This window comes from Tachypleus tridentatus, chromosome 13 (genome assembly GCF_004210375.1).
Source record: "Tachypleus tridentatus isolate NWPU-2018 chromosome 13, ASM421037v1, whole genome shotgun sequence".
In the NCBI taxonomy this organism is placed as follows: Eukaryota; Metazoa; Arthropoda; class Merostomata; order Xiphosura; family Limulidae; genus Tachypleus; species Tachypleus tridentatus.
Genome location: NC_134837.1, coordinates 151582562 through 151645444, shown reverse-complemented (window position 1 = coordinate 151645444; position 62883 = coordinate 151582562). Strand labels below are relative to the sequence as shown.

Genomic DNA, 62883 nt, shown 5'->3' with positions numbered 1-62883 from the left:
GATTCCAAATTCTGGAAGCCAAGAAGGGGATATTGAGAATGACTGTAATAATAAAAGAATCAGACAGATGAATAAAACAAGGCATGAAGTTACAGGAATGTAATTGGTCAAGAAATAAACCAGCATGAATACTAATATTAGAAAAGATAGACAAATGAAAAAGTTGCTAGGAATATGGATTACCAAAAAGATTCATACGACATAGGAGAAAGAGCAAGAAAGTTACATACCTGTAATATCAAGCCCTTATAATGCAAAAAAGTCTGAGGATTTTTTTCAGCAGGAATAAAAGTTTCTAATGCAAAACCAGAAGGATGAAAACATAAGATCAACTTTGTTTTTCCCAGGTGTGCTTGAAGAAAAGACAAGTGCTGTAGTTCCTGACTGCATAAGGGAATTCACTGCCTAATGCACAATGGCCATCATATCATCTTCAGTCAATATGCCTCCAGAAGCCATGGTTGATAATCAGTCTGTGTGAAGATATTCTTTACTCATACAAGTAGTAGTAGATGCCACACTAACATGTGAGTAGATAATAAAGAAAGAAATGGAAAAATTAAATTTCTTAAAAATATGCAAATCTTGGTAAGTTGAAGAATCAGAAACATGTCTGAAGTGTTCAGTGCCAAGGAAGAAAGATGATGCTCTCCAGTGCAAACGCATAGTAAAAGTTGTTGGACATGAAAGTGTGTGTTGCCCTCCTACTAGTGGAGAACTTTTGCTGTACAATAACATCATTATGCAGTAATGCAATCCACAAGAAATCTCATGAGATAAGATAAAAGTTCACTAAAGTTAGTGACATGCAAATTTCTAAGGCAGAAGTGTGGTGAATATAACTGTGTACAGAAATATGGTATTAAGATTTGTTATTGTATCTTATTTATTATGAATGTCAAATCCAGTTTATCTCTTTGTATGTATATATCCATTAACAAGTGAAATGCGTTTTAACTTGATTTTTTCTCATTAGTTATCTCTTTTTGGATGTTACTTTTGTATTTCAAAATTTAAATTGTGTTGTGTTCATTGCTGAAGGACTAAATTTTTATGTTTTCAAGTTATTGCATGCTGTGAATGATGTGAAAGAATTTTTGTGCTCTGATGTGTTTTCCTGTATTCTGTTCAACTAGCTAAGTTAAACTGTTTATTTATCCTTATCATTAAGGAACTAGTTTTATATTTTAATTAGTCCATTTTTATGTAAAGGAGCGAACAACATTTCGACCTTCTTCGGTCATCGTCAGGTTCACTCCTCTACATACAAATTTCTCAACCCAAACCAGCCGTTTTTACATATATATTTTTTTCTACAAGTTGATTTTCTCGTCATCACTGATCGCATTTTCTCTGTGTTAGTGATAGGGAGTCTGTTTAAATCTGCTGTATTAAGGGTCTATATCATATAGAAAGCAGCTAGTCATCACCATCCACCGCCAACTCTTGAGCTACTCTTTTACCAACGAATAGTGGGATTGACTGTAACATTATAACGCCCCCACGGCTGAAAGGGCGAGCATGTTTGGCGCGACGGGGATGCGAACCCGCGACCCTCTGATTACGAGTCTCACGCCTTAACACGCTTGGCCATGCCAGGCCCGCTATTAAACTGATTTCTACTAGCATGTCAGCTTCTTCCTATATAGTTAAGATACTGCATGTGGTACCACGACAGTTATTTCAGACCCTAGATTTGTTCAGCTTCTTCATTCAAGCAAAACCATTATAACATGTCCTTGGTACAAGTATATGGGAATTCTACAGAATGATACGTATTCTCACCCTCGCTTATTCAGTTGTCAGCGGGGATCGGTGGAGCATTACCATAGTGTTAAAATTTATATTCTTAACTTGGAAAGTGGGATAAAAATACTCTTGTCCTAATACTTTTGCCCTATACTGTATATGCACGGTTGTAGGGTATATCACAGTACAGCTTCAAATTCGAAAACCAATAATACGAACGCTTTCAGAAAGTTGACTTTCTATCACAGGAGTAAATGATAACTGTTGTATAATATATACTTCCGAAAATCAAAACGTGAACATGTATATGTGAATAGTTCTCTACGATATTCAATTGTTCATCATTATTTTCTTTCAGTGAGTTCTCTTGAACTTTTCTTTGTATATATAAAAAAAATTATACAGACAATATGAAGTTGTTTTCGAGATCTTAAATACTTTAACAAATAAATATGTGAAAAGACAGTATGTCTTGCTTGTCTACACCAGAGCGCGTTAAGTACGTTTGTTACTAGATATGAACATGTCTCTTTCGCGTAAATTTTTTTCAAATGTATTGCCATCAGTGCGTTCTTATTATTCTATAAAAGGTATATAAACATTTTAGTATCACTATGAACTATCTAACGCATTTCTTAAAATATAGAAAATATGTTAAGAATGGAGTATAAATTAACTGGTAGTATTATTGTTTTAAAATAAATAATGTTTCCTCCAATCTCAGGTACTACTTACAGTAATAGCTAAGATTAAACTGTTAAAGAATGAGCGAGTTAGCCCGCTGATTATAATGGTGTTGTCACTATCAAAACAATGACTTCACTCCCAACATTATAACATACTGATATATACATTATATATCAATAATACATTGATTCTCTCTCTCCTTTTTTTTTTTTTTTTTTTGCTTAGTTTATACATTCCATACTTTAAGGAACACTATACTAATTGATTAATGAGCTTTAAGTTGGTTAATTATCAGATACTACGATCCCATTATAGCAATCCTTTGTGAAGGATAACGAGGCATGAGATTAGTTGTAGGCTATACACTTCATAATCTTTCCACCAATTCTTCAGTGTATTTGGATAACCTTAATTAAGACCAAATGTACAAATTTAGTTAGAGCTGCATTGGGAAACTGGACTGGTATGTGCATGGCTGAATGTAAATGTTTTTATTCCAAGAACTTTGTCCATTTTTCCTTGGAAAAAAGTGTTCAATTTGAATACTGGATGAAGCTATTGAACTTTTGGGTTTTTTATTTTCATCAACCTCTAATAATTATATATTATTTTGTTAACACTACCAGAAGATATGGCTCACTCCATTGAAGTAAACTTGAGAGGTTGGAGGCTCTTTTTTATAATTAAAACCTTAATTTATAGAATGCACATTACTCTGTTTAGGTGGAGTTTTAGATTCATTGTTAGCAGTCTCATTACACAAATATCCATCTTTGTAAAGTGGTGTGACAGATATCCTTCAACCAGCCATAAATGTATTTTCAGAGCACTTAACTGTTGAATTGTGTTTAAAATGGGGTCCAAAACTTACAGCTGTGGTGCTGTGACACTTTTAATATTTTAAATCATTCTTATAAAGTGTCATTAACCCTCTGCAGCTTTAAGTTGTGGAAGTCCAGTTGAAATACTTATGGTTTGACAAAATTAAATTTTTCTTAATAGTTTAAAGTTGCATTGTTTGTGTAGTTATATTGAATTGTTTTAAACTTTTGTTAAATAGACACATGGATGTGAAGTAGAACTGCATTTAATTTTGCTCTTTATCTTCTGTTTTCAGAAACTAAACATTCTGACCCAAAAAATTGAATAAAATGTCATAGAAACAGAAAAGTATAACTGTCTAGTACTGAGTAAATGTGTGCTAATACATAGAAGTTTAATTTCACACTTTAATTTTCCAGTGCGTCATTCAAATTTAACCAGTAGCTACCAGTGTCTTAATTCTCTGATTCTTAAGGCAAAGTGTCAAACTGTGTTTCCTCATAAGAAAAACACCAGAGATTTCTGTCTAAGAGATAAAATTGAAGAAGATAAAGATGCTGAAGAAAGAATTGCAAAGGGTAATTTTAATTTTTATAATTTTTAAACTATTTCAACTGTATGTGATTCTTAGTTTTCTATTTTCTTTAAATAATTATAGCCACTTATGAATACATCTTTATTTTCTTTTTGCTGTTTTAACAGTCAATTTGTTATTTGGTTTAACTTTGTTTACATGCTGTATCTGAAAGTGTTAAGATATGAATTATTTCAATTTGTTGTTTTTTATGTGGTTGTGTAATCCATTCATTGGTTTATTTATTTATTTTTTACAAAGTTTATTAGCTTTAATACAAATAGTGGCTTTGATGAGGCAAAAGGAATTCCATTCTACAGTTGTTATTTTGTACTACTATAAGTATCAGCAATGGGTATTAAGTTTTCTTCAGTGTCTTTAAAAACTGTATTATATGCAGTTCTTTTCATGTTAACATTACTTGTTGGTACAAAAATGCAAGATGTTTATATTCTAAAGTTTGAAACCTGCCATCAGTCTTTAGAGATTTGTAGTATAATGTTGTATAATGTCTTTGATTTGTATATAATCTATTTTAATGAAACCAATTACTTTCATGAATATTCACTGCTGTAAGCCATCATTTGTATAATGTCTTTGATTTGTATATAATCTATTTTAATGAAACCAATTACTTTCATGAATATTAGTTTTATTCATCATTGTAGAAAACTGTGTATATATGATGGCATATGGCAAGTATCATATATATATATATATTCTTTACAAAAGCAACAACTTTACAGGTACTTGGGTTTTTAGAAGTCTTTTACCAGATGAAAAAAAAAATCACATTGGTATCCATTGAAGCTTAAATTATTTTTAATTACTTTTTCTTGGTCTAGTGTGAGTAGTCTACATTTAATTTTACAAATGTATATATTTTTTTTATTTCACTAGTTTGTCAAGCAATATCAAGAGTGTCTTCAGACTACACCATCTAACACAGAGTTAGTTCCTGGACAGTATGTTATTTCTTAATTGCTTATGTTGTAAAAGTACAGAAAATGGCCATTATTCTCTTCAAACTTTGCTTTTGTGACCTGGATAATGAAATTTAGAAATTAATCTATTTTCTACATAAAAATGGGCAAATTTTCACATTTTCCTTTGCATAAGGTCTGAATAAAACAACACATGAATCAAGATTTACATGTATTTATACTAAAGTTATGTAAAAATGTTTAGAAGTGAGTATTTTTTCGAGATTTGCAACTGTAATGTAAATAACTTTCACGTATCAGCCTCCAAATGTAGTCTCCCATCATGTTTATGTTATATGTTCCTTGGTAGCAGTGTTTAAAGTCCAGTATATCTTGGTGGTAGCACTTGCTACTTGAGTATGCTCCCATGTTCTCCTTGAATTTATCAAGATAAGCATCAAGGATATGGCCTTTCAGGGACATCCTGCAGCCCATTTACCATAGTTCTTCACCAGAGTTTCAACTGGTTTCACATAATTTTTGGCCTTGTGATTGCCCAAGAAGCCCTGAACCACTGTGACAAAGCTGTCCCAAGCTTTATTCCCCTTTCTACTGAGCTTCTTGGGGAATTCTGTGCACTCCAGGATCTTCTTTATTTGTGGTCCAACGAAGACACCTGCTTTGAATTTTGCCTCAGATAGCTTAGGGAAGAAGTCTTGAAGGTACTTAAAGGCTGTAGACTACTTATCAGGTGCTGTGACAAATTGTTTCATAAGACCCAATTTTATGTGCAATGGTGAGAACAACACCTTCTGGATGTCCACAGAGAACTCGGTCTGTTGTGGTCAGTGCTTCCTGTTGTAGTGCGCTGCAGTGTCCCAGCTGTCCCAAAAGCAAAGATAACAGGGAAACTTGGTAAACCTTCTTTGAGACCCATCAGGAAAGCCACCATTTTGAAGTTGCCGATAACCTCTCAGCCATACTCATCATACTTCAAGGCTTTTAGCCAGGTCTTGACACTGTTGTATTCTTCTTTGAGGTGCATAAAAAGATATTTACATTTTAAAAGTTCTAAAATTTGTATAATATAAAATCTTACTATTCAAGCAAGCAAAAATTGTCCATCTTATCTTCTCGAGTTTTTCTGCAGTGTTCTCAGGTAAAATGAGGTGCCCAGGATTTGTCTTGATCCCCAACAGGTATGCCGAAATATGCCTGTCACAGAGTATGTTTTTGCTCTTGTTTTGATAAATTGGCCACATACATGGCAGAATGCATCTGGAGAATACTTGTAACTTTTTGATGGCATCTCTGATAAAATCAGATAGATCTATGTATTCATGTAGGCAGCTAGAACTGAACTGAAGTGGTGAGTGGTGAACCCCTGTATCTATATATATATATATATATATATATATATATATTACTATGGAAAGTTCTAGAAAATTCTTGTAAGTTCTAGAACATTCTAGAAGGTTCTTGAAAATTCTAGTAAGTTTGAGAAAATTCTCTATCAGCTTCTCAGCACTGAATCTACCTGGAATGTTCTGGAAAATAGGTAGATTTGAAAATTTCATTACCCAGATCACAAAAGCAAAGTTTGAAGAGAGAAATAGGTCTTTTCCATTTACTTCAGGCATAAGCAATTTGGAAATAACACTTTCTGCCCAGGAACAAGAAAAAATGAAAATTGTGTTACATAGTGTTATTTTATGTAGGTCTCTTTCAGTGTACAAAAGTAGTAAGGTTTTTTGTGTGTGTGTATATATATATTCTGTAATGCTTGTTTACACTGTGAAAGTCTTTCTTCAGAGTTTACTTAGAGTAACTTATGAGATAAGTTTTAAAACCAAATCTGAGCTGTGTTTGATTTCCTTATGGTCACATTGTGGTAAGTTGGTCATCATAAGTTTATACACTAATGTAGTTCTAAACATAGAAACACTTAGGACTGCTACAGCTTTTAAAATATTACAGCAAAACATTTTTCAACCAAGGAATATTGTCACCAATTTTAAATGAAATGTGGTGTGGTGTGAATAATCAGTTGAAATTAACTACCTGCATATTAATTTCATAAAATTTTAACGGGTCAAAAAGGAGCTTATTAGATCATAAAGGTTGTCCCTTCTAGCTCCCAGCTATAACTGCCTCTTACTACTCGTATCCAATATTTTCTAGAACTCAGTTAAATTTTCTGCCTCCAACACACTTGAAGGCAGCTCATTCTAAAAGCCAACCAACCTATTCTAATTCTTTAAGGCAATATTTGCAAAATTCTAAATTTCCTTTAGCATAACACATTTTCTTTAGGCTTATTCTATTTTGTATTTTATCCTTCCCCATAAAACTACAAAATTAAATGTAGATTATCCACTGTAAAATTTTCATTGCCCAGACAAACCATAAATTTTATTGCTTTTAATTTTGCCCCTTGGTATGGATTCCTGTACGTGGTGAGGGGATTTCTCATAGAAGTTTCTGTACTTTCAGTTTACCTCCTCTGGGATTCAAACATTCATCCATGTTTTTGCTGTGAGTGATGACCATGAATGGAAGGAGAGGATCCTGGTGGATCACTTTGGCCTTGAATTCCAGTAACTGGGTAGCCTTGGGGTGGCTTCCTTAGGGTTATTTTGCTGGTCCACTTGAGCTAGGGTCAGTCAAGTACCAGTGTTGGATGATCTCAATGGGTGTTTTGGACATTGTATCTGATGCTGGTGTCTGGATATAGTGCTCATGAAACCCTGGTGTTGCTTATAAAAAACCCTTTGTTTTTTATTCAGAAGGGACAAGAGGGACTTGCTGGCTCTCTAAAGGCAGTCAAAAAGCTTTGTTCTGATGACATATTGGTAGAAATGTCCACATCTAAACATTCAAAGGTGATTGGGGATATACCCATTGAGGTTACTCTCCATGCTACTTTGAACTCATCATGAGGAGTTATTGTTGAGAGGGATTTGAAGAACACTTAGGCATGGATGTCATGGTTCCTTGATGTGTGCTTGCTGCATGCCTGGAAGAGTGTGAAACAGACCCTTGTTGCATTAATTGTAAAAACTCTCACCCATCCTACTTTCATTCTTGCCCTAAGTGGTTGGAAGAAAAAGAGGTGCAGCATTTAAGAATTATTCAAAATAATACTTACCCTGAGGCTCAAAAGTTACTGTCCACCACTTCACCTCAGATGTATGCTGCTGCACTTTATTCCACTACTATAGTGGAAGTGCAGACACATTTCTCTGCGCCTCCAAAAGAATCATTCTCAAACCATATGAAAAGTCTTTTGACCTCTGTGGTTCTTGGTACATCTTCTTCTCCCACCCCAAGATGCAAAATGATCATTTGTTCATGTTCTCAGTTGCTGGAATCCTCTTCCAATGACAGAGACCTGCCCAATCAATGCAGGGCAGGATCCATGGAGGTCGACAGACCTCCCTCGAATAAAGAAAAAGAAAAAAAGACATGTTCATAAACAGAAGGGCTCTTCACCCAATTTGCCTACACATCAATAAAAATGGCCACTTTGATACAATGGAACTATTGAGGTTTACTGTCTAATATGGATGATTCCTTCCTACCATCCTGTATGTCTTTCATTACAGGAAACATTTCTGAAACCTTCCAAAACAGTCACCTTATGGCAGTTTTCTTTGTACAGAAATAACAGGTTATATGTGATGGACAAGTGCATGGAAGGGTGGCACTGTTAGCTAATTAGCATATGTCCACCCTGTCTTTGCAACTCGACACTTCCTGGGTTTCCCTGGGTCATACCATCACTGTTTGTTCTCTCTACCTGTTATCTGGAGAGACTTGTGATCAATCAGACCTTGATGCTCTCATTGAACAGTTGCTGTCTCCCTTTTAATCCTGGGGGCCTTTGATGGACATAATCCCCTCTGGGGAAGTGCTGATATTGATTGTAGGGGATGCTCCCTGATCACAACCTTTCTCTTTTCAATAGTGGTTCTTATACTTTATGCACCTAGTCAGTCCTTTACTGCTATTGATCTCTCAGTTTGCTCCCTTTCACTATTCTCCCAGTTTTCATGGAGGGTTTACAATAACTCATGAAGCAGTAATCATTTTCCTATAATTTTGAGAGAGACTAGCTGTGGTTGATGCCACTTGATCCACATGCCCTGGTGGAAATTAAATCAAGCCATCTGGCTTTCTTTCACTGCTCTCACAGAACTTGATTCTGTAAGCCATCAATAAACAATTGCATGGCAGCAGTAACTGACTGTGTTATACAGGCAGCTGCTCAGTGTATTCCTAAAACCTCGACATGTTTTCCATGATATCCTGATTTGTGGTGGAATCCTGCCTGTCACATGGCATGGACGGCTGAAAAACAGGCCTGGGATTCTTTTCATAGGTATCCCACACTCTTGAACCACATCACTTCCCAGCAGGCCCACACACATGCTTGGTAGGTAAGGCATCAAAGCCAGAAGGAATCTTGGATTAAGTTCACAACCAGCATATCTTCTATCACCAGTTACAAAGTCATTTGGGACAAGATTTGAAGGTCAATGGGCAATATAATTCTGTCCCCTTCTCGATCTTGCTCTCTGATGGCCAGGATGTAGCTGATACCCAGAGCATCACTGGTACTTTAGGTGAAAGCTTTTTCCAGGTATCTAGCACTTCTACTTCTTTCTCCACCTTCTTAGCCATCAAGACTTGGGCAGGATGATCACCTCTTTCTTTTGAGCTGATTGTCTCTCTGACTATAATCACCCCTTTACATTGGTAAAATTCAAACTGGCCCTTCATTGATCTGGCAGTATATGGGTTGGACCTGATGATGAACACTACGAGATGCTGTGCCATATATATTCTGCTTCTCTTGCAATTCTTCTGATTGGTTTTAACTGAATCTGGCAGGAGAATGTTTTTCCTGATGTCTGGAACTAGGCTATCATCCTACATTTCTCTAAGCCAGGAAAGGAACCCAAAATTCTTTCAAACTACCATCCAATTGCTTTGATGAGCTGTCTGTAAAACCTTAGAGAGGATGGTTGATGCTCAAGTTGTTTGGTTCCTCAAATCAAACAACCTCCTCTCACCCACCCAGTGTGGGTTCCAACGACAGCTCTTCACCATGGGCCAACTGATTCAATTTGAAACATCAATCAGAGAAGTCTTTCTCAAACAACATCTTGTATCAATATTATTTGACATTGAGGAGGCTTATGATACTACATGGAGGAATGGAATTTTATAAGACCTCCATTTATATAGGTTATGTAGCCACTTGCCTATCTTTATTAACAATTTTTTAATGAATAGGCAATTCCAAGTTTGTGTGGGTTTGACACTTTCCCATTCTTTTCTACAGGAAGTTGGAATCCCTCAGGGCTGTTTTGAGTGTCACACCTTTCAGTATAAAGATTAATGCGATCACTGAGTAACTCCCTCTTAATATTGCAAATGAACTCTATGTTGATGACTTTTACATCTTACAACAAATGGTTTTACCTTATCTCTTTCTAAAACCGTTTGCATGCACTTTTGCTGCCAACAGGCTATTCACCCTGATCTTGAAATCTGTATTGGTGAAGTTGTGCTTCCTGTGGTCCCTGAGACAAAGTTCTTGGGGGTTTATCTTTGACCATAAGCTAACCTTTATATCACACATCAAGCAGCTATGAGCCAAATGTACAAGAGCACTGAACATCCTCCATGTCCCCTCTTCCACCACTTGGAGAGCAGATCAATTTACTGTGCTAAAGATATATCGTGCTCTTATTCAATTGAAACTAGACTGTGGGTCACTGGTCTATGGCTTTGCTGGGACCTTGGCCTTGAAGATGCTGAACCCCATTCATCATCAGGGACCCTGGCTGCACTGGGGGCTTTCTGCACATCCTCAGTTCACAGCTTATACTTAGTCTTGTAAACCTCTTCTACACCTTTGCCGTTGCAACTGTCTTTACTGTGTGCTTCGAAACTTTGATCCTTACCACAGCATCCCACCTGGGGTTGTGTTTTCCTTCATTGGTGGGCCATGCTTTTTCAGAATGGATGATCTGCCATTGCTTCTTTTGGCTTTCATATCCAGGCACTGTTGGATGAATTGGGTCTGTCCTTGGATAACATTGCTTTATCCACTGGTCAGCCCATTCCATTATGGCTTATTATAATCCCAATGTGACCTTTCTTTGAGTCATATGAGGAAAGCAGATACTCCTGATTGGAAGTTCTGTCTGTTATTTGCTGAACATCTTTCAAACCATCTTTCCATTCCTATTTATATGGATGGTTCAAAATCAAGTGACTCTGTGGGCTCTGCCATGGTTTGTTGTGGTTTGGTGGTTGCATGCAGACTCCCCTCTGCAGTTTCTGTGTTCCCTGCTGAACTGTATGCTTTTTCACTTGCTCTGGATCACATTGTAGTTAAGCAATACTTAAATTGCACTATTTAAACCTACTTGCTTTGTTCTCTACTGGCCCTGGAATAACTTCACATTATTTCTCATCCTGTTCTTGCCGATATTCAAAACCGACTGGTCCATTTCTCTTTAACATCTACTTTTAGATGTTGGCCATATTGGTATTTACGGGAACGAGCTCATTGAAACTGCAGCTGAGTCTGTCTGCTCTAGTGCTGTCACTGGTGTGCCTGTTTCATACATGGAGTATGGGCTTGTATTCAAGGCTTCATGCCATTTGGCAGTCAACTTGGTGTGAGCAATTTAAAAACAAGCTTTTCCAATTAAAACCCCCTGTTGGACTTTGGCTGTCTTGTTTCCATAAGGATCGGAAAGAGGAAATTGTCTTAACTAAACTATGCATTGGTCACAGTTTTTAACTCATTACTTTCTTTTATCTGGTACTGATGCACCAATATTTTGTCTGTGTGACACTCAGGTCACAATAAACCACATTTTACTCTCAACGATGGTACCATTTTAAACGTGTTTTGTCCCAAGATTTAATCATAACGTTTGACAGTGTCATTGGTGATGGTGACACTGTTCACCTTACAAATGTTTTTAATTTTTAAAAGACTTTTGAACTTTTTAACATTATTTAAGTTTCTGATTCATAAATTATACCCATTTTTTTAATATGATTCCTTTTTAAGAATTAAAGTACAACTAGTTCTGTATGAAATTATAAAATAGCCATAATGTCAAATAACTCAAAACCAGGACTGGAAAGGCCAATTTCAGGTGACTAACAGTGGTGTTTTAATTTACTTGTTGCTCATCCTGGCAAGTTATGATAATTAAAATTAAGCTACAGATAGTCCTTTAGAATTTGTATTACTGTACTTTCTCTCTTACTGCTGTAGACTAGATGTAAAAATTGGATTTAACACTATTTAAGAGTTTAAATCAAAAAATAAACTTTTACCTTAATTCCTTTTTACGTATTTTAATAATTTTACTTTCCTTTTTACTTTTTGCTGGATGTTTGGCACAGATAGCTTAGTTGCTTTGCACCATAAAACGTCAAACCAAGCAACCAACCTTTCAATTTTGTTTGGTTAGAGAACTATCAAATAGAAAATCAGACATTTCCTGTCACACCCACCTGTCACATCCCCTTTTTTCAGGATTCGTTAATAATTCTCTTTTACCTTTAACTATATGTTACTTATATCTAAAAGAAAGTCAAAGTTTTCATCTATCAAATGATGTATTGTATAGCATTGTGTTTTGTTAAGGACTTACACATGAATTGCTCTTGTAGCATAGTTAGAAAATCAGACAAAATTTGAGAGTTAGGACAAATTGTCTACTTTTTGCATTTTATTAGTATATGTTCTTTGGTGCATTATTTAATTAAATAATTATTTTTAATGCTCTACTACCATTAGTATAAAAAAATATATTAACTGCTATTGACAATCTAAAGCAAGAAAAAATAAGATTGGATAAGTAATTTATTATTTGTTTTTCATGTTTACTCTTTATTATTATAAAAATAATTAAGATTTAAAAATATGGATCTTTTTATGTCAGTTAAGATTAAGTTAGGTAAAATAAGTAATAATATAATAAGGCTCTGAGGCACACTGCTTGTAACTGTGACCTGCTCAGATCCAACTCCATTTATTAGGCTCACTGGTTCAAAACATTCTAAATTTTTAGCTAAGAGGTTAAACTCTCTAGTTGAAACTAACCCATATTCCCTCAAAAACTATCTAGACCTTGGAAATATAATCAAAAACATAAAACAAGAAAATAATTTAGTACCTTTTGATATAAAATTTTTATTTACCTCAATATCTGTAGAACAAGCCTTACACTGTCTAAAAGAAAATCTCAAAACAACCCTGTTATAGGCCACCTCATCAACCTTGCAGAATACTGCTTAAATAACACTTATTTTACATATAAAGACGAGATTTTCAAGTAAAATAATGAATTACTGATGGTATCTCCCCTTACTCTCAACTAAATGACATCTACATGTTTGTTCTCTAACTGTTTGGAAACTAATTCACACACATCAAGAAACCTGAAATCTAGTTAAGATACATCAAGGATATTTTTATTAAATGATAACATGGGAAATGTACTTTACTTTATTTCATTGAATTGTTAAACACTCTGAGGTCCAGTGTCACAGTTGTTACATATATAAGGTGGAATCTAACAGTTCTATCATTTTTCTGGATGTTAAAGTAAAAAGAGAAAATAATGAAGTGACCACCAGTGTATACTTGAAATCCCATGTCATCACACATAAGATTGAATCACTGCATTTTACATAAAGTATCCTTGTACTTCACCTACATAGACAGTGCTATACAACTTTGTGCCTATAATGAAGACTTACTAATTCAATTGAATTGTTTAAAGATTATAGCACTATCTGGAGATTGCAACCCAAATGTCATAGACAGGGCTTTTATTAAACATCAGAACTGTAAAAAAATGTTAACTCTTTTAAGTTTTTATTTATCAACAACATAAACCATTTCATTCCCTTTTATGTCAGAAATTGCCAATGAAATAACCAGTTTATAAGTTGAGGATTTAGGTAATAAATGTATTCAAACTTTCATATAAAATTAATATTTTACTACCTATCCTGAAAGACTTTCTACTAAAGGAACAAAAACAATGCACATTTAGTGTTCCATGCAAATGTGGAAATAAATATATAGGATAAACATCAAGTTCCTTAGAAATATGACATGCAGAACACCAAAGTCTCATGTAGAAATGAATTTCATATACCTGCTCTAATGTGTCATCAATTTAAAACAGGTAAAAAAACACATGGATATGAAAGTTTTCTCCTATATCATCCCAAAACTAAAAAAGAAAAATTTTGTTTAGAAATTGTAGATATTATCAAAGCAAATAATCTCTTATTAAACCATGATAATGATCCTAGCAATAGCAGCTGGAGTTGGCAAGAATTCATTGCTCATAAACTTGATCAGACTAATTCTGTTACTGTTTGATATCATTTCCATCACATTTAATCATTGTGTCTTTTTAACTATATATAAATGCTGGATTGCTTGGTATAGAATATACATGAAGAAGACAGACCAATGTTCTGTCAAAATATGCAGTATATTCTACAATCAATAAAACTCTTTCTTATAGCCATATATTGTTGTTTTCTTGCTTGCCAACCTACTATTATATTAGCATAATGTGCTTCCTTACTCAAGTATCTACTATTTGTTGATAAAGAGTAGTCCAAGAGTTTGTGATGAGTGATGTTGACAAGCTACATTTATTTGGCCTATCACTTCAAAGCATAAGGATTGCTAGTCCAGATAGTCCTTGGGTAGTTTTGCACAAAATTCCAAGCAAACAAACAATACCGTATTTAAAAGGAACATTGAAGATTATTGGATCATTTTGCAATTTTAAGCACGTAAACCTGGTTTTTAATTGTACTTGAAGTCAGGATATGGTCCTGTTGAAATGTACATGTAATAAAAAACATTTTATTGTGAAGATTTCATGAGGTTTTTTATCTTATAATAATCAGTGCACAGTATACTTCCTACAGAAACATCTGATTATTGTCTGTAATAACACTGATTTCTTATGGAATAATTTCTGTGTCCTGATTGAAGCTCAGCCCTTTTGCTAGTGATCCTGATGCTACACTTACCTCTCATTTATTTTATTCTGAACTCTCTTTAAGACTTCTCTTTAAGTTTCTTTAGCTGAGGAAATTAGAGAAGTTTAGTATAATTTGAATACATCTTACACTTTGTAATATTTGCTTCCTAATGGAACACAATGGTGTGAAGATTTTAATTTCAAAATATGGAGCTCGACACCATTCTGTTGACTTGGATTTTAGTTAAATGCTAAGCATGTGTAGTCACATCTTCATGTTTTAGAACATATCTTTCCAGATTTAGACTTGTGTATGTGTGACAGGAAATGGAAAAAAAGAAGTTTGTTTTGTATTATTTCAACAAAATATCAGTTGTATACATTTAGAAAATTTCCATCATTTTATAACATAATAGAACATTTCTAATATTTCTAGAAACTTTCTGAATGGTAGGTGTAAGTGGCAGTATGTTAGGGTCATTTATGAAGTATATTTAGACCTAATATGTCAGTAATGTGATATTTATATTTTGAATTATATCCTCTGTATCATATCTTTTGTGATTGATTCATAAATTCAAAAATTTTACATATCTCATTCTAGAAATATTTACAAAAGTTAACACACAGCTACACAGTGAAGAATACGGTAGACTTTTTGCTGTGATTCACCTTTGTGGAAAACAGTTTAAAGTAACAGCAGAAGATGTTATTGTTGTGCAAAATGACCTTTCGCTTGAAACAGGAGAAAGAATTAGATTAGAAAAGGTAAGAAGTATAGTGCTCAATATTAGAAATGGGTGATTAATGGGATTCGATAATTGATTAATCATTTAGCTCAGTAATGAGTTACAACTAATTGATTATTTTCATGAATCATGGCACTAATCAGTAAGCAAAACAACCTTGATTTGACAAAAATAATAATCAGAAATCCAATGGAAATATTTTGATTGAGAACAGAATGATAACACAACTTTAGCTATAAATGAATTGCACCATTGTATTAACTTAATCTTGATTTAAATCTATTACTTAATGTGTTTCTTTATTTTTAATTCCTATTCATTATTGGTCCTGGTCAGATTTTAAAATTTTCTCAACTTATTTGCTCATTATAAATGTATAGTGCATGTTTCTTAATATTTGAATATGATATAGATATCCACTTTGCTTGCTTTGTATGTGCTTTTAATACACTCATAGTAGAAGCTATATGACCCAAATTATTTATGAATAATGTTAGAAAAAACGTTATTTAAATATTCTTGAACATTCAACTTTATAATATTTGTTGGAAATGTATACAGTAAACTCTCATTGTTTCGAAGTCGCTAGAACCGAATATATCACTTATATCGAAGTTGTTGACTGGTCCGGCCAACTGTCCATATAAATACATAGTAACAAAAGCCCCTTGAACCGAACTGCATGTATCGAAGTGTCGGCTTGTAACGATGTATAATTATAGTCTCTAGGGTGTGAAAAGCATCAATATTACATCCTTTGTATCGAACCAGGTACAAAGATATTTATTTTTCTCTTCTTCCCTAAATTAATTGTCACCACTGCCGGCTGCCGACCACCCGCTAGCAAGTGCAATTAGTCAGTCTCCGTGCAACAATGTGTGGTGCTACCATCAAAATCTTACACTTGAGAAATAGCGGACTACAGATGGGGTAGTAGATTAGCCTAGCAATGTTTTTACAACAATTATGGTCAATAACACTTTAAACCCCTGCCCGCCCCAACTCACCTGCCCTCCCAGCAAAAATTAGCTTAGATATAAAATTTTCAGATTATGGCTTGATTAGATTATGCCTGGGCAGCCTGCATGCTGTGGCCTATAAAAGGCTAATCACAGTCAAATTAAACAGATCATTAATCATTGATCATGGCGAAGCGCAAGCTTGTATTGATAGAAACTAAAATTGCAGCAATAGAAGAAGTTGAAAAAAAAGTTAAAACAAAAACAGAAATAGCAAAAGCATTTGATGTGCCTCTGAGCACTTTGTCAACATGGTTGAAAAATAAAGAGGCCATATTGTCTTCTCGAGACAACTTTTGTCCCAATAGAAAACGCATGCGAACTGCAAAACATTCTGACTTAGAAGCGGCATTGCTTCTGTGGTTCAAAAATGCTAGATCAGAGAATGTTCCTATCTCTGGACCTGTTATGCAAGCAAAGGCAAAAATACTTGCTGATCAAATGGGAATCACTGACTTTTGCATGAGTGATGGGTGGTTAACCCGAGACTGCTGATAAGGATCTGATCACTAGCGCGCCCCTGACAGACAGTGATATTGTGGCCATGGTGCAAAATAAACAGACACCAGAAAATGACAGTGAAAGTGAAGATGATGACAATGAGGAACCCCCCATCCCAACACATTCTGCAGCTCGTGAGATGTGCCTGCAACTTCAGAGATATCTTGAACACCAGGCTAACGCAGGACAGTTTATCTCTCATTTAAACATGATGGAGTGTTTTGTGACCAAGTGCCAGAGGGACAGCAGTTCGCAAAAAAGCATTGTGCAATATTTCAAGTGACTCCAGTTAGACGTTCTTGCTGGTGTTTGTATCCTGTACATTATAATTACATATGTCTATATTATGAATGTTATTTTTTTTTACATGTTTTTTTTTACAAGTGCTGTTAATTGTCCTTTTGAATTTCATTAAATGTGTTTTAAGTGTTTACACACGTGTGACTTCTGAGTCTTTAATCCAATTACCGGTACTGCAACAGCCGTCAATTATAGGGCCTACCATTACCAGACTTGGCTAGTGAATGAAAAAAAAAATCCTTTTTAACGAACTTCTTTTGTAACGAACAATTCTCTTTGGTCCCTACGACTTCGTTACAACGAGAGTTTACTGTACTTAGTTTTCTATATCTCTATGAAAATATTTGTATTTACTAACTAACTCATATGCTCAGTAAACCAGTATCTTTATCAAGTCTTTCTTGAAAGGTAACAGTACAAAACTTTAAAAGTATAGTTCTATAATTTTTTTTTATGGAAAATATCATGTTCAAATTTTCTACCATTGTTATCAAAAACAATAAATTGATATTGGGATGTTTACTGTTGAGATAATTTAAAAATCTCTCAACATCTTCAGCTTTTCTAAATATGAGGAAAGTATCATCTTCATATGTGTCTTCACAATGGTCATGTGGTTGAGAGCATTATAATGTAATGGACAATCCCACTATTCATTGATAAAAGAGTAACCCCAAAGTTGGTGACTAGTAATTACTAGCTAGTCTTTCAATGATAAATTATGGGTGGCTAGTGCAGGTAGAACTTGCATAACCTTGTGCAAAATGTAAAACAAACCAAACTATAATATACTGGCTTGAACATATAGAACAGTCCTCAAGCCTTTTATTTTTATGATGACAAATACACACTTTTGCAATTGATGGGGATAATTTTGACATCATCTACTTAAATCATAAATTTTATTATTAAATAAAAAGTAAGATTCCTCAGAGTCATAATTTGTGAGCTCTTTAAACATGTTTTGAAAATCTCATTTGATAACTATCATTGTGGTACAACAGTTCTGTTCATGTATTGGTATGATTGAATATAAATCCTCCATATCAAAGCTAGCACTGTTCACCTCTTTGTTAAAAAATTAAATTTATTGCAAAACTTCTAAGTTGTTTTTTATGGTATAATCATTTCTAAAGAAAGATTTTAGCAGTTTTCAAGAACCCAGATAAAACATGCATTACATGGCTAAAAGTATGTGGACACCCCTTCTAACTAGTAGGATTGGCTATTTGAGCCACACCCATTGCTGACAGGTGCATAAAATCAAGTACACAGCCATGCAATCTCCATAGACGAACACTGCAGTAGAATGGGTCTACTGAAGAGCTCAGTGACTTTCAATGTGGCGATGTCATAGGATGCTACCTTTACATCAAATCAGTTCATCAAACTTCTGCCCTGATAGAGCTGCTCCAGTAAACTGTAAGTGTTGTTATTATGAAGTGGAAATGTCTAGGAGTAGCAACAGCTCTGCCACGAAGCAGTAGGCTACACAAGCTCACAGAACGGGACCCACCAAGTGATGAAGTACATAGAGCGTAAAAATCATCCATCTACAGTTGCAACACTCACTACCAAGTTCCAAACTGCCTCTGGAAGCAATGGCAGCACAAGAACTGTGCATCAGGAGCTTTGTGAAATGGGTTTCCATGGCCAACCAACTGCACACAAGCCTAAGATCACAATGTGCAATGCCAAGCATCAAATGGAGTAATGTAAAGCACACTGCCATTAGACTTTGGAGCAGTGGAAATACATTCTCTGGAGTGGTAAATCATGCTTCACTATCTAGTAGTCTGACTGATGAATCTGGGTTTGGCAGATGCCAAGAGAACACTACCTGCCTAAATGCATAGTGCCAACTGTAAAGCTTTGTGAATAAGGAATAATGGTCTGGGGCTGTTTTTCATGATTTGGGCTAGGCTTGTTAGTTCCAGTGAGGGGAAATTTTAATGCCACAGCATACAATGATATTCTAGAGAATTGTTTGCTTCCAACTTCTCGTGGCAATAGTTTGGGGAAGGCCCTTTTTTGTTTCAGCATGACAATGCCCCTGTGCACAAAGCAAAGCCCATAAAGAGATGGTTTGCCAAGGCTGGTGTGGAAGAACTTGAATGGCCTACACAGATCCCTAACTTCAACCCCATTGAACACCTTTGGATGAATTGGAATGCCAAATGCAAACCAGGCCTTTTTGTTCACCATCAGTGTTTGACCTCACTGATGCTCTTGTGGTTGAGTAGGAGCGAATCCTTGCAGCCACGTTCCAAAATCTAGTTAAACCCTACCCAGAAGAGTGGAGGCTGTTATAACAGCAAAGGGGGAACCAACTCCATATTAATGCTCATGGTTTTGAAATGAGATGTTCAACAAGCACTTATGGGTGTGATGGTTGGATGTCCACATACTTTCGGCCATGAAGTGTATGTGCCTATACCTGTCACTACAGGTCTCAATCCATCTCTATAATTCATAGGAATACCATGCATGCTCCATGCATGGAAACCAGTTGGTCTTAAAGTAAGGTATTCATTGTCTGTAAGCAGAATTCCCTTCTTTAATATCTGTGTATTCTCTAGTTTCAGTTAGCTCTTTGTCCAGTTCCATAAATTTGTGGTTACTACTAATAATAACATTATTTCTATAATCTGTTTTATGTGATAAAACTATACAGTCACTGTTTTTATCACTACTTTTTTTAAAACTATGAATTCTTGCATATTTATATTAGTGAATATCATTGAAAGAGGTCAGACCTATACCATTAATCTATGTTCTTTAGTTTTTCTTTTGTAATTTGTTTTGTCAGTTGTTCATAACTCATTAAAGAATCCAGTTAAATTTTTGGAAGGATGATAAAGTTTAGACTACAGGTCAACACCCATTTTTCTATATGATTTAAATTATAATTAATTAGACTAAAAATTACCCTAATTGAATGATTTATAAAAGTTTCATTGTTATGTTTGCTTAAATTATTTATTTTTTTAAGTGATTATTTCTTCATTATTTAAAGTTTTATTATTGTGTATACTTGTCCAATTAATAAGATGGTTATAATTTATACTCTTCAAAAAAAGAAACGCAAAAGGCAAAATATGAGACAAATTGTTAATAAGTTTATTCCGGGTAGTTCTGTATGACATGTGTGAAACTTTGCACATTCACTGCTGAACATCCAAAGTCTGCAAAGGCGAAGTCCACGCTCACTGGTTGAAGTTTAACGTCACTCAACGTCAAAAACAAGTATGCCCCCCATGAGCATCAATAAGTGCTTGGCATCTCCTGCCCATGGAAGCGATGAGATGACGAATCACATCCTGTGAAATGGCTATCCACTCAGCCTGCAAAGCTGCTGCAAGCTGAGGTAGAGTCTGCGGTTGAGGTTGTCGCCGTCGCAGACGTCGGTCCAACTCGTCCCAAAGATGTTCGATGGGGTTTAAATCTGGTGATCTGGAGGGCCAGGGAAGAACATTGATGTTGTGGTGTCTCAAGAAGACAGTGGTGAGTCGGGCTGTGTGAGGACGGGCTTTGTCATGTTGAAAAACGTCGTTGACGTTCACCATGATGGGTTGCACATGGGGCCTAAGAATCTCGTCGACGGTTGCGTGCGGTCTGATCGGAAATCCTACGCAGCCCTGGTATGGTTGAGGCAGTAGACGTCACAGTGGTGGTCCTATCCCGAAGGTGACATAACCGGATGTAGCGATCTTGTGCGGGCATGGTCACACGAGGTGTGCCAGATCGTGGATGGTCACGAGTTGACCCATGTCGTTGGTGACGATTCCATTGCCTTGTGATGGTGCTTGGGTGGACATTCACAGTTCTGGCAACATCTGATCGAGATTCGCCTGCTTCCAAGCGACCAATGGCATTGTTGCGTTGTGCTTCAGTCAGTCTTGGCGTAACTGTATTGCGTGTCGGTGGCTTAACACTGAGCTATGGAAACCGAGAACCCGTCACTTTTATAGGGATTTTGCACATGTTGCACTTGCAGAACATGCAGATCTCTCAAACAAATTTATTGGACACGCATGTTTTGGCGAAAAATCTGATGTTTTCCTCCGTTTTCAAAGTGCACAACTTTTATTGTCATTTCGGTCTGACAATCAGCGCCTTAACACGTGTAACATCACATACTCTGAGCTTGTAACGTTATTACATATATTTCTCTTTAAAATAACAAAAATATCCCTTTTGTGTTTCATGTTTTGAAGAGTATATATGGCTAACAAGAAAAAAAAAAGGGAAGACTACAATACAACATTAGTAAAACAAAAACAAAAAACCAACTAGGCTAGCTGAAGCCTTAATTCAGCTGTAGGAAGTTAGTCTTTCATGACCCAATTATATTCAGTTGTTCTTATTAATGTAATCAATCAAATCAAACCTTTTTGATCTATACCAGTACACCACAAACTAAAATTTATCATGAACCTTGCACTAATACACCATTATTTAAGCAAATGAAAAAAAAGAAGACGTCCAATACGTATATGTGTGTGTGTGTGTGCGTGTATGTATATATCAATTAATAAACCTTAAAGAAGGGAGCTAATGTTATATTCTACCTAACTTATAATAATGAGCTTGTTTTTATTTTAATGTCTTTTCATTTTATGTGTGAATGTGCCATTTTGTTTAAATGCACTTGTATACATTTTGAAAACCTTTTGTTTTAACAGGTTCTTCTAGTTGGTGGTAAAGACTTTACCTTAGTTGGTCGTCCCTTGTTAAAGTAAGTTTCAACAGCAAAGAAGCTGTTATTTATACTGTAATAAACATACAAGCAAATATATTACATTCCATAAATGAGTTACTTCTGAATGCCCTGATAAAATAAGCAATGAATGAAGTTATGACGTATTTTTCATTTTCAATTAAAATAAGACGGTTTGTATTGTTTTAAATAATAAATATTTATGAATGTGATAAAAAGTATAAATGTAAAGCACTAAGTAGTTTTCCTGCTTTTTCAACAAGTTGTTTGTCTGTAGATAGTTTCTCAGATTTATTTTTTTTAATAAATTATTTACACTGGCATAAAAGCTGTGAACTAAAGGTGCCATAATTTTTCTGTAAGTAACTGAGTTATAATGAAGTTACTGTTTTATGGTGTGTCAAAGTATTTTAAAAACTTTATAAACAGCAAATAAAGGCATGATTAAATAATAAGTATTAATTTTTAGGTCTGATATGGTTCGTGTAGAAGCCACAGTTATTGAAAAGACATTGTCACATGTAGTGACACATTTTAAACTCATTCCTCGTAAAAATTCAAGAAGGATGAACTGTAAGTTGTACAGAAAATACTAAACGTGCACTTGTATTTATTAAAAACCACTGACTGATAAACCAAGATATAAAAATTTAGAATACTTAGCATAGAATATTTCAGTTATTGATTATGAATTTTGAAATCAGACTAAAGACATCTAATATATTGCAAAGTTGTTTTTTTTAATTTTTCAAATAAAAATACAGATAAACAATTAGAACTTTTGGTTCTTAATGTCACTAAATGCCTTTTTGGCTTGTGTTGTACAATTATATCCTGAATCCTTGTTTATTTTTTTATGTTGGAAAGTCTGTGACTTGTTTATGTTGTTAAAGAAGTAGAAACAATTACTTAGTTAACTGAGAAGATACCAGATACAAAGCTCTTTAAGATAGAAATTTTTCTTGCAAAAACATAATTATTTGACTCTCTTGCTATAGGTTGGTCAAAGTGTGAATGTCACAAGTTTTTAAAAGTTCACTGGAATACTTTATTATCATTATACGTGAATAAACTTGGCATAAAAAATAGTTAAATAAAATGTTAATACTATATAACTTATATAAATATTATATATTAATCTCCCCTGGTATGAGAATTGTCACATTTACTCCCTAGGCCTTCCCTCTTTTCTAGTTTATTTATTAACCCTCTGAAAGGTCAAAGTCAGTCAAGACAACCAAGCCCATAGTGAGAGGGTTAATGTAGAAGTTTTAATGGAACTACTAAAATGTATATTTTGTAGAAAATGAACTTATCTTTTAACATGTACCTGTTACATGATTATTGAATCTTGAATAAGAATTGTGCAGTTTTGCTCAATTTAAAGCCATTATTCTTATTTTATATACATTTTTTAATATGAGCACTATCTGAAAAGAGTTATAATTTATTATTACATGATGTGATAAGTATTAAAAGATGATGATAATAATGTTCAAAACTGGCACTAGTTATTTTGTCATGAGAACTGAAGTGTCACTATTTCATCCTTTGTAATGTTTTGAAGTGTTTAAACCCTTTGTCTTGTAATGCAAGAGCAGAAAGTGAAAAGATAACCACTGAACAAGTTTGCACTAATTTTGTGCATACACATGTATCAGCCAGTGAAACTACAGCTTGTTTAGTAAAGTAACAATGATAATTACACATTACAAATTACATTATCCAATGAAATTTTGCCAAGAAAGTACTCATCTACCTACTGTCTCACTCCAAGCACAAACCCAAGTATTTGTTATGTATGGTATTGTCATTCTGGCTGGATCCCCCTGAACAGAGAGTGAATATGACTTCTCTCTTGAAAAACACAAGCATAGCAGCAGTAAATTGAATAGACTGATAAGATTCAGGAGCTAGCTGGTGGTGAATTCATTAACTTGATTGGACTCATCAAGTCTGATTTTGTTGATCTGTCTTCCAAATTTGTTAAATGTATGCTGATCTGTTTGGGAATTCTTCTCATTAAATGCCTAACTTATCCAACATCCTTCTGTCTCCAGTTCTGGGTTTCGCAAGTAATTTGCTGTGAATAGAACTTGTTCTGCCTTAATGGTGGTCATATGAATCACCTAGACTTGATATATAATCATATCCCTCCTCCTACATGGAAATATTTTGTAGAGGAACAACAGTGTTATCATCCCGGGTCTCAAATTGCAGGTATGTATTTATCACATCAAGTACTAAATATACATTCCAGAGACAGTTATAGCATGCTCAGACAGTAGCTGTTTGTAAAACCAACAATGGTTCTATCCATTGTTGGGTAAGTTGTGGAAGTTCTTTATCCACATTTTGCTAATGAATGAAATAATGATGCAATGTTGAAAACATTCCTAAATAAATAAAACTGTATGATGTAGTTGTGGATAAAGGATTCAGGGATTCACTGGATTTCTATTGTGAACTTGGTGTGGAAACCTAGATGACATTGTTCCTGCAAAAGAATACAATCTTTCATGTCTTCTCACTAACATTGGGTGGTGGAAGCAATACATGATTTCATGAAACAGAGATGTCAACTATTCCTAATTTGGCAGAATTATTCCATTATTTAACAAGATAGAACTGTTACAATTATATCCTTTATATTCAAGTTTTTGTCAATTTGATATAGCACAATCTATTAAACTTGTTATAGGGATAAAATGAAAATGTTATCGTATAAACTTTTGTGCTTGACCAGCTATATTCAAACCAGACTAAAACATAACAAATATCAAATTATACTGATTGTTGACCCATTTAAAGTGAAATAACAATATTAGTTTTGTTGGAAATATGTTTAAATGAGAGGCAATTACCCAGAAAATCATGCAAAAAAAAATATTCCATATCAAAACATATGTTAACCTCACAACAAAGAAATTGAAAATTAGACAAAAACAGTCATAGATTATTAAGTAATACCCATAAAGTAAAGATAAAAATAAGAAAAAATAAACAGTCACAAAAATTGCAATATAAGTATCCTCACACAGAACGTTGGTATATTGGGACATAAACCCTAACACTAAATACCATAAAAATAATGAATATAGGGGAAGGGATACTACAAAAGAATGAGTATTAAGTAATTCTAAGAACTTGTATGATGAATCTTATAATGTGTCAACTGCACTGCATTTCCAGTGTTAATGAGGCATTTTAAAATATCAGTATCAGGGTTCTTCAGGTTGGCTAGAATATGATGGGCGTAGAAGTGGTGTAGGTGCTTCTTATAAGTGTAAAGGTAAAAGATATCCATAAAGTAAACTGAAGGTGAAAAAAACATTAACACAGCAGTTACAAGAGACATCCTTATAATAAATTCTTGCCATGACGGTGTTGCAGAATTTAAGTCTGAATAAACTTCCAATTGGTTGTACATTAAATTCTCCAAAATAAGTGAAATCCATGTGCTTTGTATGCCTTACTTTTTAGGTTTCAGTGTTGCTAATGGCTGCAAATATTAAATTATTTTAATTTTTCTGCTCATATTCAAATTTCTTTTTAGCTGAAACTCCAATTTCAGCTCAATTAGGGTTTGCAACTTCACATAAAATACTGAAAATTACTAGCCATCCTGTTTATCAAAATGAGTGTTCTTTACAACTGCCTTCATACAGAATTTGGCAGGTTATACTGTCAGTGCATAATACATGTTCAAACTGGTACTCCAACAAGATGTAGGGTTCAAAAGTTAACCTTTTGAAGTAGATTTCTGTATTTTCAGTTTACCTTATTTAGGATCTGAACATCCACCCACGCATTTGCCATGTGTGGCAACCTGTTAAGCAGAGGAGAGGATCCTGGTGGTTGACTGGTGTCTGGGGCACTGCAACATATCACTTTGGCCTTGAGTTCCTGTAAATGGGTGGCTCTTCAGGGTCAGTCAGCTGGTCCTGTTAGGCTGGAATGAACTGAGTTCAATTATTGGGCAATCTCAACAGGTGTTGTGGACACTGCAACTGATGCTGGTGTTTAGATACAGGGCTCATGAAGCCATGACATTGATGCAGTGTTTTTGTTTAGACTTGTAGTGTATCTTCTCATTGGACTTCATGGTGAGTAGGGTCAGTTGACACTGAATCATTTGCCTTTTATTATGGTTCTTTCTATGAAAAAAATAAACAGTTCCTTGGTAAATAGTCATGTCTTGAATACCCTGACCAGTAATCTTCATCTCATCTTGATCCTGTACTTAGTTTTTGAATTTTTCAGTTCTTGTCAGATAAACCTTTAGGACAAATACATGTGTAAAAATGGCTCGTTTGAGTTGAGCCGTTTTTACATATATATTTTTCTCTACAAGTGAGTTTTCTCGACATTACTGATTACTCTTTAGGACAAATGTTTCCCTTTTTTTATTCAGAAGGTATTAGAGGGGTTAACTGGCTCTCCAAAGTTTGTCAATAAGCTACATTCTAGAAACATCTTGGTGTAAATATCTACACCAACACACTCCAAACTCCTTCTGAATTCACAGGCCATAGGGGAATATATTCTTTGAGGTTATTCCTCATGTTATTTTGAATTCCTCATGAGGAGCTATTGTTGAGAGGGATCTGAAAAACCTTCCTAAGTCAGAGATCCACACTGGTTTGTCTTGCCAAGGTGTTTCTACAGTTCAGTGTATCTCTGCTCATAAAGATGGAATTACCCTGCCTACCAATGTTCTTATTTTGACATTTACATCTCTACATTTGTCTGCTTCTTTTAAAGCAGGTTAACTTAATTGTAAGTTATAGCAACATATTCCTACCCATCCCCAGTGCTTTCAGCATCACCAATTTGGTCATTCAAAGGCATCTTTTCATGGTTGTGTGATGTGTGCTCATTCTGGTGGCAAAGATCATAATGCCTTCAAGTATCAACTGAACCCTTATTGCATTAACTGCAATGGTACCCATTTCTCTTACTTCTGTTCTTAAGTATGTAGAGGAGAAAGAAGTACAGTGTTTGAAAACTGTCAATAACATTTCATACCTTGAGGCTTGGAAGTTAGTTCCCTGCTACTAGTTAGACATATGCTGCTGCATTGTGCTCTGCTACATTGGGTGTGCAAAGGAACTTGAGGTTCTTCAGGAAGGTGTCTTGAATGTCATGCCTTTGAGTATTAAGATAAATGCTATCACTTAACTTCCTCCTCCTGTTGCAAATGACCTCTATGTCAATGACTTTCATGCTTCTTCTCATTATTTGAATGTGATGTTTACTGAGTAGTTATACTGCTGTCACTCACTTGATGAAGTGGACCCACAGCAAATAGTTTTACCATTTTTCTTTCTCCAAACCTGTTTGCATGCACTTTTGCCACCAATGGGGTTTATACCTTGATGCTGAGCTCTGTCTGAGTGATGTTATTCTTCTCATAGTCCCTGAGTCTTCTATTTGATCATAAGATAACTTTCATTCCTCACATAAAGCAGCTGTATGAAGGCACTTTATGTCCTCTTGTGGATTGGATTCATGTTCTGTGCTCAAGATCTGTCATCAACTTTGAAGGTGCTGGTCCCTATTTACCATTTGGAGTTTTGGCTCTGCATGAGTCTTTTCACATTTCTCTAGTCTGAAGTTTGTACACTGAGTCTCACATACTCCATCTTCACTTCTGCCAATTGCAACATTCTCTGTGGTATGCTATAAAGCTTCAGTCCTTATCACAAATATCCTACCTTTCTTCCTAAGTGGGCTATGTGTTTTTGAAATAGATGGTGTGCCATTTCTACCTGTTGCCTTTGTTTCCAGGCACAACTAGCAGAATTGGGTTTATCATTCAGTGACATTACTGTCCCCAGCTATCAGTTCATTCTGCTGTGGTTTATTACCATCCCCAGATATGACCTTTCCTTGAATCATCTGCTGAAGGTGAATACTGACAATTGGAAGTACCGGCTTCTCTTTGCCAAACATTGTTTGAACCATTCTTCCAGTCCCATTCATTTGGATAGTTAAAATAAGATGACTGTGGCCTCTGCCATGGTTTGTTGTGGTTGCTAACAGGATTCCCTCTACAGTTTCTGTGTTCACTGTCAATTTGTATGCCATTTTTCTTGCCCTTAATTACGTGGAAGCTATGCAGTATGCCAGTTGTACTATTTACACTGACTCTTTTAGCTTTCTACTGGCTCTAGAATCTCCTACCATTAGTTCTTACACTGTTTTTCACAATACTGAATAACAATGGACCTTTTTTTTCATCTCCCATTACTATTCAGTTTTTTCTAGATATGTGGCTATATTGGTAATCGTGGGAATGAGCTTGCTGACACTACAGCTAAGTACATCTACTGTTGTGCCATACCTTTCCCACATATGGACTCCTGTCCTGTATTCAAGGCTTGGCTTTGCCAATTTGGGGTGAACAATTTCATAACAAGCGTTTCTAGCTCAAACCTTCTACTAAGAAGTGCAATGCACATATATGGAAATGGTGATCTCCTTTACATGCATCTCACCATGTCCTCCATTATCTGTTTTCTCAAAAAGAGACCCTAATTACTGTTCAAAGATTTAGTTTTGTAATTTATTAGTAATTTAAACCTAAAACTACCACTACTCACACACTTTGAATGTTAGTTATGTTAAAGAGATGCATATCTGTTAAGTAAATCCACCCTAAACTAATCATCTACATGTGGTGAAAACTAAATATTACAGAAAAAGCATAATGCACTTTATATACTTCCCTCTGAAGAAAACATAAAGGAGTTCTCATAATTTTATGTCCAGTGATTTTTATTAAAAAACCCAATTAACTGTTATTTATAATAAAAAAAATGTTGTGGCTGTTGTGTATAATTATATAACAAAATGACATAATCTGAATATCTACAAAAGATATGTGCATAAAGATATCACATGCTTAAAAAACTAATATTATTACAACCTCCAAATGGACATACCAAAAGTACTTTTTAATACCTTGTATTTGGGGTATGATCAAATCAAGTTATATATTTCCGTGATAGATTTTAGATTCTAATCTTTTTATTTATTCAAAAATTTGTGATCATTATTTTGAAAATAAACAGTCATAAAGGAGAACACAATTATGGTGACATGTTATTTTGAATATTTTTATATGTGAAAAAGTAATGGGGCAATTGGCTCATAAAATTTCAAAACACAAATGTTTACTAATTGCAAAAAAGGCTTGATGTTTATTTTATTGCTTTGAAATATATCTGCTGGTGACATACTACTTTAACAACCTATCATTGTTTTTTCACTTATTAACTACACAAAAATTGACATAAATTCAACATATTATATATGTTTTGATAGCTTTGTCCATCATCTATCATTTAGAAATTATTATATATTAGTGTAATGTACATACTAGAACACAGGCAACATGAAATTGGACACTTGCCTGTGTCTTAAGAAATGCTTAATAAAAATGTAATTTAACAGTAAAAGAAAGTGAAAATAGTAAAATCACAAAAATACACAGAGTTAGATAAAGTTTCAAATTATTTTGTGACATCTGAAAATCAAACTAGTTGCTTTTGAGTACCTTGCAAGATTAGGTAATCTGGGCTAAGGCAACAGACTTGTATGAAAATGTAACAGTTTATCAGCTCCATCTCTGAGCTAGAATTACCGTTCAATTCTAAGAGAAGCTCAGACTCTTATGTGACTAATGCACATAATCATAGGTGAAATAAAAATTAAAATATAGCACAAGGGAAATTAGATATCATAGTGGTATGCATAAACATTTTACTGAAAACATTTAGTGACAAAAGCTGTGTTGCAAAATGTATGTTTCTTGAATATTTGTTAATTATTTTGTGGCCTTTTTTAGTTGTACTAATTGATTTATTGTTTTGTTAGTTTACAGATTTCCCCTGACCATGCTGAGAATCAACAGTATTGAAATTATGACTTGTGATATTAACAGCATGTCTAGTATAGAAGGAATTCAAGATAGAATTTTTTGACATTTTCCATTGATGTGGTTTTCCATGCAGTACTGTTCTGACAAAATATCACTAGTACAGTATTTAACAGCATAATGTAAAAAAATTGGCACCATGCTACCTTTTAATAAGTCAGTTATATACTTCATGTAATAGTGTAAGCAGTTGTTTAAATTAAGTATGAGTTTTAAAAGTTGCATACTATCCTTTTGTCAAAATAAAAGGCAACTGAAAAATTAAGTAGATGTCTACTCATGCTAAGAATGTCTGTACAAATTAATAATATCCAGCTATTGAAAAGTAAGATACTTTTTTTTTTCTTGCAAGGAAAATAATTTTTAACTTTTAAATAATGTTTTGCAAGAGACTTGGGTCTTTGCAGTTCTTACACAAAAGTAATGTTCTTAAAATTAATATGTGGTAATAATTGTTAATGGTTCTAAGTTTTATGCAGGAATAACTGTTAGCTTAGACATTATATGGAAATTGAAAATTTTGTAGTGGGAGGACAATTTTGAGCAGGGGTCTAGAGGTAACCTAGATTGCAATATATATAAAATAATGAAAACAGCTATACAAAGTACATATTTTTTATATTGTATAGGTCAAAAAGTAGCAAATGGTACTAAACATGGAGGGGCAGATATTTCTCATCCATGTCTGCAGACCCAAAGTATTGTGATAGTTTCCAGGATTATATTTAACCTGTACAATTTGCTTTGAAATATCTTTAAAAATACATTTTTTTTACTCTTATGATTCACATTAGTGAACAGCCTATATTTAAGATATTAACAGGATAAAAAATCAACTGTTTGCAATGAGGTTTGGTGATTCAATATTCCATGATGGAAAGCTTTTAGTATTCAGCCTTGGAGGTAACATTATTGTACACACAACTAAAAGAAATTTTTTACTTTGTTCAATAGATAGAAAGAATTATGATTTATAATTGTTATTGTTTTTCATGCATAGTCAGGTGAAAGGTTTATTTTCAAATATGATTTATTTCTAATAAATTTCAATGCAGCCTATTAAAGGCAGTGCAGAATATTGGGTACCTTAGAACTACAGAATGTAACAAAATGTTTAGAAGCAGACAGTAAACTCATGAAGAACAGTCACAACAAATAAGTGGAAATTGGGTAAGCAAGAACTGAGACTTATACTGGAGGTCCAAAAGGTTTAGAACCACAGGCACTGCAACAAGTTTTAAAGAATGTTTCTACATGCTATCATAGTAATTTGAAACACATTTAGATTAACTCAATATCTTCTCATGCTTTGACTGTAGCATGATCAGTTGCATATAACAAAATATCTTGGTAATAAATAAATCCACATATAACAAATGTTGGTCAAACTCAAGGACCAGAGAAGCTGTTAAACATATGTGATTTGCAGTTTTTATTTCAGATATGTGACTGATCATGCTACAGTCAAAGCATGAGAAGATATTGAGTTATCTATGTGTTTCAAATTACTAGATACATGTAAAATATTTTGTTATATGCAATCTGGATAAAAGTTTCATGCCACCAACAGAAAGAAGTTTATGTAAAGAACTACTCCAAGACTGGACAATGTGAAACATATTTAACTGACCTAGTTCTAACAATTTACATTCATATTACTCTCTCCAATACTTAAGTGTTTTATTTATAATTTTTTTTCTAATATACTTATTGGAATCTCTTCAACACTCAGAAAATAAAATAGCTTAACTTTTAACTAGATTTTTATTGTGATATACTAGATGAAGTAAACATTTCAACTTGTATGAACTGTGATTGGTGAAAGTTCTCTACAGCCATTGAGGCTGAAATTTTGTAGAAGTACAGAAGGGCTTTCTTTTTTATATTCTCAAATCCATGGTTTTTGTATTCCTAACTTCTGATGTTGGAACTAAAACCCTAATCACAGAATTTTTTTTGGCTTTTAATTTGCTATTCTGAAACAAAGCAAGACCATAAATGTTGTTCCTGGATTATGATTGACTATTTTTCACATACAAATAAGGTGTTGCATGAGCACACTATCAACTTGTACATTGTCTTACTCAGTTTTTGTAATTTGATATGTCCATATCTGAATCTTTGAGGTGCCTAGAACACAAGCTGCTTCATTCCATACACCTCCATTTTATAGGGCTCAAGTTCAATGTTTTTATTTCATTAACTTCACCTTCTCAATGTGGCACGAAATATCAAGGTAGTGCACCCTGTAGTTGGTGAGTTTTCAAGAACCTGATGATTGAACAGCTTCTGCTTCCTGGTGGTAATATGAATTACTTATTTTCTCTTTCATTCTTGTTATATGATGATAAAAGCTTGAAATGTATTTCCAATTAAGTGTGTCCAGTTGCCCCAAGTTTCTTCATGGTCTTAGTGATGATCAAATTCATTTAGTTGTTTCAGCCTCCAAAATCTTATTACTGTGGTTGGTTAAATAATACGGAATGTAGTTTTCTATGACATTTTATTCTCCATGGTTATTATCAACTGAATTTTATATATTTTAGAATATGCAATTATTTTATGAGCCCAGACTTAAAACACCTTGTATTTGAAGAAATGAAAATACTAATCTGATAATATACACACACACACAACTGAAGAGGAGACATAATCCTGTAGGTTTCTTTTTCCAAACTCTTGTTGCTCAATCTTGATTCTTGTGTAGCATGCCTGTCAAGAATCCATACCCTTGCAACACCAGTTTTAGTTTACATTAATCCCATTACCTCTTTTGAAACATCTACTCTTTACAAGTAGCTGTTTTGCAGTTTCCTAAAAGATAAGCTAGATTAACTTATGAAGTAGCTTAAATGTTGTCATATTCTAGTAGATAATCTTCCATAGCCATCAATCAATCTCACTAGAGTAGCTTCAACAGCTAAGCCTTTAAAATTCTGCTTCTTGTTCTTCAGCTCTTCTATAGATTGTTTAATGATTATCACCAGAGAAAATCTTCTGTTGAAAATGCATTTTAGGTTACTTGCATCAGGTTGAATCAGATCTAACATTTACACCCTTCATACCAAAGAACTATGGTAACATATTCTTCAGTTGTACCAGAAAACAAGTCACACCCTTTGCATTAACAGGTGTTAAAAATACTAAGTTTTGTCAGGTTTTTTTTTCTAATTAGGCCTGGGTTTATACTTTCAAAAATGAAAAAGTGCTACATCACCCTAAAACATTTAAGAATTGCTGATTTAGAAATAATTATTTTCACTAACCAGTTTCCACCCCCTTTCTCCAAAGTGGGTATTCTGAATTACCATAACACACATGAATTTGAATGTTTTGAATTAAAGTTACCTTGGAAAACCTTTCAATCCAGGCTAAACATGATTTATCACAAATGCAACTTTAAAAGAATTTGAATTGTGGTTGGAAAGCAGAACTCTTATAAAATCTGCATCATCACATGGAAGAGTGAAGAATTATGGTATGTGATGCATGCTGAGTAATGTATAAAAGACATCCAGAATTAAGCAACTCCTGTCAACAGCACAAGAACAACATAAAAATCTACAGTATTTCAGAAGTACCAGTTTCAAATTTATTTTAATTTTAAGAATGCAAAATTATGTAATATGTGCACCAGGTAAGAAAGTGTACTCTAGGTTAGAGTATATACTGTAAGAGTATAAATACACACAAACATTTTTTAGTTTAGAGTAATCTTAAATTGATTCCAAGAACACAAGTGATTGAAAACTCAATATTTCATGCCAAACTATGAAAATAATGGACCTTGCACTGATATGGTTTTCCAACGTTACACAGAATACAACCCTAACTTCATACCAAAGTTCACGTCTAAAATAATTTTTGAAACATTTATATGAACCGGGTTACAATTTTGTGAAAGAAATTTGTTTTAATTTTCATCCCTTTAACACAACGAACTTAGTTAATGTTTACTATAATTAAATGGTTAGTTAAAGACTCCTAACAGCACCACCTACAGAACTTATAGTGAAAATGCACTCTTCCTATAACTTTATAACTTCCAGATCAACAAATGCAGTAAGGTCATTTGAAACTGTTTTTACATTAATAGTTTATAACACATTAAGGTTAAATTGGAAAATGGGTGAAAATATCAATTACTTTCTAGAGTATTTTACAAATTCTATTCTAAAAGTGTTGTAATTTTTTTAAACAATGGATTCAAGACAGTAATATCATTAGAACTTTCTCCTGTCATCAACTAGTTTGCCCAATCATCTCTAAAAACGATTTTCACATATTTGTCAGTTATGGATTAAAAAGTTAGCAAATGAAGCAGAATATAATAAAAAATTATCTTTTTAAAATGAAAGTTACCAAAATATTTCACTATTTAGGATGGAAAACTTGTTTCTTGGAAATAATCTAATGCATAAATATTTTTATTCTTAAAAGTATTCAATATATTATCAGTGTAATCCTGATTTTCCTTTGTTGTTAGAAATAAACACAACCACATCACAACTATTACTCAGAATGTTTATTAAACAAAACAATATTGGGAAGATGTCATCTTAAAACTGGATCATCTGGCCCTGAAAAGAAAAATTAGTTGCTTAAAATATTTTCACATATTAAAAAATATGTTTAATTTCACTTCCTTACATAAAACTATCAACACACAACACAAAGTGTAAGATTGAAAAAGCTTAAAGACTATCTCTGCATTATGTGCACATGATAAACAGCACAAAGTTGACTGTAGTAATAAGACTGTTTCTTATAGAAAAAAAAACGTTGAACATAATAATAATCACTTATTTTAAAGAAATAAAACTATCATTAACAAAACAGTACATTATACAAGATGTTACAGTATGTAGTAATAAATAAAAATTTAGTACAATATAAAACAGTTTATAATGTAAACTTAATTTTACATCCTGTCAGCATACCATTTTAATTTGTAATTAGGCTAGAGTAGAGAGTAAACAAAACTATAACTGTGCCTAACTACATAACAATGAACATTAGGTTTCAACAAACCTTTCTCTTCTTATCACCACCTATCTCAAAGTGTTTACACCTCTTGATTGGAAGCTGTTTCCTACACTTGCACTCTGAACATTCCATTCGTAGTACAATTTTTTTTGTTGTTTTTGCCTATATAGAAGCAAAATATATATTATACATTCATGCTACAAATGCATATGTTATTTATGAATTTTGTTTTTCAAATAACCCCAATCTTGTGAATTATCACAATGATTAGTTAGTTTTGAATGAATAAAGGTAACATTTAAGAGCAAACAAATTTATAGACCATTAAAAACATAGTTTAAGTAATAAGAATAAGTTTCAAGAGCCTGAAGCTATGATTTTTATGCATTTAAAGAAAGATAGAGCACTTAATTCTATATATCAACTGGATACTTCATAAGCACTCCTGTGTCAAACACTTCAAGCATTCTCAGATGAAAAATGAAGCTAGTTCCCACAATATATTAAATTATATGATACTGGTTTTAAAAAAAAGTAGAAATTCAATAAGGTTACAAGTTAGTCTGCATGTAAGATAATAGGCAACAAAAAGTATCTGTGGAAACTTTCAAAATGGGCATAAAAGTAAGTGCTCATCTGACAAGTGTTATTTTAAAAGATAATTTCTGTATACAACTGTTAAGTTCTCTGTCTACAAAGAAAACACCAATGAGGGAACATCTTTCACTAAAAAAACTGACTTGAACAAAGCCATGCAAAGGTTAAATCAAATGCTTTACAGCTGTTTGATAACTAGCCTGAACATTGCTCACTGTAATTTAATTGTTAGAAAAGTGCCAGGCAGTCTGATTAACCATTTTACACAGTTTCCATAGTACAGACACGACAATGACATTTATGAAAAAAAGAGGAAAAGGTATATAGCCTGGCGACACAGCGCGGCGCAACCGAGCCTGACTAGGGGTGGGGCAAGGGGTAAAACTAAAACACTACTAAAATATGAATTATTAGCTACAATTTTATATTATATTAATTCGTATAATACAAACAATGAGTAGCTTAATTAAATATTTGAATGTAGCTCACTGAAACCCTTATGATATACAGGGTAAAGGATGTCTGTTGACATTCTAGTAATGAAACAAGGTGACACTGTTTAAAAAATATTGGTAGTAATTGTTAAACACCATACCTGTAAAAGTATTCAACACTGGAATACTCTAGCAACAAAACAAAGCAACACTGATACAGTGGTATTGACTAATGAATGCTGTAATAATAAAATGGTGCAGAACAATGCAACATGGGGATCCACAGTGAATCCAAATTACCCATTTTTCTTCTTTCTAGAATGACTTCAAATTGTAATATGAAACATTTGATTATCCTAAACAGCTTTAGACTCATAACAGTACAAAGTTATTTATACTTAAACATTGTTTTATTGTCCTTTGTACCATAATTACTATTCCTGTTATTGTAAGTTAGAAAGTGCTTGGAAAAAGTGCAACTCATGTTCACTATTAAACTGTTACAACAAGTACATCCCATGAAAACATTGTTACTGATTTCACCCAATATAAGCTTAACTAACAAAAAAAACTTCCTATTGTGACATTTTAGTTATTTTTCTAATAGATAATTCATACAGAAAACCAAAGATCACTTAAGTCTTTTTTTTGTTTCTGCTTTTGAATGTTATTTCACTTTACTTTTCATTGTAGAAACAGTAGTACTGCACTAAATTGTTTATCTAATTAAATAATGCAACAATGAATACAGAACAATAAAAAAGGATACATTGTTTCATAGTTATTACAATTTTTCTAACTATATGTGACAAGACCCATTAAAACTTCAACTAAGCTCATCAATGTGTTTTTCATGGGAATCAATCTTGAACTGAGAGAAAAACTGACAATTTTCTTTACAGAAATCAATGAAATATAATAAAGCATTTGACAAAAGAAAAATTTTGGCTTTCTACTAGTTATAAATAACTGAAAGACAGAGAGAAATATTGGTAGTTTCTGAAACATAGGACATAAGATGAATCTGGTTGTCTATTTCATGGCTCTGTCACAAAACAAGATTGATGGCTATGAAAATAATGCTTTACCTAATTGATCACAATATTACAGTAATTTATTACACTTCTTTTCTTGATGCAGTTCACTATGTTTCTTAGTTAGAAATCTCACCTTTTTTCTAAAAATAGGCTTTGTCTGTCCACCATAACCCTGCTGCTTCCTGTCATATCGACGTTTACCTAAACAATAAAAATCTGACATTACTTTATGCTATACAATGAAGTAAAATTCCTTTTACATGATTAACTATCCAAATAATGTAATTGTTTTCTTTTTGAAAATCAGCTAAATAATTAGGAGCACTGTCGACTGTTTACTTTGGTAAGTCCATTGAAAATATGTACTATAGGGGTTGAATACATTATATTAAAACAATCTGAACCTCATCACATTCAATTATGCTCTATCTAATGACCATGCATCTTAACAGTTTCTACTACCAAAAAAACTGTCAAAGCTGTCATGTCCAAAGCACACTACTCTTACCAGCTAACTTTTCATAATATGTATGCTTTTCTAAGTCCCACTTTAGCAGTTCAATCATACACACAATTCCATAGGTCCTGCATGCAATAACTTTACTTCCATATAGAATATTTCATGAATACTACTTTATTCTCCAGTTACTTGATGCATATAACAACTTAACAGATGTTAAGTCAGCAGTCTGTATACCTTTTACAGAAAGCAGGCCTTTGGATTATGCTACAAACCTGTTGTCATGAGACACGCAAATGTTTTTTTTCCACTGAACTTTACATCCATAAATTTCATCTGTTGAAACACCATACTTTGTTTGCCATGACTGAGGTTCAAATTGTTACATATTTCTTTATGGAATGGATGGTCTTTGTTCCTCCACATGATCCATATTCCTTTGTTTTCTAATACCTCAATTTCAGGAGAAAAGAACTCAAGAATATTTCCTGAATTATTTGTTTTCTTAGAATCTCCTTGTGTCAAGGATTTATTACTATTTTATTTCATAAAAAACATACATCTACCCATGATTTTCTAAACCATTTGCCTATGTACAATGTTCTAATCTTTTTATGAAATCAAAATCTACTTACCTTGTGCATAGATTGAATCCTTTCCTTTTTTATACTGGGTTACTTTATGGACAGTGTGCTTCTTGCACTTGCCCTTACAAAACGTACGTCTGGTTTTTGGTACATTCACCTTAAGAAAGAAACAAGAATATATTTATTTCCAATACTTTACTCTTTATTTTTATCTTAGCTATATACCAAACCAAGTGTTCTACAAAACTAAACACCTTTAAGTTATGTTTAGTTACTCCAAAAAAATCAAACTTAACACAAATATTTTTGCAATAGTTAAATACTAATTTTAATACCATATGCAACAAGCTAATTTAGTATTAATTCTTACATTAAGTAGTTGGCCTATCTTAAATATCTCTGGAACAAGATTAACAACTTACTTCAACCATACTGGGGTCCTTTATACCAGTTACTTTCAAGTTGAAGTTTTAACAAACACTGAAAATTAATATTACATATTGTAAAAAAAATTTCATTTAGGATATAAAATCACCTATGCCAAGTTTGATATAGAGATGCATCTACAACCATAACCCATGGATCATGTATGAGTGTTTGCTTTAGAATAAAATAAAACCATATTGGGTTATCTGCTCTATCCACTGTGGAAAATCAAACCCTTAATTTTAGTTAGGGATGAGTCAATATAAGTAGTAAGAACAGTCTATTCTATGTTGATAATAACAAGAAATATTTGTGGTGCATGTTAACTAAATAATAAGCATCATACAAAGTTTATATGAACAGTAGCTTTTTCTACATAAGTATTATACTCAATGCTTGTCTGTATAAAATAAATTTCAGTTGGCAAAGCTATGTACAAGTAACATGGTAATTTTAATTGCCTGTGACTACAATCACAGATCCATTTGACATAAACCACCTTGTGTTACACCTATCTGCAATCATGTTATACTTGCTTGTCCAAACACATGACTAAAGCATTAAACATTAATACACACATTAATTGTTAAATAAACAATTTAAAGTTATTTCTAGTAGCTAAAGTAATTCAAAAATTTTGAGTTTTAAAATTAACTGTTCAAGTTTCCCAGCACCCATATTTCAGTTACATTGCATAAATTACCCAACAAAAATAAACTTGGAAATATGACACTGAATGATCTAATGCCCTTAACTGCTTTAACAATACAAAATGTCACATGATTCTTAACCCTCAAACACCTGAAACATTGTAGGTTACGGCATCAATTGATGCTGGCTGTCGTTTAAGGGTTAAAGATCTTTGGGTAATGGAATGTTTTAATTATAATAACATGTAGTGTGTGTGTTTTTTTATTTCAATGGGCCATGTTTGCTGTAGAAAATGTACTGGCATGAAATCAACACTTAATAAATCAGCAAAACTAATAAAAACCACTGAACAAATAATGAAGTTGTGACCCTGATCACTTAATAAGGATTCCTATACTACTCAGTCCAAGACATCTAAACAATTACTTTGCCACAGATAACCAATAAATTGAAACTGCATAATTGATAACTAGTATCTGTTAAGCTATAACTAAGGTTCTCCAGCAGAATAAAAACATATCTTGCAGAAACTAACTCAGTGAGGCTGTAATGAAAGATATAGGTTGGCTTTCAACAGTATTTACTTGCAAATTTACACAGTGTCGTTGGTGACTATACATATGATTAACAGTTACTTTAAAATACATCTATCCTAACCTTACATAGTTCATACAAATCTAAACATTTATCTTTGTAAGACCCCTTTTACATCTGGCAGACTCACTTTAACAAGATCACCTTATACAAACAAGGCTCCTGCTAGCATGAAAGGTCACACACACACACACGTTCCACAATTATTTTGTGGACATTAAGTCAGAATTTTTTAAGCTCACTAAATAATGAATTTCACAATGTAATCCCAATAACAAATTCAATATGTAGTTTAGTTATTTTTGTTTTAAATAGATTTAATGAATAATATAAGTTACTTACTTAATAGTAATTACACTGATTAAATGCAATAAGCACGATACATGAAACTTCATATGTGACAATTCTGCCAGCACCAACCAAGTACAAAAGTCATAGAGAAGAGAGATAATTATTTCCTCTGTGATTTATTATTCTACATTTTAAGAAAAATAAGTAACAATTTATTTCTAAATAGTAATAATCTATATACAAAATGTATAATAATTGAAATGTGACTGTATATTGCATAAAAAATAGCCACTAAAACACAGCCAAGACAGGAAGGACTAAAGGTCAGTTTTATATTACTGGATACATAACCTGAGTGCACATGCACTTCATCAATGCAAGTTATGTAATGTTAGGTAGGCATGACAAGAAGGTCAGTGTAATAAAAATTAAATATGTACCATTATGAAACTTAAGTTATTTAGACTGAACATCTGTATTTGTGTTATAATATGTAGTAATTTGACCATTTGAGATTTTGGGGACAAATTTTTTTTAAATTATAACATGAAATCAGTTTGCACTCATAGTAGTAATGAAAGAGACTTATTTTCAGAAACAAAATTTCAGTAAACATATTTCATTAAAAAATCTGGTTTTCTGAATGAAGTATTTGTAATCTTCACTAAAAGTATACCAAAGTTTGTGCAGATACACATGCTATATCAGAATATATAGTACAAATACTTAATGTATGAAAGTGTATAGACTAACTCGTGCATATTTTACCAAGCTCATAACTAGAAGGGTTAATTTGTATTTTATGTCAGGCTATGTAAGAATGTGGCTAAATGGTAATGACAGCACCCATGTTTCCTATAGACTACACAGCATCTATTACAAGATTTTGTTGATTTTTTTTTTTAGTGTGAAACTAATAAGGCAAGATAACATAATCCTGATAAATACTTCAGTTGAACACTCACATGCATAAATTTATCATGATACTGATAATTGAAATGAGAATTGTTAACATGTTGAAAATGAACTATGAAAGTAATGTTGTAACTTCAAATGTATTCATAACATAAACTAAACTACAACATGACATATATCAAACTGTTGTAAAGTCAACTTATAGTCCAACTTTCCAATTCACACATTGACACACTGTTCATTTAAATTGGACACTTCTCTATATATCATTTTATGAGTTAAGTAATATGCACCAAAAAATTTTGTTGTGTGACTTTTTGTCTTTGAATTTCATGTATAGCTACTCGAGGGCTATCTGCACTTGTCTCTAATTTAGCAGTGTAAGACTAGAGGGAAGGTAGCTACTCATCACTACCGACTACCAACTCTTGGGCTACTTTTTTACCAACAAATAGTGGGTTTGACCGTAACTTTACAAAGCCCCCGTGGCTGAAGAGGTGAGCATGTTTGGTGCAACAGTGTTGCAAACCTGCCACCCTCAGTTTACGAGTTGCATGCCTTAACCCATCTGGCCATGCCGGGCCTGTGTGACTGATTCTACAAATTCAATGGCTACAAATAATAAACCATCTTAGTTTTGTTTGTGTTTTCAAACAGAAAATGCTTCTGTATCCAATGGAACCACTCAGACTAAAGTACAGTATGAAGTTACTGTTTGATGTATCACTGATCATTAATGGTTCAGTCATTTGTAAATGACATCCCATTTTTTTTAATTCACTCACTATCACATGGCAAAGGGAAAATGTAACAATCATTATGCCTTTTAAAACCAGTTTTTAACTAGAAGTTGCCTTGAAATAAGCCATGCAAACATGGAATGTAGTAATTAATTATGTGGTGTACAATAATTAATATTTTGTTTGTAAAAGACGTATATGTTAACAACTGTGACTGTTTTCACACATTTCTGTAGCTAGAAAGTACAATTCCCCGAAAATCTCTACTTCTATAGTTTATGAACATCTCCAGCGCCAGTAAGATCAAGAAATAAGTGTCCTAAGAGTGATATCGTATAAAAAACATGGATATAAACCTTATCATGATGCACACAGCAGTGAGTGGAAAATTCACAAGCAAATACGTCTAAGAGATCCACAATGTTGATCAAAGTATTCAGAGCCTTTGCACAGTACACACATAAAAGAAACATTTCAACAGCGCTATTTACACCACACAATAAAAATAAACACTTCATATTTACAAAGCTAACTCAACAAGAGTATCATTAAAACTAGGACCTTAGGCCTAATTCAACCTAAACAGTATGCGTAAGTTTCAATTACACCATAAAGAATCTGTCAAAAACCTTAAATACTTCTTACTAAAACCCGTAATAACACATTTAAACAAATATTCAAAACTAATTTGATCTTTACTATTTATAAAATACATTATTAAAGTTTCATCGAAACAGATGATTTTTGCTTCCCAAAAATCCCCAACGAACACTACTCACCATCCTCCTTTCTTAACGTAGCGAAAAAAAGACTGTTTCATCGTAGCACCGTCTGGAGGCGAACGACAATGTTTTTCACTTTATTATTAGTTTTCTGACATACATGTGTATTTTGTTATTTTTTAATCGGAACAAAATATTCTACTTTGATAATCAAAATTTTCTTTTATAGATTCTCTAAATTAACATTTATTTGATTCTAAGGATTTTAATAATAAAATTGGTCCCGACGGTACAATATCCGGAAACATAAATATACAAAATTTTATCCCTAAAAACACACTTATTTGGTTTTCCTTAATATTTCATTCACACATAAAAAGTATAGACGTCGAGTATCGTTACTCTTTTAAAATTGAAATAAGGAAAGTGAAAGGAAGTAAACTTCATTACTTGAATAACAACTATCATTTTCTACTTCCATGTAAGAATGCGTTTGGAAAAGGCCCACTTGAGATTGATTATCCTGTATCAATGCATTTTGTAAATTTCATAAAACATTTTTAAACTTTTGTAAATTTGTATATAGATCAAAATACAATAAATAATTTCTATACATTTTAACAAGTTATATCAGACCAAAAGGCATAACAAGATGCTAACGTAGGCATAACTGACTTTAAGTGTTCTTAAGAAATGGTTTGTATATGAATTAGTGTTTCGTGTGACAAGATTGTGAACCCGAGGTTCAGTTGAATCATATCTTATTGCCGCAAACACGCATTCTATGATTTGGATCACAGAAACATTACATCTCTTTCATGTTCAAATCCCATTATTCGGTCAGATACAAGTAGCCCAAAAGTTAACAGCTAATGGACTTTGTTAACTAACTGACGTCCCTCTAGTTTATGCACAGATAGTTATTTGCGCAGATGTGCAATAAAATTTTGAATATAACAAACTACCTTAGAAAACTGAAAATTATTATTTTATGAAATATTTATATTTAATGCACATTTTATCCAAGTATAAAAGTTAAAGAATTAAAGTGTTTTTCGAGATTTAGTTATAATATGGGACTATTAAGTTTTTCGAATTTTCCTAAAAATTCTGAAACAAACAAATAAAATAAGCTGCGAGCTTTGATATTTGTATTATTTGTTTCCATGATGCAGGTCTTAATCCTTTCATTACGTGTGCAGCTAAAGTTTGATTAATTTCATATTTTTTCTTAGTCAGGATGCTGTTTGTCAATTAAACCTTATGATACTTTCGTTCTTGTAGTGGTAATTTAGATGTTGAACTTCTCTAAATAATACTATTAGAATAACAAGTATTCATTTCACGTGTTTTTATTTTGATGCTACTATTTCTAGAAACCAAATGAGACCTGAAATTCTGTTATTCATTCTTTAGATATTTAATTACATTTTGGTACCAGTAACAAATATTTAAGATTTGTTTGTTTGAAGTTAAGCACAAAGTTACACAGTGGACTTTCTGTGTTCTGCCCATCACAGGTATTGATACCCAGTTTCTAGCATTGTAAGTCCGCAAACATACAGCTGTGCCACTAGGGGAAACAATATTAAAAGCTCTTGTTTAAACGGGAGGTTTACGAGAACCATTTATTAATAAATGGAAAAAAATCATGCTTATAGTAGAGAGAATTTAGGAATTATATGTAAAAGTAAAAGACAATAACACTATTTTTAAAGTAAATGATATATACTCTTCAAAAAAAAAAAAAAGAAACGCAAAAGGCAAAATATGAGACAAATTGTTAACAAGTTTATTCCGGGTAGTTCTGTATGACATGTGTGAAACTTTGCACATTAACTGCTGAACATCCAAAGTCTGCAAAGGCGAAGTCCACGCTCACCAGGTGAAGTTTAACGTCAATAACAAGTATGCCCCCCGTGAGCATCAATAACTGCTTGGCATCTCCTGCCCATGGAAGCGATGAGATGACGAATCACATCCTGTGGAATGGCTGTCCAATCAGCCTGCAAAGTTGCTGCAAGCTGAGGTAGAGTCTGCGGTTGAGGTAGTCGCCGTCGCAGACGTCGGTCCAACTCGTCCCAAAGATGTTCGATGGGGTTTAAATCTGGTGATCTGGAGGGCCAGGGAAGAATGTTGATGTTGTGGTGTCTCAAGAAGACAGTGGTGAGTCGGGCTGTGTGAGAACGGGCGTTGTCATGTTGAAAAACGTCGTTAACGTTCACCATGATGGGTTGCACATGGGGCCTAAGAATCTCGTCGACGTATCGTTGAGCCGTAAGATTTCCTCGAATGTGCAAAAGGTCTGTTCTGGCATTGTAGGCGATGGCAGCCCACATCATGACGCTGCCACCACCATATCTGTCAACATTCTGCACACAGTTTGCTGCAAAACATTCACCTCGGCGATGGTAAACACGGGTCCTTCCATCCTGCTTAAGAAGTATAAAACGTGATTCATCGCTGAACCAAACGAGTCCACTGCAGCCGTGCTTGACAATGTTCTTGGGTGAGGATGACGCCACTGACTGGACGTCGAAGTCGGATTCCTGCATCTCGTAGACGGTTGCGTACGGTCTGATCGGAAATCCTACGCAGCCCTGGTATGGTTGAGGCAGTAGACGTCGCAGTGGTGGTCCTATCCTGAAGGTGACGTAACCGGATGTTGCGATCTTGTGCGGGCGTGGTCACACGAGGTTTGCCAGATCGTGGACGGTCACGAGTTGATCCATGTTGTTGGTGACGATTCCATAGCCTTGTGATGGTGCTTGGGTGGACATTCACAGCTCTGGCAACATCTGATCGAGATTCGCCTGCTTCCAAGCGCCCAATGGCGTTGTTGCGTTGTGCTTCAGTCAGTCTTGGCGTAACTGTATTGCGTGTTGGTGGCTTAACACTGAGCTATGGAAACCGAGAACCCGTCACTTTTATAGGGATTTTGCACATGTTGCACTTGCAGAACATGCAGATCTCTCAAACAAATTTATTGGACACGCATACGTTTTGGCGAAAAATCCGATGTTTTTTTCCGCTTTGAAAGTGCACAACTTTTACTGTCATTTTGGTCTGACAATCAGTGTCTTAACACGTGTAACATCACATACTCTAAGCTTGTAACGTTATTACATATATTTCTCTTTAAAATAACAAAAATATCCCTTTTGCGTTTCTTGTTTTGAAGAGTATATATATATATATATATACAGAAACCTCGAAACAATAGCTATCGTCAGAATAAAAAGAATATTATTATTGTGCAGCTACTTGAAAGGCGAATAATAGACAAATTTATTACTATGTAAAACCAATCTCATTGTGTATACGTAAGCAAACAAAAATAACATGCTCGTTACTCATAACTATTTGTTGGGAAGTTTAATATCAACATAGAAAAACATGAACATTAATGGCCATTAAAAAAAGTCATGCAGTTTAGGCAAGTAAAAAAAGTGTTGTTCTAAAAAAATGGACATTTCCCTGTTAACCGCCCATACAAGTTTACAATAAATAAACGATAACACTGTTGTTAAGAATGCGAGTATCTAGACAACAACTTAACATATTCAATGTAACGCATTTCATTATTATATCTGTTCTGTAATATGGTGGTTTAGTCTTAACAACATAGCTACGTGCCTTTCTTTAAATCAGTTTTCTATAAGTGTTTTTCTTGTCAACAGTTTCTCAGAGGATAAAAAAGATGGATTTGTCAGGATTTTAAGTGCAGGCACTTTTGTCTGTCACTGTGATTTGTTTGATTTTCTCTATATAGATCATTTCAAAATAAAATATGGGTTATATTTTTACTACGATCTAAAATTTCATTATTTTATTGAGAAATAAAAATAGTTAATTAAGTTATTATAAGTACACTTATTTTCATAAATAAGTATTTTCAACGGTAGCCATTCAATTTTTTCGATATCCTCTTCTTCCAAGAAGTTGTTGTACAGTCGAGTATGGTAGAAATGCATCCATCAAAGAGAAGTTGTGATCAACTTCATCTGCACATGGCAATATCAATAGTTGTAGGTCTGTACTCCTATATTTTATGACATTCATAGCTACATGTTGTAGCACGTTACTTCAATGACATCGCATTCCCAGGTACTCTCCAAATATGTACATATTCCTAACTGACTAATTGTGGAGTATGATTGTTGACATTACTTAAGATACGATTTCGTAGCAATGACTTAGAGAAACCACGTCATCTGGAATAAACCGTGGACATTTTTGTAACCTCTTTCTAACCACTTGTATACTAATTTGTCGTTCATTTGTTACTCTGTACTGTAGATTCAGTTAATAAGCTGAGACCAAATGCTTACTTTGAGCTCATATTGTCAAATAACAGTCATACAGTACTTTTGTTAATAATGGCCTACTCTGTCCATGTTTCTGGTTAGGCCTGAATGCGAATCTACATTTTGCTAACTAAACTTTAAAACAGAAGCTACAACTAGAGAATACAGACGAAGACGATCGCTTATCATTGGTGCTGACGTAGTGATATTCTCAGGTAAAACCAAAAAGCGACAACGTGTTTGCAGAATAATAGGAAATTTGTCAAGATATTTATTACCAAGTAGTTCTGCATTCTCTGATCAAATGAATTTGCAAGAAACAAACAAAAACGATACAAGTGTAAAATCACAATAAACAACCTTTATTAAGTTCACAAACACAGTGTATATGTATTTACCTGACGGTCGTTTTTACTGGAAAGTTGTTAATAAATTTGTTTTGGGTTTACTCATGTTGTACCAGACTGAATAAGCATAAAATTACTTAAGTCAATAATGTAAAACTTACACAGAGAGTCTTGCGTGACTGGTCATTTCCTTTGAAACATAAAGGAACTCATAACCTTAATATATCACCTGACTGTCAGTTAAAAACATGGCTGTTTAACTTCGTCTACTATGTATTACCTTATAGATATCTTTCCCACAAGAATATAAAAGGTAAGCTGATCCGACTATAGCCTTACTAAGCTAAATGTTGTCTCCATTTCTCGTTTTACAAGCTCTGATCAAAGCTCATTATCACAGACAACTAATGACAGTAGCTAAAAGAGCTATTATATCACTAAGCTGAAAATGCTTTCAAACCCTTGTTTTCTGAACACTCGAACGTAAATGTAAATGCATGACCATTATCAGCGGTAAATTGCAGAAGCTTTTGAGTTTTATGCAGCGTTGAGATGTTCATGTATTGGGCAGAAATAAGAAAATCTTAAAGTTGTGTGACAAAAGTATTCGAAAACAGAACTAGAAATTTACGACCTTCCAAATTCAACGAAAACAAAGAGGAAAATTTTAATTTCTGGCTATGATAATGCGTTGATTTGCATGAAAAACATTGTGTTTTTGATGCATAGATGGCGGTATGGTATAGCAGTGGTTCTGGTACAGTTACTTTAGTAGCAGACTATGATAATAATAATAATTATTTACTTTATTATTTCTATGTCTGTGCATAACAGAAGAAAAACATTTATTCTTATATTCATATACATATCTATTTGTATTAAGATAGAATAATTTCATGATAACGGGTTGATCTAGGTTATATTTTTATTTGATTTTTGTGATAAAAGGGTTTTTGTTGTTGCTATGAAAGTTACTAAGCTGTTTTAATATTATCAGCACTGTATGTCAGATAAACAAGCAGACAAAATTAGAGTTAACATACGTAAATATCAGCAGTTAGGTTACAGTTTTGTTTCAAATAGATGAGTTGCTACACACATGGTTTTACAAACAAGTATAAATTTGTAGGACTAAAAGGTTTAGTTTGTTTTTAATTTCGCACAAAGCTACACCAGGGCTATCTGCGCTAGCAGTCTATAATTTAGCAGTGTAAGACTATAGGAAAGGCAGCTAGTCATCACCACCCACCGCCAACTCTTGTGCTATTCTTTTATCAACGAATAGTGGGATTGACCGTCACATTATAACGCATCCACGACTGAAAGGGCGAGCATGTTTGGTGCGACGGGGAGGATTAAAAGGAAATTAGTTATACAGATGTTTTGTTCTTTCAGATCTTAAGTCAATCTATACCAAAAACAGGTCTGAAATTACATGTAAAAGGGAAGTGTGTTTCAACTACCTCTGCGCCAGCAGAGTCCAGGGACAGTAAGTGGTTGGTTCGCATAGAAAATATTGTATACAGCATTACAGTTTACTGTAACTCACATTAAAACCTACAGTTCTGTTACAGACAACTAACCTGTGTAACTGGAATTAAAGTTGGATGTACAAATGGAGGTACAGTTTGCCTGATGCCTGAATAGGAGATCTGTCACCTGCTTGCTCTCCTTGAAGTTTAGTTTAGTTGATAAGAATTCACAGTAGGGGTAATACTGAATCACTACTGTGTAAGGCTAATCAACTTTGTGTGAGAGAGTAAATGTGTATCATCTTATGATAAAAATTAGGCTAAATCATTCAACATTTTCATGCATACAAGTGTACAGGTGTAACATAGAACAATAGTCAAAGCAGTGACTAAGTTCATTTTCAACCTTGTTACCTGTTGTTTTGCGTCATTCACCTATAGTATCACGTGCGCTTTTTCATAAGAAATATTGCTGTAAAGTACAACATACTATGCGAAGGCAGATAGTGATTTTTTTTTGCAACTGGTAAGTCAGGTGACATATAGAAGACACATCCTCTGTTATTTTTCGAATGGAATGACCAACATTGATGTAATCAGTACACTAGTTCCAAGAATAATAGCATTGTAGAAACATATACATAATTCTATTTTTTGAAATTGTAGAACATATTTTAAGCTCTCACGGAAACTTTCAGTAAAGGCTCTATCCAATATTAACACATTTATTTTTTGCTTTTGTTGAGTAAAACCAAAATTACTCTGTTTTACACTGTGTCTAGTTTCTTTCTTTCTGTTTCTTCATACTAAATCTCAGTAAAAACCAAGAGGCTGCAGATTAACTTTACATTTGCTTTCAAATTTTATATTGTCTTATGGATCTTAACTGACTACTCACTGAAAAATTAGTAAATGTGAGAGAGAATAACACAATTCTAAATCATAACTTTCAGCATGATGTGCTGATTATTGGACTTCAGGCCTGTCATGATGGAATGAAAAAGACATATCTCTCCCTTTCTTACTGTTTATAAAAATGTTCATTTTCAAAAGTCTAACTCTTGGTTTTGGTCGACCAAAATATGTACAATTCCAACATGTGTTATAGACAGCTAAAACCATAAAATACCTTTCGAACATGAAGACAGAGACAGAGTTAGATGGTCTCTTTGAGGGGTCAGCGATGGTGACCATTACTGATACAGTGCTAATATCATCGTGTTCAGTACTCTCTATAATGTGCGAGACTTTACTGGTTTCAGTGTTTCAAATGCTAAGACTGAAGCTGTCAGTAGCAAACATCTTGACAAAGATGTTCTTAATACTGCCAACTTGAAATCCAGCTCCAGTTGCATTATATACGAGGGCTGTTCAAAAAATACGCGAGCTGTTTGAATTGCGCAGCTCCAGTTGGTCCCAGGGGAATCCGCTTGGTGTCGCTAGGTTTGCACAAATCAGCTGATTACGACGCCATTTCCCGATTGCAGATATCTTCATTTGTGTATTAGCTACGCGGTTTTAAGTGAAGTGCAATTTTTTCGTTTGGCGGATTTCAGAATGAATGACCTGAAGGAGCAACGACTTGCTGTGAAATTTTGTGTTAAACTTGGAAAATCTGCGACTGAAACTTTTGCTATGCTTAACACGGCTTACGGTGATGTTGCTATGAAGCGTACGGCATGTTTCAAGTGGCATGAACTTTTTAAGGATGGTCGACAGCCCATTGAAGCTGATGAGCGTCCTGGACGTCCTTCCACGTCAACTGACGACCCACACGTCGACAAAATCAACACTCTGGTGCGAGCAAATCGACGTCTGACTGTCAGGGAGCTTCCTGAAGAGTGTGGGATATCAGTTGGATCTTGTTACGAGATTTTGACCGAAAAATTGAAGATGCACCGCGTTGCTGCGAAATTCAGCCCTCAGAACTCGTGAGTTTTTGACCAAACACTCGATCACTGTTCTTTCCCACCCCCCCCTACTCACCTGACCTTGCTCCTTGCGATTTTTTCATTGTTCCCCAAACTCAAAAGACCCTTGAAAGGAAGAAGATTTGAGACGATTCCCGAGATTATGGCAAATGCGACGAAGGAGCTGGAGGACATTACAAAAGAAGCGTACCAGGACTGTTTCAACAAGTGGAAACACCGTTGGGATAAGTGTGTGCGTTGGGGAGGAGAGTACTTTGAAGGGGTCCCAGACCTGTAACTTCTAAATAAAGTACACTTTGTTTTATGATGTCAGTCCGCGCATTTTTTTTAACAGACCTCGTAGACGCACATACTGTGTCAGCAAAAAAAAAAAAGGTTTTAGTGCTCACTCTATGGATGTCCTAGATACTGGTATCACATTAATGTTATATGGGCACATTTCTGACTCTAACATGAGAAGAAACCATAATCATTGTCTAATCTTCTGAGTTTTTGAATGAGTACACGTTGACCAAAATACTTTGTAGTTCTGGAAAGTAGGATCACCTACAACCAAATAACCCAAAAAGAATCCCTCTTGGTTTATAGAAAAGTTATAATAAAAGACCACCATGGTTTCCCCACTCATCATCATCTATCATCCCAAAACAAAAGGGCCTTAAGTTGTCCACTTTGGTCCACTAATATCACCTCTACTAAATTCAGACGGTGGAATAGACCAATGAAATCTAATGATAAGGCTAGAGAAGGAGGAACATATCAACATCAGGATTTTTTGTTGCGCCTATAACGATTTGTTTACGAAAGAAAGAAGTTGATCAGCCCAAAGTCATCTTTCAGTAGGAGTGTCAGTGATTCTGCTTTCTACTGCACCACTTTATATACTCTTTGTTCCTAGAAGTATTTAATCATCAATAACACGTAAAAGTGTATACTGGTTTGTTTTGTTTGGAATTTCGTGCAAATCTACTTGAAAGCTATCTCCGCTAGTGTCCATAATTTGTCAATAATAGAGTATAGGGAAGGCAGCTAGTCAACATCACTCACCACCAATTTCTGGGCTACTCCTTTGGCAGCGAATAGTAGGATTGACTGTCATATTATAATGTCATTACAACTGAAAGGGCAAGTATGTTCGGTTTCACGGGGATCTGAGTCAAACGTATGAAGCATTTGTATCATACCTTATGTTTCTCATAAGGTTATTGTGATAAGTTGTATTACACTTCTCACACGCACATAAAGATATACATATGTAAAAATAAGGGAGCAGATTGTTAAACTTTATAATTTCGCTGTTTTATTTTATGTTATTTTCGTTTACTAATTTATTTCATTCGAGAGATTGGGCAGAATTTTAACTGAATTTAATGACTGGTTTATTTCTATGTAATGCTTGTGAATTTTGCCTTTATCTTTGTTTAGTTTTCTGTAAAAGAACAAAGCCTTGGTAAAGTGCATAAAGCGTAAATCTATTTTTACTAATTTTAGTTTGTATTTATTTAATTTAATTTTATGCATATAAAGCTTAACTTTTTTTTTGCGATTTTTATTCTGACTAGACCGGCATGGCCAGATGGTTAAGAGCTTGGCTCGCAATTTGAGGGTCGTGGGTTCAAACCCCCATTTCACCAAACATGCTGTGAGAACATTATAATATTATGGTCAATTCCACTATTATTGGTAAAAGATTAACCCAAGAGTTTTCGGTAGGTGGTGATAACTAGCTGCTTTTCCTCCAGTCTTTCATTGCTAAATTAGGGACGGCTAGCGTACATAGCCCTCGTGTAACTTTGTGCGAAATTCAAAACAAACAAACAAATTATTATGACTTCTGTAAGTTTAAATAATTTTCTTTCTTTTTTATCTAAGTCGGATTAACAATAATAGGTGCAGATTAAAGTATCCAAAGTTTGAGACATTTAGCTAGTGAAGACGCTTTGCAGCTTTAGATATTGGCACAGTAGAAACGTGATGACCAATGTTATTCAGCTCAAGGTTTGGCAAGGTCCTTATGGTTGCAAATGCCACTGGCTGGCTTCATTCCCCGTGAACAATAGCTAAACAATTACAGACAACTATACCTGACTTGGCTATTAGCCTATGTGCACATAAAATGTCTTCATGTCGAAACTTTCAGTACTAATCTTTGCTTTGAAATTGTAATTCTCAGTGTTCTGGTTCAGATCATTCTATGCCCTTCTTTTTTTTTCAATCCATTTAATTTTACAAAATATAATATCAGTAGATTTTATTTTTCCTAATTCTAAAACTAAACTCGGACACAAACTGCTTTTATTCAAATGACTGCTTAGCTTTCGATGTAGGCTTCAGTTATTTATTAATTTTATTTTTCTCTATCGTATAAAGATGAATCGGGCTCTTTCTATATTTTATTTAGTTCGTCTTTCCTGCTTACTTTTATATTCCATTCTCTTTTATCCGTTTTAATCACATTCAGTTGCGTAGGAAGAGTACACGTGTGTGTGTTTTTATGGTAAAGCCACATCGGGCTGTCTGCTGAGTCCACAGAGGGGAAACGAAGCTAGGAAGAGCGGGGTAGAGCAGAACCTCTACTTTAAAATTGTATCAGTAAAAGCACGTCCAAATTAGGAAGATTACTCTCATGGAAAGCAGGATAATATATAAGATATAATCCAGAACTCGAGATATTCCAGGGTACTAAGGCGATCCTTGGACCACGGCCGTAATGTGTATGCCGCCAATTTCTTCGCTTCGCTAGGTCAAATACGCTATGCCCACAGCCCTCTAAACTCCTGGTATTGGTTTTTATTTAGTCTTGTAAACATTTATGTATAGATGACGGTAGTTTGAACAATGAATTGTTTTTTGTTTCGGATGTAACGTTGTGTTGCGATCTTCTACCGTCCCCGGTGGGTAAACGTTATGTTTTAGGAATTACAACGTTAAAATCGGGGTATTAATTCCCTGAGTTGGATAGAACACATATGGCCCAATGTAAAAATTTGCGCTAAACAAATAGTTTTTTGCCAACCACTCACATTCTGTGAAACAGATATTACCACAAATCTTTGTCCAAATTATAAATAAAAAGAAACAAAAATCATCAAAAGAACCTTCATAAGATATGGCTCCATCTTTTAAAATATTAATCAGTCACTGAGGTGGAGGAGAACCCTTTATGATAAACAGTAACATGCTTGCATAAATACCAGTTTCCCGTTGTTATACTTAGGCGCACTAATGTTTTAAAGTTAAAAGTTTTGTTTGTTTGTTTTACGGGCAAAGCTACACGAGAGCTATCTCCGCTAGCCGTCCCTAATTTAGCAGGGTAAGGCTAGAGGGAAGGCAACTAGTCATTACCGCCCACCGCCAACTCTCGGGCTACTCTTTTACCAACGAATAGTGGGATTGATCGTTACATTATAACGCACCCACGGCTGAAAGGGCGAGCATGTTTGGTGTAACAAAGATTCGAACCCTCGACCCTCCGATTAGGAGTTGAATACCTTAACCACCTGGCTATGACGGACCGCAATTAAAGGTACTAACCACAGTAATTAAAGAGTAGTATATGTTTCCCTATGGTGGTCTCAGCAGATAGCCCGATGTGGCTTTGCTGTAAGAAAAACACACATATAGACACAGCTTAGCAAGTAAAATATTGTAGAGTTAAATACAGTTATAGCCTGACTGAAATGAGACTGGACATAAAGTTTACCGCAAAATAATAACTGTTTATTTACAATTACAATTTTATTTATAATCTGTGTGTGTTTTCTTATAGTAAAGCCACATCGGGCTATCTACTGAGTCCACACAGGGTAATAGAACCGGTGATCTTAGCGTTGTAAATTCGTAGATTTACCGTTGTACCAGGGAGGAACGTTTATGTTTTGTTTACCATGGATATCTAAACCCTATAATGAGATTTTTTGTTCATATACACTTACAGAATAATAATAGAATAATTTTACTGACATATTTTATTACTCAAGGAAAGTTTTGTATTATTGTTGCATTCTCAGGTACAACGATTACTTTTATTTAAGATCTGTACCTGCTATAACTAGAGATTCAATTGATCATATTGTATTCAGTTAATCTAAACTCCTACTTCGGTGGCTCTTCATAACATGCTACTAGATGAAGAATAAATACATTGTTTTTTAGCAAATGTTATGCATATTATGTGTATTACACATGCGTCAAATATAAATCAATGAGGATAAGTACGAATTCTCCTATGCCAAAGGTCTTTCTGAAAATTTACAGAGGATGTGTAATCTGCTTAATGATGAGCAGTATCCAGAAGCTACAAAACAGTTAGTACGTAATACACACCAAATTACCTAGACTTAATGAAGAGCAAAGAAATAACAACAAAAACACACAATTAACAACACCTTATATGGTATATTATATTAAAAAAAAACATTTTTAGGCCTATTGGTTTTCAATATTCCCTCGGCTTTTGGTGTTTAAACCATTCCTTACGAATGTGGACTCCAATATATAAGAGAAACAAAGTAAGCACCAAAAGTCAAAATTCAGGAGCATCCTATACGTACAAAACTAAATCCCATCACTTCAGTAGAGGTGTACAATTAATTCGAATAATATTAAAATAATGAAATATGAACCGTACAAGAAAAAAGAACGATAAAACGGAAAATTAATTTATCTATTACATTGTGTTATGATTTCCGGTATACCCCACAGTTTTAGGTTTGATAATTTAAGTTATGATGGTTTAGAATGTAAAAGGCTCTATATGGTTCCTTTGGAACATTTTTATTCTTCTACGATTCAAGTTGTAGTTGTGACTGTAACAATAATAATTAGAAGCTAAGGTTCTGTTTTCTCTTGTAAGCCTTGTTTAATCATAGTGTTAGGGTAATCATGCACGAATTCCAGATAGGGAATGAGTAAGTAGGCGTACATGTTGGGCCTGGCATGGCCAAGCGCGTAAGGCGTGCGACTCGTAATCCTAGGGTCGCGGGTTCGCGCCCGCATCGTGCTAAACATGCTCGCCCTCCCAGCCGTGGGGGCGTATAATGTGACGGTCAATCGCACTATTCGTTGGTAAAAGAGTAGCCCAAAAGTTGGCGGTGGGTGGTGATGACTAGCTGCCTTCCCTCTAGTCTTACACTGCTAAATTAGGGACGGATAGCACAGATAGCCCTCGAGTAGCTTTGTGCGAAATTCCAAAACAAACAAGCGTACATGTTACGGTTTTTACCACTGTGCTGTGCTTAAATCAGTAGGAAGAATGCATGCATCTGAGATTTCATGTGGATCCCAAGAATTGAATTTAAATTTGGATTTGGACTTAACCCGATGTAGTAATTGGTACTGCATCAGCTTTGTAAGCATATTTCTCTAAACTATTTATGTGCCAAATTGTTTGTGGTCTCTTGACTTGGTTGGTTATAGAATCTCTAATTATATATGAGTCATAAAAATATACGAAACTACCATCAATATTGCAATTAATTCCATTAATTATTGCTGAGGTCTCCTATGTACGTTATATGAAGCACTGCCACCATTGGTAGAGTGGTAAGCCTGTAGAGTTATAATGCTAAAAACCGGAATTCGATAGCCAAGGCAGGCACAGTGAAGATAACCCATTATGTAGCTTAGCGCTTAACTACAAACAAAAAATAAAATGTATAAACTTCAGTAACTTCGTTCATTATATTGTTCAGTTCGTTTCGTTGTGACGAAGACATGAAATTGCTCAGTAGGACGCAATATACGTGTCACACTAATAGAAACTAATTGTAGTAGTTGATGCCATTATTTTATCTTTCAAGGAGCAATACAGTTAAAATGTACGCAATTTTAAATTTTAGTTTTTATACTTAGTGCGAGCATATCTAAAGTCGGTCAGTCCATCTAATATGGACCACAACATTCAGGGCAGTGTTATAGATGACTAGCATTTTCTTATTCGTGAAATACTGCAATTTCAATTGTTAAGAATGTGAGGTACATTCTTACTACAAGTGGGTTTCTCGTCATCACGAATGTCGGATAATGTATTTTCTAGGTGTTTTCCTAATTGCGATTGACTATTTTAAAGAAGTGTTTGTTTGTTCTTTTTTTTACGATTGGACTTCAGAGTTGAAAGCTGAGAACTTAACCAGAGAAGCTGTTGTATACTTCTATTTTATTTTAACATTCAAATTAAATTCGAATCCAGTTATGTTAATTGCACTTTCATCTTTCTTGGTTTAACTTTAAGTTTGATTCAGTCCGAATGTATTTCACTTGGTCCACCGTCCGTTGTATTCATTAAAATGTTTTTTACTTTGAATAAACTACGAGACATTCTTTTATTTCACATGCGTTACAGACCTTATATTTTTAAATCGTGGACATCGAAACTAAAACCTCCTGTTATTAGTAGAAGTATCGTTTTCTATCTAAAGGTGGAATAGAATTAATTCCTCTTTAACCACTTGCAAATTGCTTTTCCGTGTGAATGTTTATAAAATTGTCTCTGTGTGAGGCACTGACTAATCAAATAAGCCCTTCTAATGATATCCGCTCTTTTAAATCATAGTTTTTATAATTTGAGTTAAAGGTTACTCTGGTTTACTAATGACTCATATACCAAAGTATTCACATAAATGCACGTGCTCAACTCGTATCCTAACTTACAGGCTTCATTCTCACCTAAGAATGAAACGGAGACCGTACACACTTTCTTGACGCACACTGTCTCGTGCCAAATTTCAAGTGTAATGAGTCCCTATTTGAATTTCACCCAAATTTCATGACATGTTTTAAGTAAAGGCTACAAGATTTCCGTCACATTTTATGTACTTCATATTCAGATAGTTATTTGGTATGTTATCAACAATTTTGTTTTGTTCTTTAAGAATTTTTACTTCAACTGAATCGTTTAGTTAGTATGGTGTACAGTCTTGACCAAAATGTTTGTACATTTTGTAAGAAATAAAATATATTTATTAAGATGAAATACAAACGTATTTATTCTGCCAAACTGAGAAAAACATGCTATATTAAACATCTATATATGTAATTTGTATGATGCATCAGATTCATTGCACGTCAACAACGATTGATTAGAACAGCAAACAATTTTACTAGACACCTGAAAAAAAAAAGATATATAATTCAGTATTTCACTTATCACAATAAAACCTTACCAAAACATATGTAGTACTGTGCAAAAGTGTTAATACAAGAGAATATGTTGTCATTCTTTCCATTTTATGGGACTAATTCTTCCGTGTCATTACAGAATGTAAATTTCAACAGTATGGTAATGCTTCACTGATCTCTGATGACAGTTGAGTGAGCCACGATGAGAATACTTATCATTCTCTAGAATTTCTCTACACTTGTATCAAAGGTACGTCATAAGTGTTCTGCTTAAATGAACATACTGATCAAGTTTAGGATCTGAAATAACCGTCATGGTACTCCATGTAAAGTACACTTTAGATCGTGAGACCAACACGTGGACACTCTGACAAATTTCTGCATACTTGAAATATTCCCCAAATTCTGTCAAGTAAACCCTAGATGTGATAACGAACAGGTAAATTTGAAAATAGGAAAGGAAGAGGTGTAACACCTAAATTCAATGATACTGATGTTAAACATCTTTATTTATGTAACCTTAGGGACAGAAGGAAGACTGCTGTTGATTTTAAGCATGAGATAAAGTACTACATATCAACTGGCAGAAAAATTGCCAGATCTACAGTACCAAGAAGACTTAATGAGAATGAAATATTTGGTCATGCGGCAGTTAAAAAAAAACAACATTTACTCCAGTCTCCAAATATTCTCAAGAGACTGAAGTTTGCTAAAAATTACAACAACTGAACCGTTGATGATTAGAAATAGGTGTTATGAATAGATGAGTCCACATGAAATATTTATTTCAAAGCATAGGTTGTACGCCCGGCAGAAGAAAGGTGAACTATACTTACTTCAATGCATAGCACCTACCTTGAAGCATAGTTTGGGGTTGTTTTTCTGTTGAGACGACAGGAGATATTTGCAGAATAGGTGGTTTGTTTTGAATTTCGCGTAAAGCTACACGAGAGCTATCTGCGCCAGCCGTCCCTAATTGAGCAATGTAAGACTAGGGGGAAGGCAGCTAGTAATCATCATCTATCGCCAACTCTTGGGCTACTATTTTACCAACGAATAGTGGGATTGATTGTAACATTGTGACGCCCTAACGGCTGAAAGGGCGAGCATGTTTGGTGCAACGGGAATTTGAACCCACGACCCTAACCACTCGGTTATACTAGGCCACAAAACAGTAGACTAGCAGACCAGTGCAAGTATTATTAGATACTGATCAGTGATGGTATACTCAGTGATTTGTGTATTATTAGCAAAGAATTACACTGTCAAGAAGATACCGACCCCAAACACTTATCCATTTTGTGCAAAAATTACCTAGCTAAGTAAGAAGCTGATGAAGTCATTCAAATAATTCAACGACCCCAACAGAGCTCCGATCTTAGCCCCAATGAGCAGATCTGGGATTTTGATTAATCAAAAACTTGAAAAATTAAAAGCTACTTTCAAGGAAAATTTATGTGGTATATTAAAGACATTTAGAGTAAAATCCCAAAGAACAATTTGATTAAATATTTTTTCATAATGCCTCAAAGACTGTCTGCAGTTATTACAGCAAAAGAGGGACACACGAAATATTAACTGTTTGCTTAATTCAAGCACTATCACCGATTTTCTTTTGCATTAAATATGAAGAGTAATAAAATTTTAATGTTTAACCTGTGATTTGCCTTCCACTGTTCTTTGAAATTAACTTGAAATATAATTTTTGGCATTGTCCTAACACTTTTGCACAGTACTGTATACTGACAAAATATTGCATCAGATTATTATAAATAACGTCTGTAACCCTATTTCACTTCATATTAAACATTTAGTACTTGGTTGGTCCTCCTCGTACTCTAGTAACCTCCACAAGGCAAGGTGGTATCCTGTCAGTGAGGTTATTGATGTGATATACCGTGATTTCGTTACAACTTGTCACTAAATTGCTCTACATTTCAGATAAAGTAACTAGTTTATGGTCGTAATTAGAAAATTTCCGTCTTAGTTTTGCCCAACAGTTCTCAATGAGATTGCAATCAAGAGACTGCTGGCATGGCAATTTTGTGACATCCTTCTGATCAAGATAATCCTGTACAATACGTGCACTGTAGGCAGTGGCATTGTTATTCTGGAGCACAAAGTTGTTTCCAAATCTTCCTGTAACATATGACAAAATATCCTGTAGGTGGTGTTATTCAGAGTATGAAAACCAGTTTTCCACCACAATGAACAGCTGCCCAAACATCTACTGCACCATCTTCAGTGTGCTTTCCGTGAGAAAGCCAGTCTATTCTCACTTGTACTCCAGGAAAACGACGAACACGAATCTTATCATCAGCTATAACAAGCTGGAAAGAGGACTCATCCAAAGAGATGAAATGTCAATGTCCTAACTGTAAGTAGATATGATGTTTTGCCAAAATTACACGGTGATGGCGGTGAATTCTGGCTAATATTAGTTTGCAGATAACCTTGTTTGTTTAATCTCCTATGTATTCATACCATACCTCTTATAAGGTGTTGCAAGACTTATATTGACCTTGTTGTCTACCTAATTAAACCACGGTGATCTCCCACTATAGTAGATTTTCCTGGAACAACGTTTCCTGTCGTCCGATAACGTTTCAGGATTCTGGATACAGTACACTGGTGGTACTCTACTATTCCGGCTACGTCCATTCAGTTCGTACCATATCTGGCTGGTCAAACAGTTTAACGCTCTATAATTTGCAGCACGTTACAAGATATGACTCTATATGAGGTACAGGGAAAATGTCTGAATTTATATGTTTCGATAAATATTATATCAAAATCACGCCTTTTTTTATAAAAATAAACAGACATGCATGTGTGTTTTCATGAATAAATGCTCAAAACAATTTATACAGATCAGAATAACAACTGGTACATATTTGTCTTTCATGCTACTACTCGGGTATTTACTCAATAATTACTCCATGTATTTAGGCAATAACATCAGTATAGAACAGTATGCAAACATTTTGACCAAGGCTATAGCAGGTATATAAGTACCAAGGCTTTGACTATATGCAATACTACTCAACTATAAAGGAGATTTTGTTACATAAATACATACATGCATGCATATCCTTGTTATTCAAAGGTCGAGATATATTTTATATGTATATTATGAGGTTTCTTATTAGCTCACATTATGTGCTTTTAGCCTTAAAATATGAATTAGATCCTAACCGAGAGCACACTTCAAGTGACCCATTATGTAGCTTTATTCTAAAACGAACAAATATGTTATGGGAATAAGTTAGAAACTGAAGCAACTACAACAAGCATTTGTTTGAAAATAAATTAGTTAAGATTTATTACACAAGTTTAGTTATGGCCCATAAAACCATAATTTTGAAACCAGTAACAAGTTTCATAGGATGCAAAGTTATAGAACTATTTCAAATGTTTATAATTCAGAGTATTTTTCTTTTTCCAGTTGTAATGAACCAATTGCTATCGTTCAGTTTTGTTATTCTTTACTAAATATCACAAATTTCTGAAAGCTTACGGGCATACATTATTGAAATATCTGAATTAGATTGTTTGATTACATATTTTGTTCCATTCTTTCAAAGTTGAAAGTTTTTTATAACCAGAAAAATATTCTCATGTAAAAATAAAATTATTTTAATTCCATTGCATCCAACCATATCTCTATTTTGTTAAGCAGAGGTCGTTTGTTTTTATGACATGTTTCTAACTACATTAATATGTATACTCGATTGAGCGTGGGCTTATGGTTACTGCGTTGAGCTGTTAATATGAGGGTCCATTGTTCGTGTCTCGTTACCGCAGAATCGCACATCGCATTCTGAGGCCGTGGTTGTATCATAAGAGTGATGATTAAATCTTACTATTCGAACAAAGTAGCCAAGAGTTGGTGGAGGACACTGTTAACTAGTTGGCTTTGATCCAAACGATATACTGAAAACCCTCCCACTAAAGCTATTATAATATTTCATGTAGTGAGAAGTAGCCAACAGTACGTTATATTAACATGATTTTGAATATGCAAATCGGCAAGTCACGTGACAACCACAGCTGATGAAAAGTCAGGGTTGGAGATTATGTAAAACCGAAGACATATTGTTGTGGTACTGACAGGGCAGTGGGATGTCATCGAAAGTTGATAATTTATGGAAATATGTAGGACCTGGCTCATAGAGATTTGTTCAGATCAAGTATTTATATTTTTAAGAGAGATATTCCTCGTACTTAATGATATTGAAAACTAAATAATGTGGATCAACACTTGTAATAAGTAAAATGTAGCGATTTGTAACAGGTGAGAATTCACCAATATAAGGATCAGTATCAAAAGTTATCCACCTGATCCTTGCAACAACAGTATGCAACATAATAAACAAGAACTTCAGTCTGTAAAAGTGACACAAGTCAGTTGTACTAAAGATGTTTGAACGACGTATTTTTTCAGTCATTGTACACTTCAATCAGCTGGAGAATGAAACGGGTATTCATGCCATTCTATATAAAGACATACTGGCCAAATAACCCATGAATATTTGTTCAACTAGTATATAGACACGAATGAGCATTCTCGTACAACCTAAAGATTACACTATGTAACACAAATTTTATTCCTGGATAATATGTATTATTTCTTAATTGCTTATGTTGTAAAAGTGTAGAAAATGACCATTATTTTCTTCAAACTTTGATTTTGTGACTTGGATAACGAAATTTAAAAATTAACCTATTTTCTATGTAAAAACGGGCAAATTTGCACACTTTCATTTACATAAGGTCTGAATAAAACAGCATATGAACCAAGATTTATATGTATTTTTACTAAAGTTATACAAAAATATTTAGATGTAAGTAGTTTTTCGAGATTTGTGACAGTAATGTAAATCACTTTCACGAATCAGCCCCCAAATATAGTCTCACATCATGTTTTCGTTATACGCTCCCAGGTCACAACAGCAAAATTTGAAGAGAAAAATAGGTCTTTTCCATTTACTTTAGGCATAAGCAATTGGAAAATAACACTTTCTGCCCAGGAACAAGAAGAATGTTTGTTTGTTTGTTTTTGGAATTTCGCACAAAGCTACTCGAGGGCTATCTGTGCTAGCCGTCCCTAATTTAGCAGTGTAAGACTAGAGGGAAGGCAGCTAGTCATCACCACCCACCGTCAACTCTTGGGCTACTCTTTTACCAACGAATAGTGGGATTGACCGTCACATTATACGCCCCCATGGC

General features: G+C 34.2%; 2 protein-coding genes across 4 annotated transcripts; one reads left to right on the top strand and one right to left on the bottom strand.

The window, feature by feature from the left end:
- Window positions 1-2220: 2220 nt before the first annotated feature.
- Window positions 2221-30303, top strand: mRpL21 (mitochondrial ribosomal protein L21). 2 transcript variants are annotated; one of them, XM_076484099.1, is made up of 6 exons: window positions 2221-2339; window positions 3678-3836; window positions 15412-15575; window positions 22062-22114; window positions 22566-22669; window positions 29978-30303. In XM_076484099.1, the coding sequence occupies exons 1-6, from the start codon at window positions 2267-2269 to the stop codon at window positions 30082-30084; spliced, it is 660 nt and encodes a 219-aa protein (XP_076340214.1). In that variant the 5' UTR covers window positions 2221-2266; the 3' UTR covers window positions 30085-30303. The 2 variants fall into 2 exon arrangements, with proteins under 2 accessions (XP_076340214.1, XP_076340215.1); XM_076484100.1 differs by lacking the exon at window positions 22566-22669.
- A 4245-nt stretch (window positions 30304-34548) lies between these two features.
- RpL36A (ribosomal protein L36A) lies at window positions 34549-42668 on the bottom strand. Of its 2 annotated transcripts, none has more exons than XM_076484098.1 (5): window positions 42536-42668; window positions 38188-38296; window positions 37226-37293; window positions 35070-35186; window positions 34549-34618 (listed from the first exon to the last, which is right to left on the bottom strand). In XM_076484098.1, the coding sequence occupies exons 1-5, from the start codon at window positions 42536-42538 to the stop codon at window positions 34598-34600; spliced, it is 318 nt and encodes a 105-aa protein (XP_076340213.1). In that variant the 5' UTR covers window positions 42539-42668; the 3' UTR covers window positions 34549-34597. The 2 variants fall into 2 exon arrangements, with proteins under 2 accessions (XP_076340213.1, XP_076340212.1); XM_076484097.1 differs by lacking the exon at window positions 42536-42668 and adding an exon at window positions 42113-42244.
- Between the last annotated feature and the right edge of the window lie 20215 nt (window positions 42669-62883).

Excerpts from the sequence above, each read along its gene's own strand:
- mRpL21 (XM_076484099.1), top strand. The coding sequence starts at position 2,267 with ATGAACATGTCTCTTTCGCGTAAATTTTTTTCAAATGTATTGCCATCA. Across the intron at positions 3,837-15,411 it reads TGAAGAAAGAATTGCAAAGG|AAATATTTACAAAAGTTAAC; the intron begins GTAATTTTAATT and ends ATCTCATTCTAG. Across the intron at positions 15,576-22,061 it reads AAAGAATTAGATTAGAAAAG|GTTCTTCTAGTTGGTGGTAA; the intron begins GTAAGAAGTATA and ends TTGTTTTAACAG.
- RpL36A (XM_076484097.1), bottom strand. The coding sequence starts at position 42,229 with ATGTTTCTTTTATGTGTGTACTGTGCAAAGGCTCTGAATACTTTGATC. Across the intron at positions 38,297-42,112 it reads GCTGTGTGCATCATGATAAG|GTGAATGTACCAAAAACCAG; the intron begins GTTTATATCCAT and ends TTCTTTCTTAAG. Across the intron at positions 34,619-35,069 it reads GTGGTGATAAGAAGAGAAAG|GGCCAGATGATCCAGTTTTA; the intron begins GTTTGTTGAAAC and ends TTTTCTTTTCAG.